The following is a 51,411-nucleotide window of genomic DNA, read 5'->3' on the forward strand; positions in this document are numbered from 1 at the left end:
GTGCAGGTCTTTTCGTGGCAAATTCTCTTGGTTATCTTATATCTGAAATGTCCCTATTTCACCATATCCTAGAGGGATATTTTCACTGGATATAGAAGTCTGGGTTTCTGGGTTGATAGTTTTTTTTTTTCCCCCTTTCTCCTTTTAGCACTTTAAGGATGTCATTCTACTGTGACCTGGCCTTCATCTTTTCTAGGAAGTCCATATAAATTCTTATAATGGCTCCCCTGTAGGCAATGTGCCATTTCTCTCTGTCTGCTGTAAGGACATCCTTTTTATTTTTTTATTTTCAGAAGTTTTCCCATAATGTACCTCTGTTCTCTGTGTCTATTTGCTGCGTCTTCTTCTTTGTCCACTTCTGTTGTTGTCAGCAGCACGGGAATCTGTGTTTCTTTTTGTTGTGTCATCTTGCTGTGTCAGCTCTCCGTGTGGGCGGCGCCATTCCTGGGCAGGCTGCACTGTCTTTCGCGCTGGGCAGCTCTCCTTACGGGGCGCACTCCTTGCGTGTGGGGCTCCCCTGCACAGGGGACACCCCTGCGCGGCAGGGCACTCCTTGTGCACATCAGCACTGTGCATGGGCCAGCTCCACACGGGTCAGGGAGGCCCAGGATTTGAACTGTGAACCTCCCATGTGGTAGACGGATGCCCTATCCACTGGACCAAGTCCGTCGCCCTGACATTTTCCGCTTTCACTAAATTTAGGAAATTTTACACATTATTTTTTCAAGAATGTTAACCTTTTCGAACCCAAGTGCTTTCCATAATTCTATAATATCATATAGCAGTATAAATTCCTCTGTGGTTCATATATCCCCACAAGTCTGGATGTCTCTGGCCCCAGAAATGACCAACACTTTCTAAGCACCAGGTATCTACACTGCACCAGGAGGAAGCAGAAGTTGGCTAAGACACAGAAAACAGAAGCGTGTATAAGGATTTTGAACCCAATAATAATTTATTGAAGCTAATTGTGGATCATCAATAATTTTAATGATATTGCAATCATTAAAAATCAGACTAAGAAGAATAGTTTATGATATGAAAAGATATTCACAATAGATAATGAAAAGTAGAATGTTACAAAAAGCATGTACCATATCATCCCATTTTCCTAATTTTTTGTATGTATTTAACTATAGAGAGCTCAACTGGGATGTGAAGAAAAATATATTAAGCTACAGCCCAAAAATATTAATAGTGTCAGCAAGGTGTGAGTTACGGGATTATGAATTTTTATTTTTATTTTCTGAGGTACTGGGGCAAAGGATTGAACCCAGGACCTCATATGTGGGAAGCCAGCACTCAACCACTGAGCCACATTAGCTCCCACTTTTTTCCTTTTTGTTCCTTCCTTTTTTTTTTTTTTAACATTTATTTTATTTCCCCCTGTTGTCTGCTCTCTGTGTCCATTTGCTGTGTGTTCTTTTGCCTGCTTGTATTCTTATTAGGCGGGAACTGATCCTGGGACCTTCCAGAGTGGGAGAGAGGCAATTACTCTCTTGCACCACCTCAGTTCCTCCATTCTGCCACATTTTCTTATTTTCTCTCCTGTGTCTCTTGTTGTGTCATCTTGCTCTGCCAGCTCCTGGCATCTGCCAGCACTCCTGTGCTGGGCAGCTTTCCCACATGAGGCAGCATTCCCTTGCAGGGCAGCTCTCCTGCGTGGGGCTGCATTCCTTGCCTGGGCTGGCACTCCATGTGGGTCAACTTGCCCTCACCAGAAGGCCCTGGGGATTGAACCCTGGACCTCTTATTTGGTAGAAGGGAGCCCAATTGGTTGAACCACATCCGTTTTCCCCTTACTAACTTTTTGGCAATAAACATTCTAATTCCCCCTAGTCTTTCTCCTTCCCTGCTTTATATCTCTCTATAGCCCTTGCCACCACTGATTTACTATTAACTCATTTGTCTGTGGTCTCTTTCTATCAACTTGAAAGTACGATCTAAGGGACTAGGGAATTTCGTCTTTTTTTATCTTCTGCTTAGTATCTGAGAGGCCTTTCCTTATTCGCCTTAACTTCCAATATTCCGTTACTAATTCTACAGTTTTCTTAGCCTTCCAGAAAAGGGACACTTCCACTCTGGGAAGGCGCAGAACGTGGAACAACCCCAGAAGTCTGGTTCCAAAGGTGGTCGTCTTACCCACGACCTCTAAGCAACAGTAACAATGATATTGCTATTTTGCAGGTGAGAAATTGACTCATTTGCTGGAGTCACACAGATGGTGGGACACAGTCTGGCTACCGAGTCGCTGTTCTTACGGCCGCAAAGCTTAACACAGGGAGAAAATCACTCTCCCCACAGTGGCACAGAGGGCCGCACTCCGAGTGGCACGCGCTAACAAGATACGGTGGCACAGAACCGCGAACACCAGCACACCTAGGGCTCCGCCACAGCGCGCCCTTCCCGCGGGCGCGGAGTCGTGGTAACGTGGGACGCTTCTGGTCTCCAAGGGCGAAGCGTGAAGGAAGGCATTTTACGCGCCTGCGCACTCTTCGGGCTGTTCCCTCCAGGAGGCCAAAGCCCTGGGCCACGATCCCGTGCGTATTCACGTACAGGGGCAGGCACGCACGCTCGAACGTTGGGTGTCCCCTCCCACTTTTCCACAGTGCCGCCTGAGAACTTGCGCCTCGCCGCTAGAAACCCCGCCCCTCCCTCAGGCCCCGCCCCCGCTGGGCGAGGCTGGCGCCTGCGCAGTCTGAGACCGGGCGGAGATTCCCGACGTCTTTCCCGACAAGCCGCTGGTCTCCCGGCGGTGGGTCGCTCGCCGCGGCGCCCAAGCTGGAGCTGAGGCTGCAGCTGGCCCGCGAGCCGGGCCGCCGCCCAGGGCCCGTGCAGCCGCGGCCGGCGTCGTGGCGCGCTTCCTTCCGTCTGTGGGCGGGTGCGCAGAGGCCCGGCTTGGGCCCGGAGTGTGTGTGAGAGGCTCCTGAGGGCGTGAGAGGTGAGCGAGGCGCCCCGACAAACCCGGGTTCACGTCTGCGTGTGAGAGACTCGACTGGGTCTAGTGCGTGTGAGAGACTCGACTGGGTCTAGTGCGTGTGAGAGACTCGACTGGGTCTAGTGCGTGTGAGAGACCAGGGCATGTGAGAGGAATGAGGGTGCCTGTGTGGGAAAGATCAGCGAGTGTGTGAGGCTCAGCGAGTGTGTGAGAGGGCCCAGCGAGTGTGAGATCAGGGAGCGTGTGCGTGTGAGAAACCAGTGAGTGAGGTCGGGGAGTATGTGTGAGAAAGACCAGCGTGTGAGAGAGCCCGATCGGTATGAAGGAAATAAGTGTGTCTGTCTGTGAACGACCAGTGAGTGTGTGAGGCCCTGCGAGAGACCAGGGTCTAGTCTGTGTGTGTGTTTGTGAGAGACCGAGTCTGGTGAATAGGAAGGGTATGTTGGTGTGTGTGAGAGATCAGCGAGACCGGCAAGTGTGTGTGAGAAAACCTACTGAGTGTGAAAGAAACGGGTGTGCTCGTGAGTGGAAGATTAGCGAGTGTGTGAGGCTCCCTAAGAGCGAGTGTTCGTGTGTATGTGTTAGAGAATGAAGGCAGGCAGACCGAGCGTGAGAATCAAGTGACTGTGAGATACTGGAACGCTTGTGTGCCTGTGGGTGAGACCAGGCTGTGAGCCCTGGATGGGTGTAGGGTCCATGTGTGGGACTGTGTGTGTGAGATTCAGGAATGTGTGTGTCCATGTGTGAGAGAGAGACTGAGTGTGGGTGTGAGAGAGCAATTGGAATGTCAGAGACCAGAGTGTGTTTGTGTATCCGAGTGTGAGAGACTAGAGTGTGAGATACCACCATGTATTGAGAGAGACAAAGATGAGGGATGTGGTTGAGTGGGTGAGAGAGAAACTGACCATATGGAACATAGTAGGTCACTCTGAGTGCTTGACTCTTGTGAGGCTGCTGGGTTATAAGTGTACAGTTGTGAGCAAGACAGAGGCAAGGGACAGTGAACCGTGGGTGTTTATGTGAGAATAAGATTGGGAGTATGTGCGGAAATGTTTGCCTACCACTTGTGTGTTTGAACCCTTGGCTTTGGTGAGACCATGGTGTATGTGACTGTATATGATGTCCCATTCCTTAGATGCTTGTGATTGTGTCCTCTGTACAACCAGGAAGAGTGTGAGTTATTGTGTTAATGTCTGTGTGATACCCTGAGTATTTTAACTGTGTTGCTGTGGTGTGTGCTTTAGGGGGATGAAATGGGTGATTGATGGCTCTGAATTTTTTATGTGTGTGGCTGGGTTGGTGTTGTGTGTTGCCAGGATAAGAATCCTGGAGTAGATTTGGCACCAAAGGAATTAAGGCTCAGGGAATACCCTCAGGTCTAGGCTACAGGGAGGAGAGGAAAGAAAAGAGTGAGGACAGGGAAGCGGACTTGACCCAGCAGTTAGGGCATCCATCTACCACATGGGAGGTCCACGGTTCAAACCCCAGGCCTCCTTGACCCATGTGGAGCTGGCCCATGTGCAGTGCTGATATGCTCAAGGAGTGCCTTGCCACGCAGGGGTGTCCCCCGTGTAGGGGAGCCCCATGTGCAAGGACTGCGCCCCGTAAGGAGAGCCGCCCAGCGCGAAAGAAAGTGCAGCCTGCCCAGGAATGGTGCCATACACACGGAGAGCTGACAGCAAGATGACGCAACAAAAAGAGACACAGATTCCCGTGCCGCTGACAACAACAGAAGCGGACAAAGAAGAAGACACAGCAAATAGACACAGAGAACAGACAACCGGGGGGGGGGGGGGGGGGGCGGGGTGGAGGGGAAGGGGAAAGAAAGAAAGAAAGAAAATAAATCTTAAAAAAAAAAGAAAAGAGTGAGGACAGAGGTGAGTAAAGATAGGGGAAGTCTTGAGAAAGCACCTGGGGAGAAGTAGAGAAGGAGGATATGCCTGGCCTCTGGTGGCATTTAGGAGTCATATTTTCAATTTTCAGACCGTGCTCAAGCATGGAGGAGAGACCCAGGAAGGGAAGGAATCTACCTTTACCTGTAAAGTAGAAGAAATAATAACTATTTGGTAGGACTGTTTTGAAAACCAAGTGAGAATATAATCTGAGAGTACCCAGTACATCTGTTATTGTAATAATAAATGAGAAGGTAACTTTTAGAAAAAGATTACATTTAGGACCTTTAGCATGAGGGAACAGAATTATAAATTATATCCCCTCAATAGCCATGGGTTGCCTATACTCTCCCAGGTATGTGGGCAGCAAGACCAAAGGGAGCTGGGAAAAAGGAGGGGAAGACAGTTTCTAGGCTGATGATTCTGGGGCTGCAGAGAAGGCATGATTTCTAACCTTTCTCTTCTTCCAGCTTAGCCTCCCAGGACACAACTCTTCTTCAAGGAAAAAAAAAAATCCAGGAGGAGAAAGCAAAAATGACTGTTGAACAGGTGAAAGCGATGTCCCAGGTTAGTTGATATATCCTTTCTCCTCCATATATGTCAGTCTTACTGTTTAGTAAGTTTAGTAAGTTGCTTGTTTTCTTTTGAGAATTCCATTAACAATCTTGTCCAAGGACTTGGTTCCCACTTCTCCCAGAGGCACAAAGTGCCTAGTGGGTTTGAGTGGCTAAATATGACCATAGGGAAGGTCACAAATAGCCTTCGTTCTTCCTCTGAAACCCCTCTTTCCCTCTACTCACCTCACTTATATTTTTAATTCAAAGACTATACTTTCAGGGATCATTTCTATAGTTGTTTACTAGACAAGATTCTCTGAACGTGTATTTTTAATTCAGTGTTAATACTTGTGAAAAGATTTAGTCTTTGTTATGAGGATTGTATGGAATAGAAGAGTCAGTAACAGTAAAGTGAATCCTAAAGTCATCATCCAAATTAAATGCACATCTGATGCCCTTCTCCTCTTCATAAAATGCATTAGAAATCATCCTTCTAGCTGAATTTTTGCCCAAATCTCAATTATATTCTTAAAATAAATTCATAGAAGTTTTTCTTTACATTTAAATTATGAATTTCCAACCTCATTTGTTCACCTAAAAATATTATCCTACTTAATTTTTGAAAATTTTATAAATTATAATAGATAAATGCACATAGTACAAAATTTTGAAGGTATGGAGTGCCATCCTTACCTCCCAGTTCTTAAGAGACTACTATTCTCAGCTGCTTATATCTCATTCAATGCTATTCTATGCCTTTGTGTGTATGCATACATATTTTTTTTTATAAACACCAATGCTGGTACATTATAAATTCTTCTCATCTTGATTTTTCTACTTGGTAGTATATCTTGGGCAGCAGTTAATCATTCAATACATATTTTTAAGCATATAATTAAAGTGTGAGATACTGTTTTATGTACAGGAAGATAAACAAACAAAATAGATATAATGTGCTACTTTTACTTAGCTTATATTTATTTCTGTATTAGTTATCAAATTCTTTTTAAGGTCTCTAAACATTCTCAGCGTATAGGTGAACCACATTTTGTTTACCTTCCATAGGTGTTACATAGTTTGCGTGTTTCTACATTTTTGCTGTTACATGCAGCTGCAATAAATATTCTTGTACATGTGCCTTTGCAAACATGTGAGGCTGTATCTATAGGATAAATTCCTAGAAGAGAACTCACTGTATCCACTTTTAAAATTTTTATAAACTCAAATTGTCCTTCATAGAGTTTATGCTATTTTACAGTCACAGCCCCAATATGTGAGCATGCATTGTTTCTTCACACTCTCGCCAATAGTAGTATATCATCAGAATTGCAAATTCAATTAAATAAAAATTTATATCTATAACTTTAAATTGTATCTTTCCTTTTAAAAATGACTTTGACTGTTCTTGTATGTTTAATCCTTGATCCATTTGTATTTTCTTTGATTTCTGTTAATGTCTTTTTTTTTTTTAATTTTTAATTTTTATTTATTTCCCCTTCCTCCCCACCCCAGTTGTCTGTTCTCTGCTGCATGTTCTTCTTTTTGTCCACTTCTCTTGTCAGCGGCATGGGAATCTGTGTTTCTTTTTGTTATTGTTGTTGTGTCATCTCTCCATGTGTGTGGCGCCATTCCTGGGCAGGCTGCACTTTCTTTTGGGCTGGGCGGCTTGCGGCACCATTCCTGGGCAGGCTGCACTTTTTTTCACGCTGTGCAGCTCTCCTTACGGGGCACACTCCTTGCGCGTGGGGCTCCCCTACGCGGGGGACACCCTTGCGTGGCAGGGCACTCCTTGCGCTCATCAGCACTGCGCGTGGGCCAGCTGCACACGGGTCAAGGAGGCCCGGGGTTTGAACCACGGACCTCCCATGTGGTAGGCGAATGCCCTATCCACTGGGCCAAGCCCGCTTCCCTGTTAATGTCTTTTATGCTCTTTTAAAATGTAAACTATTGGAGTATAAGATACATGCAGAAGAATGTGCAAATTTTAAGTGTAAAGCTCGATACATTTTCACAAAGTGAGCACACCCATGTTTCCAACATGCAGATCAAGAAATAGAAAAGTACCATAGACCCAAAAAGCTGCCTCATTTTCCATCCAGTCACTACGTGACCCCCCTTTTTTGTTGTTGTTGTTGCATTATCTTGCGCCAGCTCTCTGTGCTGCATGGGTCAGCTCACTTTCACCAGGAGGCTGACGGGAACTGAACCTGGGACCCTCCATATGGTAGATGAGAGCCCAATCGTTTGAGCCACATCTGCCTCCCTTTACCGCCTCTCTTAACTACTGTCCTGATATTTAGCACTATAGATGAGTTTTGCCTGCTTTTAAGTTTTATATAAATGACATCATACGATATTTACTCTTGAATTTGGGTTCTTTAAGTATTATTTGTGAAATTAAATCCTTTTGTTGTACATTTGTAGTTCATAGTTATGTTTCATTATTTCTTTTTTTAATAATTTAACAAACCAATTTTATTGATACATGTTAATAAAGCATACAATTCATCCAAAGTATACAATCAATGGTAATTGGTATAATCACATAGTTGTGCATTAATTATTTCTTAATGTTGTATGATAGTATTCCAGTTGAGTTACTTATGTTACTGTTAATGAACATTTGCGTTGTTTCCAGCTTTTGACTTTTATGAATAGTACTCCTATAAACATTCCTATATTTGTCTTTTGGTGACCAAATATATGTAAGCATTTCCATTGAGTATATACCCAGCAATGGAATTGGTGGGTTATAAGGTGTGCTATGTATTTAGTTTTCTTAGGTACTACCAAACAGCTTAATATTGTCTTTTTTGTTTTGGCCATTCTGGTGGGTGTTTAGTATTAACTCATTGTAATTTTAAATTGTATTTCTCTGACAACTGATGAAAATGAACATCTTTTTTGTTTATTTATTGGTCATTCGAAGATTTCCTCCTCTAAAATGCCTATTCAAGTCTTTTTTTGCATGGTTTTCTATTAGATTATATGCCTTTTTCTTATTGATTTCTAGGGGTTTTTAAAATATATTTTGGATGATTCCTGTGTTGAATCCATGTATAGCAAAGAACTTTTTCCACTCATGCCTTTTCACTCTTTTAATGACCTTTTATGAAGAGAAATTCTTAATTTTAATTTAGTTCAAATTCATCAAGTTTTCCTCTTCATGGTTAGCATTTTTTATGTCCTGTTTAAGAAATCTTTGTGTACCCCTAGGTTGTGTAGATATTCTCCTATATTTTCTTCTGAAAGATGTTAAGTTTCACTGTTATGTTTTTGATAAATTTAGAATTGATTTTTGTGATTTTTGTAAGAGGGTAGAGGTCAAATTTAAATTTTTTCCACAAGGATATCTAGTTGATCTAGTCCCATTTATTGAAAAGATCATTCTTTCTCCACTGCCTTGTGGTATTACAGTTGTTCTAATGTAGGTGACCACTGCGTATGTGTAGTCTGTTTTCTGGATTTTATTCTATTCCTTTGGTCAATTTGTCTAACCTTGTGCTAACACTATACTGTTTGATGTAGTTGTGTCTAAGTATTGTTACTAGTGGTCTGAATCATTCAGCTTTGTTTTTCTTCAAGATTGCCTTGGCTATGGTTCTATGATAAACTTATTTTTGTGGGACGGGTGGGGCAGCCAAAATACCTGTTTTCTTAACATGACCAAATTGTACCAAAAACTGGAAAGGTGACCACATTTTTCTTGCATTGATAAATTAATCTCATTTAATTATAAGCATATGTGAAATGCATGCTGGTTCTTAGCCATAATGGCTACCTCAACTAACTAGAAGATGAAAACCAGAGTTCAGAATTTTAAGTTTCATAATGAATCTTAAAAATTATTTTAGTAACTTATGTGGAACATATAGTATTTTTCCATTTTTTCCAGTTCTATACATTTAATGTTTTTGTATCATACCTTTGTCCTAAACTTAAGCATTAATTGTTTATTTATTTATTTATTTTTAAGATTTATTTATTTATTTATTTATTTATTTATTTAATTCCCCTCCCTCCCCCGGTTGTCTGTTTTCTGTGTCTTTTTGCTGCGTCTTGTTTCTTTGTCCGCTTCTGTTGTCGTCAGCGGAACGGGAAGTGTGGGCGGCGCCATTCCTCGGCACGCTGCTCCCTCCTTCGTGCTGGGTCCCTCCTTCGCACTGGGCGGCTCTCCTTACAGGCGCACTCCTTGCGCGTGGGGCTCCCTTACGCGGGGGACACCCCTGCGTGGCAGGGCACTCCTTGCGCGCATCAGCACTGCGCATGGGCCAGCTGCACACGGGCCAAGGAGGCCCGGGGCTTGAACCCCGGACCTCCCATGTGGTAGACGGGCGCCCTAACCACTGGGCCAAAGTACGTTTCCCAGCATTAATTGTTTAAAAGCAAATTAAGATGTTCTGTTTGTGGCTCACTTGCATTGTCTATTTAGTTACCCATGTCTTTGGGTTTAACTGTTAAAATTAGGCACTAACAATTCAGATTTTTTTCCTAGTGGAAATAATCTGAAGGTGAAAAATGTTCATAATACTTAAAAAATTTCTTACTACCTAATGGAGTTTGTAACTAGACATAATTTTTCTCTCAGTAGATTTAAAACTTTTCTTTAAGAAATTAAAAGCTGTAACTATTAAATTCCATTATGGTATATTCTGAGTATATGCTGGCATGTTGTATTCAAACTCAGTACACAAGTTTGATGTGCTGCACCCTTAGACTGGGTGATTCTTGTATTGCCTCCCACTTTCTCCGTTATGCACACCAGTTCTTAATATAGTATATAAAAAAATTACATTCTAAATGTATTCATTATTTTTGAGTAAGAAAAAAAATCAGCATCAATTTCTCCTCCCTTTCCCCACCACCCTCACTCATAACTTTAGGGTCCCATAGAGTACCATTTGAAAAATATTGATTTAGATAATGTGTTGTTTTTGAAGATTCAATCACAGATCTGTCTCCTTCCTTGAAGCCCTTGCTTACTGACCTGTGGCCACTCATCCATATACATGCTTAGAAATAGTTTAGTACTGTTGTGTACAGTGAAATTTAGTGTTCCAATAAACAGTTTTGGGTTGGGGTTTACTCTTATAATGTGTTTAAGTTTTTTTTCTCCTTCAATGGCTACTTCTCACATAAAATAGGGATAACTTTACCATTCAACTCAGAGCCATTTATGGCCGTGAGCATTGGTTGATCAAGAATGTATTTGTGTCTTTGCAGGACTTTGTGACATTCAAAGATGTAGCCATAGACTTTTCCCAGGATGAATGGGAATGGCTGAACCATGGTCAGAGAAGTTTATATAGGAGTATGATGTTGGAGAACTATCAGAGCCTGGTATCACTGGGTAAGGATCCCCCTGCATAAATTCAGAATCTACCATTAGGGAACCTTTAAAATTTTATTTATTATTAAAACCTTTTATTGCAAGTCAGAATGGAAATCTAGGAAACAGGATATTCAGGGTTGAGGAAATTTTCAACTTTATAGGCACTGAATTTGATGTGTTGGATGGGCATCCCCCAAATATGCCCTTTCAGTTGTTGGGAAAGAGGTACTTTGTTCCCTCTGTCCTACAGTACTGTTATCACCACTATAGCTACCTAGATTACCTTAACTTCAGAAGAGTATCACTAAAAAGTACAGGATAGTAACACTACCTATGAAAATGATTTAAGATACTTGTATGGTAACTAACATGGGCCCTTTTTCTCAGTCCTGGATCTACCTCATAAGCTGGACTGGCTTTCTCTTCCCTAGAGGCTCCTTTAGCATGGCCTAGGGTTTACTGAGCTTCTTGAAACTGTAAATTTGTCTTTCATCAAATTGGGGAAAGTTTAGGCTATTATTTCTTCAAATATTTTTTTCCTGCTCTCTCTCCTCTTTCTCTTCTTTCTGATACTTCAATTATATGTTAGAATCTTTGAAATTGCTCCCTAGGTAACAATACCTAGGATATGTTTGTTTTAAAATATATATGTTCTGTTTTATTCAGATTTCATAATTTCCATTGATTTATCTTCAAGTTCACGGACTCTTTCCTTGTCCTCTTCAATCTGTTATTAAGTCCATCCAGTGAATTTTTAAATTTCAGATACTATACTATTCAGCTATAGAATTTGCATTTGGTTCTTTTTCATAGTTTCTTTTACCCTGCTGAGATTTTCTATTTGTGCATTTATTACAAGCATATTTTTCTTAACATTCTTGCATTTAGTTATAATAGTTGTTGTAAAGTCCTTATGTGCTAATTCCAAATCTGTGTTATCACAGTATGAATCTCCATTGATTACCTTTTCTTTTGAATGTGGTTCACCTTTTCCATCTTTCTTATGCCTAGTAATTTTGAATTTTATTTTGAACATTATTAATAATATATTGTAGAGACTCTGGATTCTGTTATATTTCTCTGAAAAGCATTGTTAATTTTTTTTTTTTTTTTTTTAGTTAAGCAGTCAACTAACTTGGACAGACTCCAATTCCAGGCTCATATTCCAAACTCTTGCCTCTTTTAAAATTCTACAATTACTGCTGTCTGATGATCCTCTGAAAATGCTGGGCTGCATTTCTGTCCCCAGTCCTTTAGAAAATAGTTTAGTTCTTACTGATTTGCATGTTGGCAGTTCTACTAGACTATGCCAAAACCTTCATGTATTCTGTCCTTCAGTTGTGCTTCGCTTCTTTATCTGATCATCCCCATAATGTCATTCCATTAAAATTAAGGAGCTGACTTATAGTTCTGATACCCAAAACATGGCCAAATTTCATGTCTTTTTTCATATGCAGGACTTTGCATTTCTAAGCCATATGTGATCTCCTTATTGGAGCAAGGGAAAGAGCCTTGGGCGGTGACAAGTGAGATGACAAGGGACCCATTCCCAGGTGAGTGTGGAAGAACCAGATAGGGGAATCAATTATAGGTAATGGTTCAGCCATTTTCAAAGGTGATACCTCCTCACTTATGCTTCACAGAAACTCTTCTCAGACCTTCCCTGCCTGAGGAGAAAACTGAAACTTTTCTAGTTAGCATGGTTCCCAAAATCTCTTTTCTACTTGACTTCTCTGCAATGACTTACTTGCAAAAGTCTGATTACAACTCCTTTCTAGCCCCTCTTCTCCTTGCCATAAAGACTTATATAAGCCTCTCTGTTTCTTAAATCTTTTCTTACCTACAAATTAGTTGTTTCTTGCAAATCAGAACCTAACCCTGGGGCTTTAAATCTTTCATTAAATAAGAAAAATCCAAACCCTACAAGTCCCTACATGATCAGCTCCTTCCCTCTCCAGTCTCATCCTCTATCCTTTTTAGCTTTTTTACTATACTTTAGGTCAGAGTTTTCTAAGCTGTATGGGTTACCCTGGTATGCTTCAAATGAGTTATAGGAATGTCAAGATAATGCATTTCTCAATCTTGGGGAAATCAGATGGGGCCAGGAACAGTCTAAGTTCCAAGTCAGATTATCTCTGGATCATAATCTTATCCTTCTTTTGCCCCAGTGTACCTTATAAATGTCAATTTCAAGAGTACCTGACAGAATTCAGTTGGAAAACACTGCTTTAGCCCATTGATAGCCATTTCTGAAATTACCAAACTCTTGACAGCCTCTGCCTTCTTACATTTCTTGTTGACTTTACCTAGAATGCTTCTCTCTTAGCTCTGTCCATGCTTAGCTTTCAGTCTAGAGCTAAAAAAGTCATCTCACCAGAGAGGATTTCCCTAATCACTTTATCTAATGAATATTCCCCTATACCAACCCAAGTACAGTCTATCAAACTATTGTTTATTTTCTTTATAACACTCAGTATAGCCTATAAATAGCTTGTTTATTGTTTACATGCTTATTTTCTGTCTCTCTCATATAGTGAACTTTCACAAAGACCAGGGCATATTAAGATCACATACAATAATTACACCTTTATGAAATTCTCCTTTCACTTCTATTTGATCTTTACATTTTGGAATGATTTAGATTCTAGACTTCCAGGGCCCTCCAAATACACAAATATAAGAAGGGAAATAGGCCCTGCTTAGGCTCACTTTATACTTTGGTTATGTAGCAAGCTACCCTCTACCTGAAGGAGAAAAACAAAAAGGGGCACTGTCCTGATACCAGATAATATAATTGGCTCTGGGAAGATTAAATGGAGGAGGCAAAAGGGATAAATAAGCCTGTAAATCTTGTGGAACACTGAATAACAGTATAGATTAAATACTTCTGAGTGATTAAGATAGCTCAGTGTTTGTTAATAAGAAGCAAAAAGCATGGGACAACCATTGTTCTCCATAGAAAGTTGGCAGTTAAGACTACCTTTGTCTGACAAGAGCATATATTTGAGGGAGAAATAAATGATGTACTCAGTTTATTGTTTTTGTTTAGTATTGCTTTTTTCATTCAGTCAGAAAAAAACAAAGATAATCGGTTCATTGAGCTCAATTCTAGAATTATTGAAACCTGGGTTTTCCTGATATTTAGAATGACTTGGAGTATGAGGCTTGTTATCACCTCAAGGCCTTACTCAATTGCTTTCGTATATTTGATTTCTACTGTCTATGAACTTTTGTACAAGTTTTATATCTTACCACATGTGCTCACACTTGATTATGTTTCATATTTTCTTTTTTTTAACAAATTGATTTTATTGATACATATTAATAAAGAATACAGTTCATCCAAAGTGTATAATCAATGGTATTTGGTATAATCACATAGCTGTGCATTCATCACTTCAGTTATTAGTAGAGCATTTTCATTAATTCAATAATAATAACAAGACAAGAAAATTCTTCACCTCTTAATCTTTTGTCTCTGTTTCCCCTGCTGTACATAGCTGCTATTTCTGGCTATTCTTGCATAATCATTTATTAAGCAGTTATTGAGATATTCTCACATACCATATGATCTATCTAAAGTGTATAATCAATGACTTTTGGAATAATAACAATGTGCATAATGTTTCATATTTTTTTATTCTCAGATTATTTTCTTTGCTGGTCTTGTCTTTCTATTTACTTTCTGAACTTGTGGAGAACAACTCTCTCTCTCATTATCTTCATGTCCCTAATGCTTGACACAGAGTAGATAATGTCTCAGGAGACAATGGATTGGTTGATTATTTGTGTAAGAGAAAAAGAAAGTACTTTCTCATTTTCCTTTTCTTTTTTTTTTTTTTAAAGATTTATTTATTTATTTAATTTCCCCCCTCCCCTGGTTGTCTGTTCTTGGTGTCTATTTGCTGCGTCTTGTTTCTTTGTCCGCTTCTGTTGTCGTCAGCGGCACGGGAAGTGTGGGCGGCGCCATTCCTGGGCAGGCTGCTCTTTCTTTTCACGCTGGGCGGCTTTCCTCACGGGCGCACTCCTTGCGCGTGGGGCTCCCCCACGCGGGGGACACCCTTGCGTGGCACGGCACTCCTTGTGCGCATCAGCACTGCGCATGGCCAGCTCCACACGGGTCAAGGAGGCCCGGGGTTTGAACCGCGGACCTCCCATATGGTAGACAGACGCCCTAACCACTGGGCCAAAGTCCGTTTCCCTCCCTTTCTTGATATTACTTTTTCTCTTAAGGTTTCCTCTCAGAATCACTGTTCAATGCAAATTTCTTTTTTAAATTTTTACTGAGAACTTGTTATATATGCCCAAGTTTCTGCCATATATGTTAAGTACGTTAGCAGCAATGTTTAATGCACATTCATTCCTTTCCCAAAACTTTTGTTCTGGCTTGTGAGGCAAGAAACATATTCATGTGGCAGTTAAATAATAACATGATTAATAGTATTGATGCCAACTTACATGTCATTATAATACTAGTTTCTTCAAAAAGGGAAATGGCGAATTCCCATTCAGAAGTAATCTAAGAACATTTTCCCAAAGAGGAATTCAAATGGCAAAAAACAAAACAAAACACACACATGAAAAGATGTTCAACATCACTAGGGAAATGCAAGTTAAAACTACAGTGAGATATAATTTCACACATATTAAAATGGCTGCTCTTAAAAACAAACAGAACTACCAGTATTGGAGAGGATGTGGAGATACAGGAATGCTTACTCACTATTGATGGAAGTATAGAAAGGTACAGCCACTGTGGAAGATTGTTTGATGGATCCTCAGGAAATTAAATATAGAGCTGCCGTGTGATCCAGCAATCGTACTCCTAGGTATATACATAGAAGAACTGAAAGTAGGGACACAAACAAATTTGCACACTGATGTGCATAGCAGCATTATTCCCAATTGCTAAAGGTTGGAAACAACCCAGGTGCCCATCACCCAATGAGTGGATAAATAAAATGTGGCATATACACACCAGAGAATATTATTCAACTGTAAAAAGGAATGAAGTCCTGATACATGAGACAACATGGATGAACCTTGAAGACATCATCTTGAGTGAAGTAAGCCAGAATCAAAAGGACAAATATTGTATGCTCTCACTGATTTGAAACAATTGGAATAAGCAAACTCATATAGAGTCAGAATCTAGAATATAGATTACCAGGAGATGAGGAATGGGAAGTTAAGGCTTAAAATGTACAGGGTGCCTGTTTGGAATGATGGAAATGTTTTGGTGGTGGATGGTGGTGGCGGTGGCACAGCATTGTGAGCACAATTAATGGCACTGAAATATAAATATCTGAATGTGATTAAAAGGGAGAATATTAGATTTTATATGTTGTAACAGAATAATTTTTTTTTTAATTTGTAGAACTACATTACACAGTGATCCCTAAGTTTAACTTTGGACTTTAATAGTACAATTATAAAAATGTGCTATCAGGAAACGGACTTTGGCCCAGTGGTTAGGGCGTCCGTCTACCACATGGGAGGTCCACGGTTCAAGCCCCGGGCCTCCTTGACCCGTGTGGAGCTGGCCATGCGCAGTGCTGATGCGCGTAAGGAGTGCCGCGCCACACAGGGTGTCCCCCGCGTAGGGGAGCCCCACGCGCAAGGAGTGCGCCCGTAAGGAGAGCCGCCCAGCGCGAAAGAAAGAGCAGCCTGCCCAGGAATGGCACCGCCCACACTTCCCGTGCCGCTGACGACAACAGAAGCGGACAAAGAAACAAGAAACAAGACGCAGCAAAAAGACACAGAAAACAGACAACCGGGGGAGGGGAGGGGAATTAAATAAATAAAAATAAATCTTTAAAAAAAAAAAATGTGCTATCAGTTGTAACAAACGTTTCACACCAATGCAAGGTGTTGGTGGTGGAGTGGTGTATGGGAATCCTGTATTTTATGCATGATTTTTCTGTAAACCCACAACTTCTGTAATAAAGAAAAAAAAAAAACGAACATGTAGAGGATGATTCATCCTTTATATGTTTCAGTACAACGAAATAGGAATGTTTCCTATAGGAACATCATTTTCTGATTATGAAAAGATAATCCTAGGATTTCACCTAAATCTCAGAGTCACAAAGCATAAGTTCTTTGTAGTTGCCAAGAAATCTCGAGAAGTTTTTGAGCAGTCATAGTGATGTGATGATATTGCTATTTAAACAAAATAAACATAGCTTTATAGGATAATTGATTAGAGATGGGAGAGATTAGAGGAAGGGAGCTTAATATTTAGTCTTTTTTTTGTTAACATAGGCATAAAATACTATTAACATGGTCAACTACTTCTGCAAAACCTCATTATCCTCTTATTTATTTAATTACCTTTAGTTAAAAGGTTTTCTTAACCATCTTTTCCATGTTCCTTTATGTCCTCTCACTGGGGGCTCCTTGCCTATTTGCTATATGATAGGTTTTGTTGGATTCATTAAGTATTTTTTTAAAAGATCTATTTATGTATTTATTTCCCCCCTTCCCCTCCGCCCCCTGCTGTTTTTGCTGTCTGTGTTGTCTTTTCTTATCATTTTCTCCTCTCTAGGATTCACCGGGATTCAATCCTGGAGACCTTTGATGTGGAGAGAGGTTCCCTGTCAGTTGTGCCACCTCAGTTCCTGGTTTCTGCTGTGCTTCACCTTGACCCTCCCCTTGTCTCTTTTTTTGATATGTGATCATCTTGCTGCTTGACTCACTTGCACGGGGCACTGGCTCACCATTTGGGCACTTGCACGGGCCCTCGTGCGGGCACTGGCTCACCACATAGGCAGTCATGTGGGCACTGGCTTGCTGCATGGGCATGCTTTCTCTTTTTTTTCCACCGGGAGGCCCCAGGGATCGAACCCAGGTTCTCCCATATGGTAGGCGAAGGGTCTATCACTTGAGCCACATCCGTTCCCCCCATTAAGTATTTTTGAATCACCTGTTTTCACTAAATGTTTCCTTTGTTATAATGCACGACAAAGAAGGCATATGCTTTTTTTTATGTCTTTCAGATTGGGAATCTATATATGAGACACAAAAATTCTCTCTAAAGCCAGTCATGTATGATGAAGTATTAATGGAGAGGATTACAAGGTATGGCCTTGAGTGTTCCACTTTCAGGAAAAATTGGAAATGTGAAGATCTTTTTGAGAAACAGATGGAAAGTCAAGAGACATATATCAGGCAAGAATCAATCACTCATAAGGAAATCCTCAATAAGGAAATAGACCACAAATATAACAAATCTGGGAAATTTGTCCACCTGGGCAATGTAGAAGGGAATGTTCATAATCACAAGTCCGGTAATAAAAGATTCTCTCAAAGTTCTATGGTAATAAAACACAAAGGAATCTATTCAGGAAAGAAACTTTTTAAATGCAATGAATGTGAAAAAACCTTCACCCAGAGCTCATCTCTCACTGTTCATCAGAGAATTCATACTGGTGAAAAACCATATGAATGTAAGGTATGTGGAAAAGCCTTTAACCAGAGTCAACACCTTGCTCAACATCAAAGAATACATACGGGAGAGAAACTCTTTGAATGTAAGGAATGTAGGAAAGCCTTTAGCCAAAATGTACACCTTATTCAACATCAAAGAATCCATACTGGAGAGAAACCCTATATATGTAAGGAATGTAGAAAGGCCTTCAGCCAACCTGCACATCTTGCACAACATCAGAGAATTCATACTGGAGAGAAACCCTATAAATGTAATGAATGTGGGAAGGCCTTCAGTGATGGTTCATCCTTTGCTCGACATCAGAGATGTCACACTGGCAAAAGACCTTATGAATGTATTGAATGTGGGAAAGCCTTCAGACAGAATACTTCCCTTATTCGTCACTGGAGGTATTATCATACTGGAGAGAAGCCTTTTGATTGCATTGATTGTGGGAAAGCTTTTAGCGACCACATCGGACTTATTCAGCATAGAAGAATTCATACTGGAGAGAAACCTTACAAATGTAATGTGTGTGAAAAAACCTTTAGCTATGGTTCATCCCTTACTGTACATCAGAGAATTCATACAGGGGAGAAACCTTATGAATGTGATGTTTGTGGGAAAGCCTTTAGCCATCATGCATCACTCACTCAACATCAAAGAGTGCATTCTGGAGAGAAACCTTATGAATGTAAGGAATGTGGGAAAGCCTTTAGACAGAGTATACACCTTGCTAGTCATTTGAGAATTCATACTGGTGAAAAACCCTATGAATGTAAGGAATGTGGAAAAGCTTTTAGTATCAGTTCACAGCTTGCTACTCACCAGAGAATTCATACAGGAGAGAAACCTTATGAATGTAGAGAATGTGGTAAGTCTTTTAACCAGAGAGCACACCTTGCACAACATCAGAAAATTCATACTGGAGAGAAACCTTATGAGTGTAAAGAATGTGGTAAAGCCTTCAGCCAAACTACCCGCCTTATTCAACATCAGAGAGTTCATACTGGAGAGAAACCCTATAAATGCACTGAATGTGGAAAGGCTTTTAGTGATAGCTCATCCCGTGCTCAGCATCGGAGACTTCATACTGGCCAAAGGCCCTATGAATGTATTGAATGTGGGAAGGCATTCCGAACAAAGTCATCACTTATTTGTCATCAAAGATGTCATACTGGAGAGAAACCTTATGAATGTAGTGCGTGTGGGAAAGCCTTTAGCCATCGTCAGTCCCTTACTGTTCATCAGAGAATTCATTCCGGAGAAAAACCTTATGAATGTAAGGAATGTAGGAAAACTTTCAGCCAAATTGGACATCTTAATCTACATAAAAGAATCCATACTGGAGAGAGATCTTATGAATGTAAGGAATGTAGAAAAGTCTTCAGGCAGAGTGCACATCTTGCTCATCACCAGCGAGTTCATGCTGCAGAGTCACAGGCATCCAGCTCTTCCTCCCCACCTTTGTCACCAAGTTCTGTGACTATATCTGCTAAATATTTCTGGAATTCATCTGCTTCTTTCAGTTCCCATTCCCCTAGCCCAAAACACAATTGTTTCAACTGGACTATTCCAATTGTCTAAAAACTTTTCTCCTTGCAGCCTCTTTCACTCCCTTCAAGTTCATTCTTCATATTACTACCACAATGGTCTTTATAAATGTAAATGTAATAATACTCTCCTCTAAAAATACTTGTTATGAGATTTTAAATTACTCAATCTTATGAAATGCTTAACACAGTGCCTGACTCATACTAAGTGCTCGATAAATGTTAGATAAGTAGTCTTCAATGTCTACTAAAAATTGTCTCTAATCAGTGAACTTGGGAAAGCAGTATGTCAGTATTAGGGAGATCATAATTTTGAAATTGAAACTGTCTTAAGGTGGACAGTGAGGATTATTAGCACATACTATGTTTAAAGCTTATTTTTAACAAAATAATATAATGGCTTCCTTGTGACTCTAAGGCTATTTTCTCTTGGTGAGGACATTATATATGACCTGATACATAGAATATGTCTTAGGAAGTATCTAGTGCTCTGGATTAGACAACAGCAGATGAGTTAGAATTTCCTGGGTGGTAGGGGAGCCGATGTGGCTCAGTGGTTGAGCAGTGGTTTCCCACATACAAGGTCCTGGGTTTAATCCCTGGGTCCTGGTACCTTAAAAAAAAAAGGGGGGGGGAATTTACTAGGGAGGATATAAGACTATATTTAGTCAAGGGGAAAAATTAAAAGTATAACATTTTGACTGAAGAAATATAGAATTCAAACAGTCTGGCTTTATTTAAAGGCTCTTGGGTTCACAGATTAATGCTTCCAAACTAATTCTTGAATTAAGCTGTTTTAGAGTATTTAAAAAAAAAAAAAAGTTAAATGTTCCACTTTGATGAGGCTAATTCAACACTGATATCAAACCCAGAAGGAAAAATGAAACTGTAGATCAGTTTTATGGATAGAATAGTTTGCATATTGAAGAGGAACAGATATTCTAAACAAATATAGGCCCAGAACATGTTTCTAAATGAAAACATCAATATTGTAAAAATTCCAGCACATTCACTTAATTTCAATCACAGTCCCAGTAGGATATTTTTTAATTGACAGTTTTCTAAAGGTACTGTAGAATGGTACTGAGTCAAAAAGTCATTTTTGAAATGAGCCATATACACATGAATTTAGTTTATCACACAATTCCTATTTTGATAATATCAGTGGGGAAAACACATTATTAAAATGGAGTTTGATAATTATTTATTCAACTGGAAATAAAGTTTGGTCCACAGAGAAGTTTATTTTAAATGGATTAATGATCTAATATGAAGCAGTATTAAGATTCTGGAAGAGAATGTAGAATATTTTTTTATCCCATTAGGCTCTGGAAGGCTTAGGTAAGCCTGGAGGCCAGAATACATGAAGAAAGAATGACAGGTAGGACCATATAAATATCTGAAAATTTTCCATGTTTTAACAAAAGTTTTCCGTGTTTTAAAGTCACTGCACACAATTAAAAGGCTGAGCTATGGCTGAGATAATATTTTAAGATAAATTACAAAATATATAGACTTTATGAAAATTCTGTTGGAAAGCAGCAAGGATAAAATATACAATCTGGTAAAAAAAGATGGGCAAAGCATATCAACAAATTCTTGGATGGAGAAATTAAAAGTCACGTATAAAATAGGAAGTTCTCAACCTCAGTAATGATCAGATAAATGCAAATTTAAAAGTCCTTGCCAACAAGAACACAAAGCACCCCAAATTTTTATCAAGACATAGAGGTTAGATAACATCCAGTGCTATCACAAGTATGGGAAAACATTCTCATACATCAAAAGTGTGAATTAGTGGAAAGCCATTTTAGAGAGCAATGTGATGATTCCTTTCTAACATTTTAAATGTAATCACCCTTTGCAGCAATTCTACATCTAACAATTTATTTTCCAGCAAAGCATAAGTACAGAAATAAAGGTGCACAAGCACTTTTATGATAGAATTGTTAGTAATAATGAAAACTTGAGAACAGCTTCAATGTTCAGCATTAGTAAATTGATAAATTATGGAAAATCAGTTCAGCAGATTATCATCTATGGTAGTCACCAAGAATGATGCAGATCTCTATGCATACTCACAAAGTAAGATGTCTTGCAGTTTATTAATTGAAAATATTTCCAAACTATATAATATGATCTTATAGTTATAACTACATAAACCTTATAAAACTAAATTTATAAAGGTACCTATGAAAGTATCACACTATTTATTGTTTTTATCAAATACAAATAGAAACCATGCACAAATATAGATTCCTTGGGCTTCTTTGGGTGAACTGATCTCATGTTATTCCATGATGTTTTGCTTGTTCTGCCTTTAGTTGTATATGGCTCAACTTACCCCAGTCAGATATTCTCCTTTATGGGACACTGGAGGCAGTTGAGTATGAGTCATCCTTCGGCCAGAAGTTAAAGATGATGCACAGGTTCCGGCTGCTCTGTTTCCTAGAGCTGACCTGATTCCTGCTCTTTACAAGTTGAGTTTCCTAGTATCCCACCAATATTTTGCTTTTATTTAAAAATTAGATAAGGTTCTTTTGCTCTTAACGAAATAACCTTAACCAGTACAGAAATTGGTAGCATCTTGGATTTCAGGCTAGAGATCTTCAGGAAATGTGAGTTATTATTCAAATTGAGTTATTGGGTAAAATGGAGCAAAAGATTGTAAGGGTCCTAATCATATTTTGTGCCATGAAAACAGCATGCATTGGTAGCAACAGTAAAACAATTTAAGTATAGCCTAGATTGCTGTTGCCTTAGACTAACTGAAAGGAGATGAGAAATGCTAGGTAGAGGGATATGTATGATGTGAGTTCATAATGGTACTGGAAAATTTAAATCACAGAAACAGCTTATATCTTAAAACTTTTGCTTTAAGGTATAGACTAGGGAGCAAGCCATTTTTGGGTAACATAGTTGAAATAATCTCTTGCTTGTAGGTGTATGGTTATGTTTGCTAAACAGCAAAGAATGAGCCTGTGGGTTGCTGAGCTACAGTGCCAATTGAATACAAAACATATGATACAAAATGTTTGGCACCGGTTAGGAAAGGTCAGTATACTGGTTATTGGGATGAGGATTTATTGAAGAACTCTGGGAATTTGAAAACTCTAAGTCCCTATACCCTTAAGAAACCGTATCAACTAATTTGCCTTTGACTGCAGTAGCCATGAATGTAAGTTAACTTTTTCTTTAACCTACCAATATTTTTGCTTCACTGGTCCAAAAAAAAAAAATCTGAATTTAAAGTGATGGAGAGGTTAAATAAGAGTAGGGAAGGAATGAAAGATTCCCAAAGTATCATATATGTATTTTATATCAGAAAATAGAAAATGGCTGAAGGAATGGGTTTTAATAGTGCCTGACCTCAGAAGTTAGCAAAATTATGAGCTGGCCTGAATTTGTTAAAAGGTGTATATATTGGAAATTATGTATTTGGTATGCTAGTCTGTACAACTTATTGCTTTTCTTAAATTTTCTGTGAAGATGAGTGCAAATTAATTTCTGACCTACGCTGAATGATATTGAAAGCCTAGAAATTATCTTGCCTGATACACAGAAAGGACTTGAAAAAACTTTGGGATGCTGAGTTTACTTTCTCACACCTGAGTTTTTCCCTTGCCCTGGCATTAGGTTCCCCAAGACAGTATCAAAAACCCTTTCCTTGAATCTGTACCATGAAGGAAGCATCATTACTTTTGGAAAACTCTACTTGCCTTGCTTAGGATACTGGGCATCTTGGAGAGGGACTACTTTAGAAAAGGCATCCCTAATTTCTGTTGCAAATGAAGGAGCCCCATGGGTGCTGAGTCCCAGGCAGCAGCAACTCACCAAGAGCAAAGTAGTCAATTCGGTAGTGTGCTGGGGCTGGCTTATATCTGCTCGCGAGAGCTAGGTGTTACATTTTCAGGAATTTTGTGAGTTGGTCATTAAAACAGTACATGCATATACACTTATACAACAATTTCAATCATAGGTTAGCTAAGGTACAAGAGTTTGGCAAAAAAAATTTTTTGAAAGCCTATGACAATCCACTGACTATATGGAACCTATAATAAAGAGGTTTTTAAAAATTTATTGTTGGTAAATTTTATGCCATATATCCTATCAGTATAATTTGCAGAAAGTTTATTGTGTGTAGTACATGCTCACTTTTCCCTTGGAGCACTGGTTGTTATACCTTTACCAGCATACCACTAGACAGTCTGACAGGTAGAGATATCTGGCTGTGAGTACTAGTAAGTCTCTAGGAATGAAATCAGTAGGCAATCCACTAATATTTTACTTTTTTGTAGTTTTTTAAATCTTGTCACAGAGGTCTCAGTCCTGTTATCTCCTATACTAGATGCTGCTTTTCACTCTATTCCCACGCCTGGTCATATGGATAGTATTTCTCAGATACTCTTGAGATACCACTGTAACCTTTCCTCTAGAATTCCCCAAGTAATTACAACTTACCAAGGTAGGTATATACTGAAGAAAGGGAAATAATAAATATTTTTTAAGAAATTCCAGGAAACACAGACTTATTTTGCAATCATGCTGGAAGTTTATGGGGCAATCCTTAAATTCAGCTCATAGTAAGCTCTACAGTATTATGTGCCTGCTGTTTACTCTCAGATCCATTCCCTGCCTTTCCCCTGCTCTACACTATATTGCAAGTGTTTAACCTCTGCAACTCACATTTCCAAGACTCCTTTGCCCAATGGATTCCTGTAAAGCTCACTCTGTGGGAACATCAGCCTGGAGGGTGAGAGGAGAAAAGCCTGGGTCTTTTCTTCCCTTCTTTGCTTTGGATGTGACTCTGGGAATGGCTCTGTTTCTTCTGTTCCACCTCCTTCCAGGCACCCCTTCCTGTGGCCCCAGCCCTGACTCCTCTAGGTGGCTCTGGCTCCCGGGCTGTGATAACATCACCTCCTCCCTCTGAAGCCCTAAGGTGGTCATTGCTCTCACCTCTTAATCTGAGTTGCCTCACTGTTGTCCGGCACTTCTTTCAAAAGTTAAGTAGTTCTCTGTGTTAAATTCCCTCTGTTGAACCAAATGGCATGGGTTTTCCTGGCTGAAGCCTGGCAAACCACAAACCCAAATTATTTGTTCCTGCCTGCCTTGGTAACACATATTCATGTTAGTCTGAATCAAGTTTCCACCACCTCAAAACAACCATTGAGTACCGTCACTTTAGTGAAGTCCACGTGTGCCTAATGATATGGGGCATATTGGTGTAGTCACTCCAAAGTGAAGAATAACTGGCTGCTGCTTGTTTTCCCTACCACGAGGAAGTGGACACACCTGTGCTGCTGCAGAAATATATCCTCCTGTCTCAAGATGATTGCTCTTGCTCAGGAGCCCAAAGAACGCTTCAAGAAGACACAGGTAGATCATGTAATTGTTTGTTTAGGGAAAGTTGCAGACAGACTGGTCCAGGGTGGCAACTGCGCTGCAAGTAGTGCTCCACAATACTCAGCAGTTACATGGAGGTTATACAGGAGAAGAGCAAAGAAGGCATGAGCCAAACTGCAAGATCATAAGACTTGTTTATCACACTCAGGTATGTACATTTGCCCTCCCAGTGCAGGCATGCAGGGGCTTTGTGCAAGACAGCTTCATCCATCATGGTCACAGGGCAGAGTTTTGACTGGCATTATCTGCCCTACATGCCAGACACCCTCTCACAAGGTGAGTATTATTCGTTCCTTGGGGGTTGGCCAGAGCCCTTGGAACACTTTCTGCTCTGTTCCCAGAAAACATGGAAATGAAGAGGAAGGGGAAGCAAGATTTGCATATGAGAAAACAATTGCCCTACATACCTTAGTAAATTAAATTTTCAAATATTTTATTTTTATTTATTTCAACCACCCCCTTTATTGTTTGCACTCACTTTCTGTGTCTGTCTGTTGTGTGGGCATCTCATTTTTTTAGGAGGCACTGGGAACCAATCCCAGGACCTCCCATGTGGGAAGGGAAGTGTCCAATGGCTTGAGACACCTCTGCTCCTGCTTGTTGTGTCTCTCATTGTGTTTCCTTGTGTCTGTTACATCGGCTCTCTGGGCCAGTTCACTGTTTTGCTCATCTTCTTTAGGAGATACCGGGATCCATCCTGCTTTCTGGTGATCTAGCAGCTAGCTCAGGTTCTGTGGTCTGGCACTGAGTCTCCAGTATAGCCTAGTAACAAAATCAAGACCTGTTTCTCAGAGGGAGAAACATGGACCTCTAATTAGATTTCTCTTTGGGCTTTCCACAGATCTATTAAAATATCCCAATCTGCCATAAGCACTTGAAACTCAACTGGATCTTTGGAGTCATAAGAACTGAGTGATAGAGCCTTTGTACTACAGCCCAGATCACCTGAAAGGCTTTCTCTTCCTTTGCAACTTACTCAAGCCTGGAATTCTATCTGAGAGGAAAGAACTCATCCTTACAGATGGCTCTGTATAGTGTTAATATACACAACTATGTGATATATATAATTGTCTACAGCACCAGCCAAAATAGGGATCCTGAATATAACTATTCCATTCAAGGATAATGAGAAAAGAAAAGCCTTCCTGTGAGCAGAATGTTGAGCAGTTAGTATTTTGTATTTCTAGAAACAGAAATAGTCTAGCTTAAGATTTATGCTAGTTCTCTGGTTATGGTTAATAGTCTTTGTGGCTGGCCAGGGATCAGAAAGAAGAAAAATTCAAGATTGGTTTCAAGATTTGTTGGAAGCACATGTGACAGATCCTCTTAAAATGAAATTATTTGTATCTCCTATGAATGCCCATCAGTCAGCCCTCACTGCAGAAGAGATGCTCTTTATATTAGAATGGCCTGCTTTGTGGATACCTGTTGCTCTCTCCTTCCTTGGTTAATCCAATTCTTGCTTAAAGGGTTCATGAAAAATGAAGCTGTGTTGTTAAGAGGGTAACACTTGGGCTCAGCAATAGGGAAAGCTACCCACAAAGGCTGACTTGGTCTCCATCCCTTCTAATTGCTCAATTTTTTAACAAAAAGTATTATATTTTAAGGCAGGTGGATTCCATAGGATCCCTTCCATTTTAAAGGACATGGGGAGGAGTAAGGTGGGGCCATTGTGACATCAGCCACTTATTCTGGATTATTTTTTTTTTTAGGAGGTATGGGGAATTGAAGCTGGGACCTCATACATGGAAAGCAGGTGCTCAACCACAGAGCTACACCCACTCCCCTGGATTATTTCCTTTTTTTTTTTTTTTTTTTTAAAGATTTATTTTTATTTCTTTAATTCCCCTCCCCTCCCCCGGTTGTCTGCCCTCCGTGTCTTTTTGCTGCGTCTTGTTTCTTGTTTCTTGTTTCTTTGTCCGCCTCTGCCGCCGTCAGCGGCACGGGAAGCGTGGGCGGCGCCATTCCTGGGCAGGCTGCCCCCTCCCTCGCGCTGGGCGGCTCTCCCCATGGGTGCACTCCTTGCGCGTGAGACTCCCCCACGCGGGGGACACCCTGCGTGGCGTGGCACTCCCTGCGCGCATCAGCACTGCGCATGGCCAGCTCCACACGGGTCAAGGAGGCCCGGGGCCCGAACCGCGGGCCTCCCATGTGGCAGACGGATGCCCCAACCACTGGGCCAAAGTCCGTTTCCCATGGATTATTTCCTTTTAATACTCCTTTTGCCTCTTCCATTTCATTGAAGGACTGAATGAATGCTTTCTATACTATCATTATCCACATTATCTCCATAATCAAATAACTTATTTGACAGTGAGTAAAATAGGCAATGAGCTTATATCTATGAGAGTCTCTCATTTTATATGCTCCATCAGCTTAGAAACAGTGCTGAAGATAGAAGGATGTCAGTTGTTAGGCAGGACACCCCCTTTTTTCCCCCAAAATATTATATGATCTGAATGCAAATAATAAATATTTTGGGACCCAAGGAAACAAGCAATGGAGGTGATTATTTACAAACCTACTTAAATAACTGCCCAGTAGATTTTTTTGGTCATAACAGTTTTAAACAGTTATTTTACTTTCTAAGCAGTTCCTATGTTTTTTCAGTATGTCACACTTTCATGCCCAAAACATACAGTGCTCTAAAGGAGTGTTTCCACATTAGGGTTTCAAACAAAGCACACACCAATTTACTCAATGTAACAGTTTCTAGTTACAGGCTATCATTTAGAACAACTTTGAATTGCACACTATGAATGGATGAACCATAAATATTTTGTTTGACATGTATGTACGCCAGGCAAGAGGAATGTTTATGCATGCATTCATTCCCTGTGTTTTTGTATTTTGTATTTTTTTGTTTTTGTATTTTTGTGTTTTTGTTTTTGTATTTTGAAGCACTTTGTGTTTAGCCTTTACCTTGCCTAAAGGTTTTTTGTTTTGTTTTATTTTTGGATCTATTTATTTCTCTCTCCCCCCAAAGGTATTTTTCTGTGCTATGGCTTTACATTTTTTTTAAGAAGGTACCGGGGATTGAACCTGGGACCTTGTACATGGGAAGCAGGCACTCAATCAAATAAGCTACACCCGCTCCCTATAGCTTTACTTTTTAAAAAAATTTCTCTCCCCTTCCCCCCAACTTGTCTGCTCTTTGGGTCCATTCCCTGCATGTTCTTCTATGTCCACTTGTATTCTTGTCAGCGGCACCTGGAATCCGTGTCTCTTTTTGTTATGTCATCTTGCTGCATCAGCTCTGTGTGTGTGTGGCACCATTCCTGGGCAGGCTGCACTTTTTTCGTGCTGGGTGGCTCTCCTTACAGGGCACACTCCTTGTGCATGGGGCTCCCCTACGCAGGGGACACCCCTGCGTGGCAGGGCAATCTTTGCGTGCATCAGCACTGTGCATGGGCCAGCTCATCACACAGGTCAGGAGGCCCTGGGTTTGAACCTTGGACCTCCATGTGGTAGGCGGACACCCATCCATTGGGCCAAATCCACTTCCCCCTATGGCTATACCTTTAAGTACAGATTAAGGACAAGATAGTGGTTTCTCTAGGGCATTATTTTCCATTGTCTACTTAGAGATAATATTGTACCAGTGCAAAAATAATGGAGCCCTTACAACCATAAAGACCTATTCTCTCTCCCTCTTTTAAGTTATGGTAGCTATATGTGTTACATCTACATACATTACAAGCCTCAAAAGATTTTGAGAATTTTTTTGCTTTACACAGTCCTTATGTTTTTTATAGAAATAAAGAAGAAAAAAACACATTTTACTTCAAGCACTCTTCATTCCTTCTTGAAGATCTAAGTATCCATCAAGTTTATTTTCCCTTCAACCTTCATTTCTTATTTTACAGGTCTGTTGTAGAAAATTCTTGTTTTATGTGAAAATGCCTCCATTTTTTTTGTCTTTATTTTTAAAATATTACATTCAAAAAATATGAGGTCCCCATATACCCCCCACCCACCTCTCCCCACTCCTCCCCCCATAACAACAATCTCCTCCATCATCCTGAGACATTCATTGCATTTGGTGTCCATTTTTAATTCATTCTTGAAGGATAGCTTAATTTCATGTTGAAATCTAGGTTAAAAATCTTCCTTTGTCTAGCACCTTAAAGATATTCTACTTTATTGATCTTCCACTTTTCTGGCCTTCGTTGTGGTAAGAAGTTAGTGGTTATTTGAATCATTGTTTTACCTGTATGTAATGCATTGTTTTTCTTTGGGTCCTTTCATGATTTTCTTTTAATCTTTGGTTTCTAGCAGTTTGACCATGATGTGCCTAAGCATGAGTCTCTTTATATTTATCTTTCTTCAGTTTTGTTGAGCTTCTCATATGCATTTATTTATGTCTTTCATACATTTGGGAAATTTTCAACTATAATTTCTTAAAATTTGTTCCATTATCTTTCCCTTTTCCTTCTGAAGCTCTAATTTTATGGTATATATTTTTAAAAAATTTTTTTCCTGAGGTACCAAGGCCAAAGTTTGAACCCAGGACCCCATATATATGAAGCTCATGCTCAACCACTGAGCCACATTGACTCCCCTGAGTTAGTTTTTGTTTTTTGTTTTTAGGAGGCCGTGGGGATCAAACCCCAGACCTCATGTGGGAAGCAGGCACTCAACTGCTGGAGTTACATCCACTCCCAGAATTTTTTATATTGTCCCATAGGTCCCTGAAGCACACTTCAATTTTTAAAACTTTTTATTTTGAAATAATTATAGATTCACCACAAGTTCCAAAAATAGTAGAGAGGTCCTTTGTACTCTTCACCCAGTTTTACCCTGATGGTTACATCTTCAATAATTGTAGTATAATATTGAAACTAGGAATTCAACATTGGTACAATGTATGTGTGTAGTTCTATATCATTTTATTATATGTGTAGATTTGTATATCCACCCACTCCAATTAAAATAGAGAGCTATTCCATCACCACAAAGCTCTCCCTCATGTTACAAAGGTGTAGTCACAGCCATCCTCATCTCCTCCACCATCTCTAATCTCTAGCATTTACTAATCTGTTGTCCATCTTTATAATCTTGTCATCTTGAGAGTGTTATATAAATGGAATCATACAGTATGTGACTTCTTGAGGTGGCCTTCTCTTCCCTCAGAACAACCTTGAGGTGCATAGTTGTGTCTATTGATAGTTTGTTCCTTTTTATTGTTAAATAGTATCTATGATATGGAGGTACCACAGTAAATTTAACCATTCACATGTTGAGGGATATTTTGATAGTTTCCAGTTTTGTTCTATTAGAAATAAAGCTGCTGTGAACAATTGTGTAGAGTTTCAAAATTTGAGATATAATTCAGTGGTTTCTATATATTCTCAAAGTTGTTCAATCATTGCCACATTTTCATCTCCCCAAAAAGATATCTATAGGTTTTTGTGCAGACAAAACCTTTCATTTCTCTGGGGTAAATCCCTGGGAGTGCAGGTTCTAGTCATATAGCATGGGTTGAATTTGGACATAGGGCCTTTGCAGACATACTAAGGATCTAAAGATGAAATCATACTGGACTTGGGGTGCACCCTAAGTTCAACAACAGTTATCCTTATAAGAGAAAGGAGAGGGAGATTCAAAACACATACACAGAGGGAAAGGTCATGTGAAGACAGAGGCCAAGACTGGAGGGTGGCCACAGCCAAGGAGCAGCCACCGGAACATGGGGAGAGGTCGGAATGTGTTGTCCCTCAGAGCCTCCAGAAGGAACCAAGCTGCCAATGCCTTGATTTCAGGCCTTTGGCCTCTAAAATGGTGAGAGGATAAATTTGTTGTTTTAGGCCACCATGTTTGTAGCTATTTATTACAGCAACCCTAGGAAATTAATACCTGTTGTTGAAAGACAAATCTGAGTTGAGTTGCAGTTTATAGCATTTTATTTAGGATTCCAAGATTGCTGGAGCAAGGAAACTTACAAAAGTGAAAGCAGCTTTGAGGCTGGGAAGTTTTCAGGCAGTTTTATAAACAGAAAGAAGCAAATTGGCTAGGTACTGTTGATTGGAGCAGGGACCTGTTAGTCTTTTATGTTCCACAGACCCCTTTGCCAGTCAGGGGAAAACCATGGACCCCTTACAATAAGTCCACACTGTTGTGGCAAACCCAGATGACCTGAGCAGCAGAGAAACCCAAATGGCACTCAGAGAGGTGGAGGAGCAATTTTATTATGTGTGGGCCCAGAAGAGAATGAATCTCTGAATTCTGAGCCCCATCTGACAGTTTTTACAGGTGTATATAGGGTCTTATGTAGAATTAGCATGGCTCTCACTTATTGGCTAATGCGTTACTGGGCTGGTGGGCAAATTTCTACTGTAATATGCAAGCAGGGTTACAGAAGCAGAAGTCAGGAGGGGTTCGTTAGATAGTCTCCTGCAAGGTCATGTTCTTGCGGGCTGATTTACCGAAGCGGGGGGCAGAAGTGGTTCATTAGATAGTCTCTTGCAAGGTTATACTTTCTTATTTCTCAACATCCCCCCCTTTGATGCCCTTATAATTTTATAGGGTGTCACTTCTGCTAAGTAGCTTATATTCACTTAGGGTCAGAACTCTTGCTGTTGCTCTCTGGGTTACTGTTGTTTCAATGAACCTGATAGGGGCATTGACTATGCAGGGGCCAAATGTGACTAACATGAGTAAAGTGATCAGGGGACCTGCTAGGGGCAGGAGCCAAGAGGACCATTGTCCCAGATTCCAGCTCCATGACTCCTCTATTTCCCTTTTTCTTTTCTGGATCCGGACTCTCAGATCTTTTACTTTGGTATAAACTATTCCTGATTGGTTGACATAGTAACAGCATTCTTCCCCAAGGAAGATGCATGTTCCTCCTTTTTCTGCTGTCAATAGGTAGAGGACTCTCCTGTTTTTCAGGGCTACTGTGGCTAGTGAGTTGACTTGGCTGTGGAGGGAGACTAGGGAGTCAGCAACTCATTCTATGTCCTCATTTAGTTCTCGGGAGTTTGTAATAAAAGTTTAAGGAAGAACCCAATCCTCACAGTCCAGTTCCTACTCCCATGACTATACCTGCTCCTATAAGGGTAGTGGCAAGCAGAGCTCATCTGGCATGCTCTTGGTGCAGGTTTAGGGCTTGCTCATTTTTGGTGTATACTGATACTTCTGGTGTTAAGAACCCATAATGCAGCTCCCTGTCCAATTGGCTTCTAAGCATCTATACACACTGCTTCCACATAGGAAGAACAATCCTGGAGGCTACACCCAGTCAGGTTGTTTGCTAGGGTTTTATTGGCAGTACATAGGTTAGCAGGGATGGTCCCTACAGATTCCGATGTTAGATCAGAGTTTTTACTGAGATAGCAGGTTATATTGTTTTTATTGCCTTCTGAGAGAACTAGCCAGATGTTGAGGGCCATGGGGCCAATAGGGGCAATTTCATTTTTAATTTTAGTTAAGGTTTGGTTGGGGGTCCACCCCAGAGGAGATGGGGTGCCTGTAAAGGTTTTCCTTGAGAGGGGCAGGCACAACCAACAGATATTGGTGTCTGGGCCAGTGTTAAGGAGGAGGGTGTAAGTGGTGTTGACTAGCCACTCCACCTGCCAAATGGGGGCTATGAGCTGAGTAAGTTGGTGGAGTCCCATGATATATACTCACTGATATTTGGGGTCTTCTGCTAGTCAGATGAGTTTGATGTGGACCTGTTCTAACACTTTCTCCTGGGCTTGGTCCTGCACACCTCCCCCATCAGACATGCTTACTCATGGGAGATAGGTCCAGCATACAATCTCCCTTGGGTTACCCCGGGTTTTGCAGTTGTCCCATTGTTTTATTGTGCCTAACCAGAACTTTTGCCCATTTTCTGAACATAGGGTAACAGTTCGGATATTATAATATTTTGCTGGTGTATGAGTGGAATAGGTAAGGTGGGAACAGAGGCGGGACAAGATGGCATTTGAGTGAGTGCACCTCACAGTCTTTCCTGTAAAGAAGCAGCCGACTGGGGTTGGGATCTTAATGGAGCAGGCTGTTTAAGGGGCTTTCAAGGCAGGAGGTGTATAGATGTTGATTTGGAGAGACTGTGATGGAAGTAGTGCTTGCTAAAGGCCCTAATTTCCTTCAAGTGAACTTAGCCAACAACAAGGAAATAGAATAAGAACAAAGTGAGAAAGAGAAGACTTAACATGCATGCAAAAACAACTAATTAAACCCCAAACTAGACAAAGAACCTAAGCAACCAATTAAACCCATCAAGATAAAACAATGACAAGACAGAAACAAAAAACTACAAGCCAAACCAATAATCAGGAAAACATGCCCCAATCCAATGAACAGAATAAAAACCAGGAAGAGGAGCAGAACATTGAACGAATAATTAAAGATCTCACAACATATATTAGGGACCAATTCGATGAAGTAAAGGAAGAGATTAAGAATATGAAGAAAATACTTGGAGAGAATACAGAAGAAATTGCAATCATATGCAAAAAGATAATGGATATGATGGTGAAGAACAGCACAATAAAACAAATCAAAAATACACTCTCAGCAAATAACACCAGACTGGAAGAGGCAGAGGAAAGAATTAGTGATGTGCAAGACAAAACCCCTGAAATCAAACAGATAGTAGGATTGATCAATAAAAAGATAGAAAAAATCCAGCAGGAACTTAGAGACCTGAATTAACAATGCAAAATGCACAAACATATGCATTATAGGCATCCCAGAAAGAGAAGACATGGGAAAGGGGACAGAAGGGATGTTGGAGGAAATAATAGTTGAAAACTTCCCAAACCTACTGAGGGAGATGGATGCACATGTCCAGAAAGCACAACGCACCCCAAACAGCATAAATCCCAACAGGCCTACCCAAGACATACACCTGTCAAATTATCCAATGCTCAAGACAAAGAGAAAATGCTAAAAGCAGCAATAAAAAAGAGAACCATCACATACAAGGGAGGTTCCATAAGATTAAGTGCTGATTTCTCATCTGAAACCATGGAGGCAAGAAGACAGTGGTATGACATAAGTCAAGGTACTAAAGGAAAAAAATTTCCAACCAAGAATACTCTATCCAGCAAAGTTAGCATGCAAAAATGATGGAGAGTTCAAAATACTCACATATAAACAGAAACTAAGAGAGTATGCCAAAAGAATCCCACCCTTCAAGAAATAATAAAGGGAGTTCTGCAGGAAGAAAGAAAAAAACAAGAGAGACAGAGTTGGAGGAGAGTGTAAGATCAACTAAAAAGACAAAAACAGAAAAAAAATCAAAATATGACAAACACAAAGGCAAAGAAAATATGGCTAATATAAGTAATTCCTTGAGAGGAATAACACTGAAGGTCAATGGATTAAACTCACCTGTCAAGAGACTCAGACTGGAAGATTGGATAAGGAAATATGACCCATCTATATGCTGTCTACAAAAAACACATTATAGACCCAGGGATTCAAGGAGGTTGAAAGTGAATAGCTGGAAAACAATCTTACAAGCAAAACAATCACCAAAAATGGGCAGGAGTAGCTATGTTAATATCAGACAAAATAGACTTTAAATGCAAAACAATTGTGAGAGACAAAGATGGATACTACATATTAGTGAAAGGGATAATCTTTCAAGAAGAATGAACAATCATAAACATTTATGCCCCTAACAAGGGTGCCTCCAAATACATGAGGCAAACACTGGAAAAACTAACTAAAGGAATAGATACCTCTACAATTATAGTGGGAGACTTTAATACACCACTATCAACTTTGGACAGAACATCTCAAAGGAGAATCAATAAAGAAACAAAGATTTGGGAAACGGACTTGGCCCAGTGGTTAGGGCGTCCGTCTACCACATGGGAGGTTCACGGTTCAAACCCCGGGCCTCCTTGACCCGTGTGGAGCTGGCCCATGTGCAGTGCTGATGCATGCAAGGAGTGCCCTGCCATGCAGGGGTGTCCCCCGCGTAGGGGGAGCCCCATCGCGCAAAGAGTGCACCCATAAGGAGAGCCGCCCAGCATGAAAGAAAGTGCAGTCTGCCCAGGAATGGCCCCGCCCACACTTCCCTTGCCGCTGACGACAACGGAAGTGGACAAAGAAACAAGACGCAGCAAATAGACACAGAGAACAGACAACCGGGGGAGAGGGAGTGGATTAAATAAAATAAATCTTTAAAAAAAAAGAAAAGAAACAAAGATTTTGAACAATATATTAGAAGAGCTGGACCTAATAGACATATACAGAACGTTACACCCAAATACAGCAGGATATACATTCTTCTCAACTGCACATGGATCATTATCCAATATACACCACATGCTAGGCACAGAAAAAGTCTCAATGAATTCAGAAAAACTGAAATCATACAAAATAATATCTCTGACCACAGTGGAATGAAGCTGGAAATCTACAAGGACCAGAGACCCAGATTTGGCACCAAGATTTGGAAGTTAAACAATACCCTCTTAGAAAAACAGTGGGTCAAGGGGGAAATCTCAAAAGAAAGTAATAATTACCTTGAAACTAATGAAAATGATAACACAATATATCCAAACTTATGGGATGCAGCAAAAGCAGTACTGAGAGGGAAATTTATAGCCATAAATTCATACATCAAAAAAAAAGAAAGAGCTAAAATTGAAGACCTAACTGCACACTTGGAGGAATTAGTAAAAAAACAACAAATTAAACCCAAAGAAAGAAGGAAGAAAGAAATAGCAAACATCAGAGCAGAACTAAATGAAATAGAAATACGACAGCACTTGAAAAAATAAAACAAAGAGATTGCTCTTTGAGAAGATCAATAAAATTGACAAACCCTTAGCTAGACTAACAAAGAAAAAGAGAGAGAAGATGCAAATACACAAAATAAGAAATGAGAAAGGAGATATCACCACTGACCCCACAGAAATAAAGACTATCATAAGAGGATAATTTGAAAAACTATATTCCAACAAGAAGGACACCTTAGAGGAATGGACAAATTCCTAGAAACACATAAGCAGCCTACATTAACAAAAGAAGAAATTTCTGATCTCAACAAACCAATCACAAGTAAAGAGATAGAATCAGTCATTACAAACCTCCCAACCAAGAAGAATCCTGGGCCAGACAGCTTCACAGGTGAATTCTACCAAACATTCTGGAAAGAACTAGCACCAATATTGCATAATTCTCCAAAAAATCAAAACAGAAGGAACATTGCCTAACTCATTCTATGATGCAAACATTACTCTAGTACCAAAGCCAAACAAAGACACCACAAGAAAGGAAAATTACCGACCAATCTAATGAACTTAGATGCAAAAATCTTCAACAAACTACTTGCTAATCATATTCAACAACTCATTAAATGAATTATACACCATGACCAAGTGGGATTCATTCCTGGTATGCAAGGATGGTTCAACATAAGAAAATCAATCAATGTAATACACCATATAAACAGATTGAATGAAAAAAGTCACATGATCATAACTATAGATGCAGAAAAAGCATTTGACAAAATGCAGCACCCTTTCTTGACAAAAACACTGCAAAAGATTGGAATAGAAGGAAACTTTCTGAACATGATAACGGGTATATATGAAAACCCACAGCTAAAATAATTTACAATGGTGAAATCCTAAAATATTTCCCTCTAAGATCAGGGACAAGACAAGGATGCCCATTATCACCCCTCCTATTTAACATTGTCTTAGAAGTACTTTATCAAGCACTGAGGCAAGAACCAGACATAAAAGGCATCCAAATTGGAAAGGAAGAAGTCCATATTTCACTGTTTGCAGATGATATGACCCTATACATAGAAAACACTGAGAAGTCTATAACAAAGCTTCTAGGACTTATAAATGAGTTCAGTAAAGTTGCAGGTTACAAGATCAATGCACAAAAATCAGTAGCATTTCTGTACACCAATAATGAGCAATCTGAGGAGGAAATCAAGAAACAAGTACAATTTTCAATAGTAAATAAAAGAATCCAATACCTAGGAATAAATTTAACTAAAGATGTAAAAGACTTCTACACAGAAAACTACATAACTCTGTTCAAGGAAATCAAAGACGTAAATAAATGTAAGAATATTCCTTGTTCATGGATAGGAAGACTAAATATTATTAAGATGTGTATCCTACCAAAAATGATCTACAGATTCAATGCAATCCCAATAAAAATCAACACAGCATTCTTTAATGAACTAGAGAAACTATGAAATTTATCTGGAAAGGAAAGAGACTCCAAATAGCCAAAGACATATTGAAAAAGAAAAACGAAATTGGAGGAATCACACCACCTCACTTCAAAACATACTACAAATCTACAGTAGTGAAAATGGCATGGTATTGGCACAAGGATAGACACACTGACCAATGGAACCAAACTGAGAGTTCTGATATAGATCCTCATATATACAGTCATATGATATTTGACAAGGCCACCAAACACTCTCAACTGGGAGAGAATGGCCTCTTCAAAAAATGGTGCCTGGAGAACTGGATATCCATATGTAAAAGAATGAAAGATGATTACCAACTCACACCTTATACAAAACTCAACTCAAGATGGATCAAAGACCTAAATATAAGAGCCAAGACCATAAAAACCTTGGAAAGCAATGTAGGGAAGCATCTACAGGACCTGTAATAGGAAGCAACTTTATGAACTTCACACCAAAAGCATGAGCATCAAAAGAAAAAATAGATAAATGGGACTTCCTCAAAATTATAGCCTTCTGCACCTGAAAGGAGTTTGTCAAGAAAGTGAAAAGACCCTACACAATGGGAGAAAATATTTGGTAACCATATATCTGATAGAGACTTGTATCCTGCATATATAAAGAACTCATATATATCAAAAAGAAAAAGACAAACAGCCCATTTAAAAATAGGAAAAAGATTTGAACAGACACTTCTCCAAAGAAGATACACAAATGGCTAAAAACACATGAAAAATGCTCAAAAATCACTAGCTATTAGGGGAATGCAAATCAAAACAACAATGAGATACCATCTTACTTCCACAAGATTGGGAGCTGTCAAAAATTCAGAAGACTGCAAGTGCTGGAAAGAATGTGGAAGAATGGGAACACTCATCCACTGCTGGTGGGAATGCAGAAGGATGCAGCCAGTCTGGAGGACAGTTCAGTGGTTTCTCAAAAACTAGCTATAGATTTGCCATATGACCCAGCAATTCCACTGCTGGGTATATACCCAGTAGAACTGAAAACAAGGACACAGACTGATATATGCACACCAATGTTCATAGCAGCACTATTCACTATTGCTAAAAGTTGGAATCAACTCAAATGCCCATCAACAGATGAATGGATAAACAAAATGTGTTATATACATACAATGGAATACTACTCAGCTATAAGAACAAATACAGTACAAACATCTGTGATAGCATGGATGAATCTTGAGCACCTTATGTTGAGTGAAGAAACCCAGGCATTGAAGGATAAATACCACATGACCTCTCTGATATGAAATAAGTAAACCAACCTGTCTCAGAGAGCAGGAGACTGGATGATAGACTCAAAGGAAATTGGGGGGTGGAGGAAGGTTGTGAGCTGACACCTACATGGGTGAAATCTATAATAAGCAGGAGGTAAGTATTTGTACCGGGAAGAGATAAAATGGGGGCATAGGCATACCTTTGGGTGGGGCTTTGTGGGCTTGAGTGGGGATAGGGATGGGAGGATAGGTTAGATGGCCCAAGAAATTGGGGGGAGAGTGGGGGAAACATTTGAACATAGAAGATTATCAGGTATGTGGTTGAAAATATATGTAGAAAAAACTCTTTAGAAAATATAATACAGAGGGCTACCTGTTTAAGATGCTTAATGGGGTCATCTGACACAGGGCAAGCTTCTAGGGAGGGTGTGACAGCTCATTTCATCATAATGAGTTATATCTTTGGGTGGAGACCCTACAATGAGAGTGAAGGTATATCCACATCCTGGGTAGGACTCATGTTCTCACACAGAGGGAATTATATCTCTTGAGAGAATTGGTGGCTCCCAATGGATTAGGGCAGTCAAGTATGTCAAGCCCTCAACATTGTTGCAAGTATCTGTGAATATGGTCCTACAGGTAATGAAGTTTGATTGTCATGGTTGGCCTGAAGGGGAGGGGGAAAGAGGTATTGAATAGATGGATTCAGTGTAACTATAGGGCAATGGAAGTGTTCCACAACATCATGCAATGATGTATATAGGACATGTTAAATTACACCAAAAATGTATAAAAGTCTATAGGCTAAACTGTAAATCATAATGTAAAACATAAGATAACTAAAAATTATAAAATTGTATAGTCTAAAATATAAATCCTAATGTAAACCCAGATGTAACCATGTTTGAAAGCCACTGTTTCAATATCTGTACATCAATTGCAGCAATTATAATATGAACATGTCAAAATATCATTGTTTGGGAAAGGACAAAGGGTTTGATGTTGGGTCTGTGGGAGTACCGTATATTGTATATGTGAATTATTGTGATCTAAAGCTTATGTAATGACAAACTTAATAATTAGGGAGAAAAAAAGAATGGATCTAGACACTGAGGAAGAAATGGAAGAAATTGCCTTGCTACTGTACATACAGGACAACACCTATAGCAGTGATGAAAGGCAAAATGTCAAAAACAGCTTTTTTATTTTTTCATTTTTTGATACAATTTATTTTTCCTTTATTTAAGTTTTCTAAGTTAGTATGTATTCTATATCTAACCTTTAAACCCATCACTATATTCCAGTTTACTATTAATGGAACCTGGCAATATTTGAGGCTTCATTTTTAAACAAGTTTTCAATGACAGAGAGGTTCAACTATGGCAGGGGAGGAACACTGGTGTGGGGTGTTATTGATAGGGGGCACATGGTTGGGAGGGAGTTCTCCAGGGCATGTATACAGGGTACATAAAAATGTTTGGATATTTTCATGGTGGTTTCAGTTAAAAACTTTACATATATATAAAGGTGTGGACAGGGGACCATTGTCCCTGGAGCTGCTTTAGCCCCTGTATATCACTGGATATGTAGCACCTGGTACAGTGAAGGTAGGGGTTGGTGGTGGTCCAAAGCTAAGTGAAGAAAAACAACTTAAGGTACCAAAGCATCCTACAAGACACAAGTACATTATTAAGATTAGTATCCTTTCAGCTACATTCCAGTCTCTGGGAGCTGTAGTTGCTACTCCAGTCTCAAACAGTAAGCTGAGCAGTCCAAAGAGGAGCAGGAACCACAGGGAACAGGAATCCATCTAGTCAGGTGATAATGATTCTCAGTGGCTCCAGGGAATTCAGCGTTTCAAGGTACAGTGAGGTACAGGGTCCATTGTCCAGTCATCTTTTCTTTCATTGGAATGTGCCCTTTTAACTCTCATAGGATGAATCCAAGGGGCTATACCTGAAACTTTGAGTGCAATGGGGACTACAAGGATAACAGTATGTGGGCCCATCCAGGTAGGCTGGAGAGGCTCCTTCTTCCAGTCTTTTACCCAAACTAGATCTCTGGGTAAGTGTGGGTGTACTGGGTGGCCTAATGGGATGGGATCCTGGGACAGGACAGTTTTGTGTATTCAGGCCAGGGTTTTCCCCAACTGCTGGAGGATGGAACCGTGGCCAGTTTCTCTTAGGCATCCAAGATTTCCTTTATAGGTTCGAATAATTCAGGTGGTCGCCCAAACAGTATTTCAAAAGGTGAATAGCTGGGGATGCATCTGACTCTAAGGAAGGCTAAAGGGAGCAGATATACCCATGAGAGGCCAGTTTCTTGACAGAACTTGGCTAGGGTGGCTTTAAGGGTTCAATTCATGCATTCCACTTTCCCTGAGCTCTGGGGCCTGTATGCTGTGTGAAGTTCCCACTTAATTCCTAACATTTTTGCTAGCTCTTGAATGATGTCTGCTATGAAAGCCAGGCCATTGTTGCTGCCTATGGATAAGGGTATCCCATGCCAAGGAACTATTTCTCAGAACAAAGCTTTAGTTACTTCTCTTGCTTTTTCAGTGCAGGTGGGAAAGGCCCCAAACCAGTCCGAGAAGGTGCACATTATTACTAGTAAGTGTCTATACTCCCAACTTAGTTTTATTTCTGTAAAGTCCCCTTCAAAAGGAGCAGTTCCTGTGTGTTGGATGCTGGTCGGGGCCTGGGGACCTCAGGAGGGATTGTTTTCAGCACAGGCCTGGCATCAGCTGCTAACGGTGGTGCAGAGTGTGGCCATCTAGGCAATATAGTAATATTTCCCGAGCAGGGCTCCTAAAGCAATCTTTCCCAGGTGGGTGAGCTGGTGGTATTGTTGAATAAGGGTGTAGGTGGCCCCCTTTGGGATGCAGACTTGGCCATCTGGGAGTAGCCAGTTTCCCTCTGGGGTCTGGTGCCCTCCTTCTCTCTTTGCCCACTCCTTTTCCTCCCAGGTATAGTTTACTTTCTCAATGTGTTGCCCTAGAAGGAACAGGTGAGGCACCAGGGGCAGGGCCTGCAGTTTGAGGGCTTTCTTGGCTGCCTGTTGAGCGGCTTCATCAGCTAGTGTATTTCCTTTAGTCACTGCATCCATGCCCTTCTGATGTCCCCAACAGTGGATGACGGCGACCCTGCTTGGTTTCCAGACTGTTTCCAGTAGTTGAATGATTTCATCTTTATTTTTTATTTCTTTTCTCCCTGCAGTTAGGAGTCCCCTCTCCTTTTAAATTGCCCCATGGATATATACAGTAGTGAATGTATACTTAGAGTATGTGTAAATGTTTACTGTTTGCCCAGCGGCCATTTGTAGGGCCCAAATTAGCGCCCAGAGTTCTGCTCACTGTGCAGCCCACCCTTTAGGTAGGAGAGTGGCTTCCACTACTTGTTCAGCTGTGGTCACTGCATATCCAGCAAGCCTCTCTCCATCTCTGATAAAACTGCTCCCATCTGTGACTAGGTTTGAATAGGGCAAGGAAGTGGCCTGTCCTGGAGGTCAGAATGACTGGCATACACCTCTTCTGTTACTTCTGTGCAATTGTGTTCAGGAGTTCCACTTTTGAATTGGCAGGAAAGTGGCAGGGTTCAGGGTGCATGCAGTTTCTACTGTTATCCTGGGGTTTTCACAAAGCCGGCTTTGGTAATGAGTAAGCCTGTTGTTGGATAGCCAGTGATGACCGTGTGAGTTCATTAAAGTAGTGACAGCCTGTGGTACCATGACATGAATGGCTTGCCCAAGAGTGAGCTTGTCAGCTTCTTGGGAAGGGCTATCATTGCTGCAAAAGCTCTCAGGCACGGAGGTCACCCTTTGGCTACAGGATCTAACTGTTTTGATAGATGGGCAATAGGTCTCTGCCAGGGGCCAACCATTTGAGTGAGAACTACAGCCACCTTGTTTTTCTCACACACACAGGTTAAAGTCCTGAGATACATCCTCCAGACAAGGAGTTCTTTTTCTGGGCCCATGAGGACTTCGTGAAGGGTTTTAGCCATAACCACAAAATCAGGGTCCCAGATAGACAGAATCCTGCCGACCCCAGAAATTCACAGAGCTTTCTTTTAGTGGTAGGTGCTCGGATATTGCAAATTACCTTCTTTCATTTTGGTCCTAGTGTTTGGTGCCCTTTTGAGATGTTGAACCCTAGATACCTAACTTCTTGCTGGTAAATCTGAGCCTTTTTCCAAGATGCTTATAGCCGGTTTGTGTTAGTTGTTGTAGAAGGACCCGTGTTTCCTCCTGGCAATTTTCTTCTATCTCACTAGCCAGCAGGAGGTTATCTACATACTGAAGGAGAGTACATTTTCAGTTATCCCATGGGTAGGATCCACCTCCAGGGCTTCTCCAAAAAGAGTGGTGGAGTCCTTGAAGCACTGCTGAGTCCAAGTTAATTGAGTCACTGAGTCCTGGTATTCTCCCATTCAAAAGCAAATAGAGACTGGCTCTGGGGAGCCACCTGCACACAGAAAAAAGCATCCTTTAAGTCCAGGCAAGTAAACCAGGTGGCCCCAGGCAGTAATTGCCCCATTAAGGTGTATGGGTTAGGAACGACCCGGTGCAGGGTGATGGTGGCATTGTTGATGGCCTGCAAGTCTTGGATGGGTAGATATCTCATTCTGTCAGGTTTCTTTACTGGCAGGAGCAGAGTGTTCCAGGGTGACTGGCATTTGACTAAGATCCCTTCTTCTCTTAGGCAGCTTATGTGTTTGACCATGCCCAATTGCACCTCATGGGGGATTGGGTATTGCCTTTGTTGGACTGGGGTGGCCCCAGATTTTAGGTCTATGATGAGAGAAGCATGGATCTGGGCCATCCCTCCGAATTTGTTTCAGTGCGGACCTCAGGGTACAGTTTTAATAATCTCTCCAGATTTTGACTTAAAGTTTCTTCTCTATGCAGTCTCCATTCCTTGCTCTGGGAAACAGTGACAAGGAGGGTGAGGCTGGTCCCAAGGTTTAAGCTTGTTGGCCCCTCAGGTCTAAAAGTGATGTGGGCTTCCAGTTTAGTTAGAAGATATCGGCCCAGTAGGGGAACTGGGCATTCAGGTAGATACAGAAATTTGTGAGTTACTTCATGGCCACCCAACTGGCAGGTTCTGGACTGGCAGAAAGGCCAGTGGTTGGATTGATTTCCAGTTGCCCCTACGATGTTGTCCATCTTTCCACTAAAGGGGGCAACTTGTATGCTTACTACTGAATATTCAACTCCCGCATCTACCATGAAAGTCATTGGTTGGCCCCTGATGTTTACTTTGACTGTCAGTTCATAGGAGCTGAACTCTAGTGAGCCCAGTAACCCCTATTCAGAGTCAAGTCCCGCTAGCCCAATCAGGTGGTCTTGGGGTTTGGGCCGGTATTGTCCTCTGGGAGTGTTTCCCTTGTTAGTCAGGCCTTTCTGCAAACATTCATTCTTCCAGTGTCCAGGTTCTTTATAGTAGGCACATTAATCTCTCGCCAGGGGTGCTTTCTTGTAGGTGTTCCCCCCTTTTCAAGGTGGTCCTCCTTGATTAGTTGGGTCTGGATTCCTAAGGCTGCTACTAACAGGGGGACCTGCTGTTTCATTTGCTTTTTCACTTCCCTTTCAGCAGTTTTGTCCCAATTGATGAATACTTTGTTTGCGACTTCAAGAAGCAGGGAGATGTTCATCCCTGTGAACGTGTCTAGCTTCTGAAGTTTCCATCTGATGTCTGGTGCCACCTGGGCAATGAAAGCTACATTGACCATCCTCCGGTTTTTTCCAGCCTCTGGGTCAAAGGCAGTGTAGATCCTGAAGACCTCCCAGAGTCGCTCATAGAAATCTCACAGAGGTTCTTAAGGCTTTTGAGTGATGGAGGCTGTTTTGGACCTGTTTGTGGGCTGCCTCCCTCCTTCCCATACCGCTCTGAGAAGGGCTTCTCGATACCGCTGAAGAGCAGCCTGTCCCTGATCTGTGTTAAAGTCCCAGGTTGGTTGGGCTTCTGGTGCCACCTCTTGGGCCCATTCCTCTGGCTCCAAGACCCCTGTGGAGACCTGTTCTCACAACCACTTCCTGGCTCCCATGAGGATCCAGTGGCTCTCCTACTTATTAAACAGGCTTGGGAGGATTTGGCAGCAATCATCCCAAGTGGGGTGGTGGCTTTGGTAAATGCACTCCAGGAGGTCGATCAGAGCCTGAGGCTTTTCTGAATGTGAAGGGCTGTGGTGCTTCCAGTTTAAGAGTTCTATAGTAGTGAAAGGCTGGTATAACAGGATTGGCCTCCCAGGTTGCACCTCCCATCTGCACCAATCTGGGCGGGGCCTTTTTTTCATGGAGGGGCATCTGGAGTGCGGGCTGCACTGACAAAGTCTTCTCACCAAAGGGGTCTCAGGGTCCCCCCCAGGAGGGGCTGATGGGCCTGGGGAGACTGAAGGTGGAGGAGTCTCTGGGAGATCTGCTTGTAGAGGCTCTAGGGCAGGGAGGGAGATGTCCTGGAATGGCTGGAATATATGGCAGGGATAATGTGTCTTCCTTTGGAGATCCTTGTAGAATAATAGGTTTTTGAGGTCCGGCTGTTTGAGCTACGAGGACCCTACTTTGACCCATCCTTCTGAAACAGAATCAAACGCAAGGGAACAGGGTTTAGACAATTCCTAGCCAGAAATTGATGTAGGGAAACTGAACAGGGTGGCTGGGGTTCCCAGTGACTACACGCCAAATTGCACGAATCTTGGTTACATCTAGAGTCCATTCTGAGGGCCAGTCAACACCAAATGTGGGCCACTCCAACTCGCATAAGGTCCAGAGAGTTCTGGGGGGACATATGGACACCATAATCCCCAGAAAAGCCTTTCTTGGAGTTTTTTTTAACATGCAATCTAAGACTGTGAGTTTTGGATTTTAATGATCCCATCCCTGAACCAATGTCACAGGACAAACAAAGGAGGGGTTCCTCTCACGAGGCCACTCAGATGCCTGCCTGTCCTTGTCTCTTGTGAGAAATTAGGCTCATCTTAGCTAAGATCTGTGTAGAGTCCAGATTAGACTTTATGCCATATGTCATAGCCACAGAGTACAGGTTGGGGCCCACTCGGACTCTGTAGCACAGGCCATGGTGCCACAGACTGGATCAGCAGAGGCAAGCCTCTGCAGTCCCCATTCATTCACTCAATCACTCAGAGGTTACACAGTCCCACCCAAGGGACTACCCTATCCTGGAATCTTGAATCTCAGGATTTTGGAAGGTGATCATTCTTCCCTTCCATCCAGAGACAGGCCTGACTGGAACTCAGTACCCCGGGGTCTTACCTTTCTGGCATCTTCTTATGTTGTTCAATCCACCTCTCCACCGAGTCAGGCCAGGTTGGAGGACACAACCCACAGGGATCCTTTCCCTGAAGGAGGCCCTGTCATTCATGTGGAGATCTCTGCTGCCATGCCTGCCAATCCCAAACTGGAGGCTCAAAGGGTCTGCTCATTTGAGTTTCCTGGGCAGGGAACCAAATTTGGGGGCAAACCCAGATGACCTAAGTGGTAGAGAAACCCAAACAGCACTCAGAGAGGCAGAGGATCAATTTTATTATGCATGGGCCCAGAAAAGAATCAATCTCCAAATTCTGAGCCCCATCTTACAGTTTTTATAGGTGCATATATGGTCTTATGTAGAATTAGCATGTACCTCACTTATTGACTAACGCATTGCTGGGCTGGTGGACAAATTTTCTACGGTAATATGCAAGCGCGGTTACAGAAGCAGAAGGCAGGAGGGGTTCATGAGATAGTCTTTTGCAAAGCCATGCTCTCATGGGCTGATTTACAGAAGCAGGGGGCAGGAGTGGTTCATTAGATAGTCTCCTGCAAGGTCATGTTCTCACAGGCTGCTTTAAGAAGTGGGGGACAGGAATGCGGCGGCTTGCTCGGTCGGTAGAGGTGGGGTCTGGCTGCGGACGAGGGGTCGGTCCCACTTGGGATGAGGGGTCGGTCCCGCTTGGGACGAGGGGTCGGTCCCACTTGGGACGAGGGGTCGGTCCGGCAGCCGACGAGGGGTCGGTCTCACAGGGGTTGCGCGGTTCGGCTGACGGGGTCGCCCGGCAAAGCCGGGACGAAGGGGTCGCCCGGGGAAGCAGGCGATGAACTGGGGACAAGGGAGGCCAGGCCCTTGCCAGGGGCTCTCAGGACTGGAGGGCGCACGGCAGAAGAACTACCGCGGAGACAAGGTAAACACGCAAGTCCACTTTATTGAGGGAGAGGCAACAGTTTTATAGGGGCTGGGGAAGGCTGATTGGTCGAAGCCATGCCCTTGTTCGGATTGGTTGCCGGCGAAAGGTCAGTGGGCGGTACTGGACGGGGGAGGGGTGGTGGTTAGGGATTGGCTGTTGCTGTTGCTGGGGGAAGTGGCAGGGTTTAGTGATTGGTGGCTGCTGTTGCTGGGGTAGAGGGCAGACTGGAGTTTCCCGCCCACGCCTGGCTGTTGCTGCTGTCAGGGGGAGGGAAAAGGGCAGACTGGATTTTTCCGCCCACGCCTGACTGTTGCTGCTGTCGGGGGAGGGGAAAAGGGCAGACTGGAATTTTCCGCCCTGCGCCTGCGCAGGGAGAAAGAAGAAGAAGGGTGCCGCCCCACAGGCATCGTGTGGTGCCATCCAGGAGGAGGGGTGGCCGCGGAAGCATGGCTGCCGAGAAGGGGAGACCCGAGGGCACTCTGCGCCCATGCCGAGCTCCCTTCAGGGGTGGCGGTGAGTCCGACCAGCCACCCTATTATGGGGGCAGCGGCTTGGCCTGCCGCGGCCGCTCCCCCGCCAGGCCAGCAAACCACACTTCAGCCCGAGGGGTGACTGCACAGGAATTATTTGTTAAATAGTGTCCTGCGAGGTCATGTTCTTGTCAGCTGACTTACAGAAGCAGGGACTATGGGGCAGGAATGATTCATTAGTCTCATTTCTCAACCCCACTATACTATGTATCACTTAATAAATATATCACACCCACACCAATATGTCCTCACAAGAATGTTTTTTGAATTTCAATTGAAGCTCATGGACCCCCCTTTTTTTAAAATTGATTTTGTAAAAATATTACATTAAAAAAATATATATATATATATGAGGTCCCATTCAACACCACCACCACCACACCACCATTCCCCCCCCCCCCCCCCCAGCAACACTCACTCCCCTCATCATGACACATCCATTGCACCCAGCAAGTACATCTCTGGGCATCTCTGCACCTCATGGTCAATGGTCCACATCATGGCCCATACTCTCCCCCATTCCATCCAGTGGGCCCTGGGAGGATTTCCAATGTCCGGTGATTGCCCCTGAAGCACCATCCAGGGCAACTCCAAGTCCCAAAGGCACCTCCACATCTCATCTCTTCCTGCCACTCCCCATATCCATCAGCCACCATGTCCACTTTTCCCACTCCAATGCCACCTTTTCTTTGTGGGCCTTGGATTGGTTGTGTCCATTGCACCTCTATGTCAGGAGGAGGCTCAGATTCCACATGGATACTGGATGCAATCCTCCTGCTTTCAGTTGTAGGCACTCTAGGCTCCATGGTGTGGTGGTTGTCCTTCTTCAACTCCATCTTAGCTGAGTGAGGTGAGTCCGATAAATCAGATTGTAGGAGCTGGAGTCTGTTGACACTTAGGGCCTGGCTATCATATTGTCAGTCCAGAGATTCAAATCCCCTAAATATATCTTAAACCCCAACACCAACTACAATTCCAGTAAAGTAGGATGAAAGTCTTATGAAAAGAGATCCCATCTGAGTCCAGTTCCATCACGCAGAAACACCAGCTCCAAAGAAGGGCCATCTGACATGGCATGAACCCCGTCTGCCATGACCATGCCATGCCATGCCGTGGGTCTCTTTAGCCCTCAAAGGAACCAATACCTGGGGATTGTATCTACTTTATCTGTCTCTTAGACTCTGCTCAGTTGTGCATAAGGGCAATCCTTCTGACAGCCTCCTGACTCTTTTTTAGAGACTTGTAGCCATATAAACTCATTTCTGCTTTCCATTTCCCCCTTACATTGGGTCAAACAGCATTTTAAAGTCATGTTATTATATGTAGACAGGGATATTCTGCTGATCCGCATTGAACCTTTAATTCAAGGTCATTTTCTAGTTCCATCTTCAGCTGCTTTTGGTAGTGATCCCTCGGTGCCAGGGAGGCTCATCCCCGGGTGTCATGTCCCACGCTGGGGGGAATGCACTGCATCTACATGCTGAGTTTGGCTTCGAGACTGGCCACATTTGAGTAACATGAAGGCTGTCAGGAGGAAATTCCCAGGCACAGTGCTGCTCTAGGCCTTGTTCTTATTTCAGGCATATAGGCTCACAAGCATAGTCATTAGTATCATGTTCTCACTGTTGGACCCTCATTCCTTCCTGGTTCATACCATTGCACCTGGGGGACTGCCGCTGTTCCCCTAGGGACCAGGGCAGAGCATCCCCGGCCAGGAACTCAGTACCCCCCCCCAGCTGTAGTTTTTAATTGTTGCCACTATGAGTATATCCAAACATTACCATGCACCCTGGACATATGCCCTGTACAGCTCGCTGTCAGCCATAAATCACCTGTCAATAGTATCCTATACCAGTATTCCTCTGCTGCCATTGTTGAACCACTCTGTGATCCAAAACTTCCTGAAATTTGAAGCCCAATATAATGTCAGGGTCCCTTACTAGTAAAATGGCATATAGCGATGGGTTTAAAGGTTAGATATAGAATACGTGTTGACTTGGAAAAATTCTACATCCTATATATATATATATTTTTCCCCCTAATTATTGAACTTCTCTTCACAAGAGCCCTAGACCACAGTAATTCATATACAATATACAGTACTCCCCTACATCTACCATTAAACCTTTTCCCTTGCACAGCAATATTCTTATAACTTATTCATATCATATTTACTTAAAGTGATGTACAGACTCAGACAATAGCTTTCAAACAAGGTGACACCTGTGCTTACATTGTGTTCCATACTTTAGGATATACAGTTTTCTAAATTTTTAGTTATCCTATGTTTTACATTATGGTTTACTTTATTAGTCTGTCGTCCCCTATATGTTTATGGTGTAATATTACATGTTTTATATCCATCCTTGTGTACTCTCGTGAAAGTCCTCTCTTACCCCACATTTACTTTGGTTCCACACATTTAACATCCATTTTCCCATCCCCTTGATGCCCACAGTGACAGCCAGCCTCCGTTTCCCGATGAGCCCCATCCAGAGACACTTGCAACATTGTTCAGGGCCTAACTTGCTCAACTACCCCAATGCCCTGGGAGCCACCCTTTCTCTCGAGAGATACAGTTCCCTCTATCTGATAGCATTAGTCTTCCCCAGGATGTGGGTCCACCCCCACTCTCATTACTTGGGTCTCTACCCAATGGTACCACCCACTCTGGCAAAATGAGCATTCAGACATTCCCCAGGAGCCTGTCCCGCATCCGACCATCCCCTCCGAGCATCCTAAACAGGTAACCCTCTTAATTATATTTTGATATGATTTTCTCGGCATTTTATTCTCGACCAACACCTGACACTCTCCTATGTTCGTATGCTACCATTCCCTCCCCCCCACTTTTTAGGCAATATTACACATCCGCCCATCCCCAGCACCCCTCAAACCCGCAAAGCCCCACCCAAAGGCAACCCCTTACCCCCATTTTATCTCTTCTTTGTGTTCATACTTACTGCCAGCTCATCAGATATTCCACCCCTGCAGTCATCGGCTCACATCCTTCCTCCACCTCCCGATTTCCTGTAAGCCTATCATTCAGTCTCTAGCTCTCTGAGGCAGCTTTCTTATTTCATATCATTGAGTTCATGTAGTATTTGTCCTTCAATGCCTGGGTTGCTACACTCAACATAAGGTTCTCAAGATTCATCCATGTTATCATGTGTGTTTGTAGTGTATTTGTTCTTACAGCCGAGTAGTATTCCATTGTGTGTATATACCACATTTTATTGATCCACTCATCTGTTGATGGGCATTTGGGTTGATTCCAACTTTTGGCAATAGTGAACAATGCTGCTATGAACATTGGTGTACATATATCGGTTTGTGTCCTTGTTTTCAGTTCTGCTGGGTATATACCCAGCAGTGGTATTGCTGGGTCATATGGCAAATCTATGGTTAGTTTTTTGAGAAACCGCCAAACTGTCCTCCAGAATGGTTGGATCCTTCTGCATTCCCAGCAGCAGTGGATGAGTGTTCCCCTTTCTTCACATCCTCTCCAGCATTTGTATTCTTCTGTTTTTTTCATAGCTGCCAATCTTATGGGAATAAGATGGTATCTCATTGTAGTTTTGATTTGCATTTCCCTGATAGCTAGAGATTTGGGGCATTTTTCCATGTGCTTTTTAGCCATTTGTATTTCTTCTTTGGAGAAGTGCCTGTTTAAATCTTTGTCCCATTTTTTAAATGGGTTGTTTGTCTTTTTATTTTCAAGATATAGAAGTTCTTTTTGTATGCAGGTTATAAGTATCCTATCAGAGATATGGTTACCAAATATTTTCTCCCATTGTGTAGACTTTCCTTTCACTTTCTTGACAAACTCCTTTCAGGTGCAGAAGGGTTTACTTTTGAGGAAGTCCCGTTTATCTATTTGTTGTTTTGCTGCTTGTGCTTTTGGTGTGAAGTTCATGAAGCCATTTCCTAACACAAGTTCCTGTAAATGCTTCCCTATACTGCTTAACAAAGTCTTTATGGTCTTGGGTCTTCTATTTAGGTCTTTGATCCATCTTGAGTTGAGTTTTATATAAAGTGTGAGTTGGTAATCCTCTTTCATTCTTTTACATATGGATATCCAGTTCTCTAGGTACCATTTGTTGAATAGGCCATTCTCTCCCAGTTGACAGGGTTTGGTGGCTTTATTGAATATTATATGACTATATATATGAC

The 51,411-nt window shown here is 41.6% G+C and overlaps 1 protein-coding gene across 3 annotated transcripts; it reads left to right on the forward strand.

Annotated features, from left to right (window-relative positions):
• Positions 1-2,691: 2,691 nt before the first annotated feature.
• ZNF471 (zinc finger protein 471) lies at positions 2,692-23,781 on the forward strand. 3 transcript variants are annotated; one of them, XM_071209480.1, is made up of 6 exons: positions 2,692-2,941; positions 5,301-5,397; positions 10,611-10,737; positions 12,177-12,272; positions 17,267-17,317; positions 17,718-23,781. In XM_071209480.1, the coding sequence occupies exons 2-6, from the start codon at positions 5,365-5,367 to the stop codon at positions 19,733-19,735; spliced, it is 2,325 nt and encodes a 774-aa protein (XP_071065581.1). In that variant the 5' UTR covers positions 2,692-2,941; positions 5,301-5,364; the 3' UTR covers positions 19,736-23,781. The 3 variants fall into 3 exon arrangements, with proteins under 3 accessions (XP_071065581.1, XP_071065582.1, XP_071065583.1); XM_071209481.1 differs by lacking the exon at positions 17,267-17,317; XM_071209482.1 differs by lacking the exons at positions 12,177-12,272; positions 17,267-17,317.
• Positions 23,782-51,411: the final 27,630 nt, after the last annotated feature.

This window comes from Dasypus novemcinctus, chromosome 18, assembly GCF_030445035.2.
Source record: "Dasypus novemcinctus isolate mDasNov1 chromosome 18, mDasNov1.1.hap2, whole genome shotgun sequence".
NCBI lineage: Eukaryota > Metazoa > Chordata > Mammalia > Cingulata > Dasypodidae > Dasypus > Dasypus novemcinctus.

Bases quoted from the DNA above. Each gene is read 5' to 3' on its own strand.
- ZNF471 (XM_071209480.1), top strand. From the start codon at position 5,365: ATGACTGTTGAACAGGTGAAAGCGATGTCCCAG. The intron at 12,273-17,266 runs GTGAGTGTGGAA...TCTCCTCTCTAG, and splicing joins GACAAGGGACCCATTCCCAG to GATTCACCGGGATTCAATCC. The intron at 17,318-17,717 runs GTCAGTTGTGCC...TATGTCTTTCAG, and splicing joins GATGTGGAGAGAGGTTCCCT to ATTGGGAATCTATATATGAG.